At 40.9% G+C, this 71,941-nt stretch overlaps 5 protein-coding genes, 1 non-coding gene and 1 pseudogene across 7 annotated transcripts in view; 3 read left to right on the top strand and 4 right to left on the bottom strand.

The window, feature by feature from the left end:
• The window catches only part of LOC131237730 (serine/threonine/tyrosine-protein kinase HT1-like), an 8,590-nt gene extending 6,579 nt beyond the window's left edge, over positions 1 to 2,011 (top strand). For both annotated transcript variants that reach the window (XM_058235676.1, XM_058235675.1), the window contains one exon: positions 1,417 to 2,011. In XM_058235676.1, the coding sequence (XP_058091659.1) occupies positions 1,417 to 1,665 (249 nt within the window). In that variant the 3' untranslated portion in view covers positions 1,666 to 2,011. The remainder of the gene's footprint in view (positions 1 to 1,416) is intronic.
• Positions 2,012 to 9,748: 7,737 nt separating this feature from the next.
• Positions 9,749 to 9,828, top strand: TRNAL-UAG (transfer RNA leucine (anticodon UAG)). The gene has a single exon. It is a non-coding gene; the product is annotated as a tRNA-Leu (tRNA).
• A 12,883-nt stretch (positions 9,829 to 22,711) lies between these two features.
• On the top strand, positions 22,712 to 27,627 carry LOC131237729 (protein KINESIN LIGHT CHAIN-RELATED 2-like). The gene is made up of 3 exons (XM_058235674.1): positions 22,712 to 22,842; positions 24,485 to 26,552; positions 27,233 to 27,627. The coding sequence occupies exons 2-3, from the start codon at positions 24,544 to 24,546 to the stop codon at positions 27,402 to 27,404; spliced, it is 2,181 nt and encodes a 726-aa protein (XP_058091657.1). The 5' UTR covers positions 22,712 to 22,842; positions 24,485 to 24,543; the 3' UTR covers positions 27,405 to 27,627.
• Positions 27,628 to 38,819: 11,192 nt separating this feature from the next.
• LOC131237725 (peroxidase P7-like) lies at positions 38,820 to 41,052 on the bottom strand. Its single transcript, XM_058235671.1, has 3 exons — positions 40,743 to 41,052; positions 40,132 to 40,326; positions 38,820 to 39,533 (listed from the first exon to the last, which is right to left on the bottom strand). The coding sequence occupies exons 1-3, from the start codon at positions 40,953 to 40,955 to the stop codon at positions 38,988 to 38,990; spliced, it is 954 nt and encodes a 317-aa protein (XP_058091654.1). The 5' UTR covers positions 40,956 to 41,052; the 3' UTR covers positions 38,820 to 38,987.
• A 9,445-nt stretch (positions 41,053 to 50,497) lies between these two features.
• On the bottom strand, positions 50,498 to 52,767 carry LOC131237728 (peroxidase 4-like). The gene is made up of 3 exons (XM_058235673.1): positions 52,443 to 52,767; positions 51,839 to 52,033; positions 50,498 to 51,253 (listed from the first exon to the last, which is right to left on the bottom strand). Exons 1-3 carry the CDS (start codon positions 52,653 to 52,655, stop codon positions 50,894 to 50,896), a joined length of 768 nt encoding a protein of 255 aa, XP_058091656.1. The 5' UTR covers positions 52,656 to 52,767; the 3' UTR covers positions 50,498 to 50,893.
• Positions 52,768 to 59,925: 7,158 nt separating this feature from the next.
• Positions 59,926 to 61,766, bottom strand: LOC131237726 (peroxidase P7-like). The gene is made up of 3 exons (XM_058235672.1): positions 61,476 to 61,766; positions 60,852 to 61,046; positions 59,926 to 60,631 (listed from the first exon to the last, which is right to left on the bottom strand). The coding sequence occupies exons 1-3, from the start codon at positions 61,686 to 61,688 to the stop codon at positions 60,086 to 60,088; spliced, it is 954 nt and encodes a 317-aa protein (XP_058091655.1). The 5' UTR covers positions 61,689 to 61,766; the 3' UTR covers positions 59,926 to 60,085.
• A 6,248-nt stretch (positions 61,767 to 68,014) lies between these two features.
• Positions 68,015 to 70,204, bottom strand: LOC131237727 (peroxidase 4-like; annotated as a pseudogene).
• Between the last annotated feature and the right edge of the window lie 1,737 nt (positions 70,205 to 71,941).

Below are 71,941 nucleotides of genomic sequence, written 5' to 3'. Positions count from 1 at the left end.
TACCAAACAGTCTTGGCTTGTTCCAATTTTACAAAGAACATATTAAAATGTGGTTCTTGGCTAATGAAATGAATAAGATGGCCTCATCTTCCTCTCTTTTATTCTTTTTTGTTTTTTGTGTTTTGTTTTTGTTTTTGTTTTTTGTTTTTTTTTCGTTTTTTTGGTATTTTGGGGTTCACTTGGTGGGCCACAACGTAAAAAAGAATGGAGATAACCCAAAACCCTTCAAATTCACGTGTAGTCCACCTGATCATTGGATCGCCCTGATTTTTCATGGTGGGATGCACCTGTAGGATATGTTGGATGTAATACACACGCCATGTCGGCTTTAGAAAAATACTAGACAAGATTGTTTTGGTCATTTCACTCACCAAAAAGCACCTTCTAGTAGTTAAACAAAGAAAAAGAATCAGGTAATTGTTTTGTAAAATCAGAAATCTTGAGGAATTTGGGGGTAAAATCCCTTCATTTTTTCCTCAGCCTGCCAAAAATTTACACTCTGGACTGCTCTAAATTGTTTCCTAGTACGCACTGTTGTGTAAGTTGGTATTTACTTTAGAAGGGGAATGACAGGGTCCTTGGCATCATAGCGGATTAGGTGAGACCCTGATCTCACCCAAGACAGTGCAACCCTTACGTGGGGATGGGTTAACATGGGCCCACCTTGATGTATGCATTATGTATCCATGCCATCCATCAGTTTTCCAGATCATTCTAGGCCATTATTCCATAAATGAAGCAGATCCAATTATCAGGTGGACCATACCATAAGAAAAAGTGGTGATTAACCATTAATGGGCACAAAAGTTTTGGATCAAGCCAATATTGGTTTTTTCCCTTCATCCAGGATTATGTGACCTTATCAACGGATTAGATGGTAAATAAACACTAAGAAAACATTGAGGTGGGCCCTAAGAAGTTTTTAATGGTAGGATGCTCAATCACCAATGTTTCTTATGGTATGGTCCACCTGATAATTTGATCTGCTTCATTTTTTAGATAATGCCCTAAAATGATCTGGAAAAATGGATGGACGGCATGGATACATAATACATACATCAAGGTGGGCCCATGGTAGCATTGTACCAAAATTGTGATGTTGGGGCCTCCGCTACTGTACAATTGATATTTTCCTAGAATCTGAACCATTCAGGTAGTGGGACCCAATGGAAAAGTGGCATCTTATGAATGATGAAAATGAAAAGTATTAAGTTCTCAAAATTCAACTAAAATGTCCATAAATAAGAGGGTCAGATTGTCTAATCAATCTGATTTTGGAACTGTCCAATTTGCAGTGTCCACCATTTGGATGGTTCAGAATTTTCCAACATCCACCATAGTTGTGGTGATTGTTCATCTCATTCGTTGCAGACAGTTGTTTTGTTGTAATTACTTACATCAGTTGGGTTAATGCAGAATGCGAGACCACCATTTCCAGCTGCTTGTCCAGTGGCATTCACCAATCTCATCAGCCAATGCTGGTCCACCAACCCTGATAAACGGCCACATTTCGACGAGATTGTTTCAGTCCTCGAAAGCTATGCAGAATCCCTTGAACAGGATCCTGCATTTTTCTCATACTATGAGCCGACCCAACGTCACAACCTTCTACCATGTTTTCCCAGGTGTATTCCAGTGCGCAGGTCTGAAGCATTAAGAGCCTAGGATCTTTCTCTCTCCACCACTCTTCAATTCGGACTGTATGCATTGCATGTTTGTACGTTAATCCAGGCTCTACGATAGTGGGGCCCATTGTCGAATGATTTTAACCATCCAATTGACAGATATCAAATGGGCCCCATTAGTTGGTTGGTCCAAATTTACATTTATGCCATCTATATGGTTGATGGGTCACCAACATTTTGAAGAATGGCCGTGAACTGTCACCATGTACCATATTTTCCTAAGTTCCGGGTTCGTAATTTCAGTTAAATGTATTTATTTCAAGTGATGAATATGAAACAGGAACAAAAAGAGTTCCATTCAATATATTACAAGTTTATTTTCTTTATATGTGTAGCTGTTGGAAATTCGCTGCTGACCCAAGAACTATTAAAAAAAAAAAAAAAAAAAACCCGGTTTTGGTGATCGGATGGGTGATGGCAGAGATAATACCCATTAAGCAATTCCAATCATCAAACCAGTAGACTTTATAGTGCATGTGCTATTGCTGTCCTTGAAGTGGGCCATATATGTCACCCATATCATGGAAATGGGTTTGAATCATTTGAGTCGTTGAATAAGCAAGTTGTAGGCCCTACAAATTTGTAGTCACCAACTTAGTTTTGTGAGTAGTTTTGCATGTAAGATGGGATAATAAGAATTTTGAAATATAGTAACAAGTTTGCTAGGGAAATTTCAAAGGCATTTGTACATGCGAGATCTCATGCCTTATGTAGCTTATCTTAGTTTTTACATGTTAAGCTTAAGCTGAAGTGATTAAGTAACTTTAAGTAAAAAAAAGTTACTTCTAATTGATCTTAAACCAAACTTACTCATCTCAGATGAGTTGCTTATCTATTGCTATAAGTAAAAAAAAGTAACTTATTTAGTGAAATTTAGAGCTAGGTATCGAGTCGAGTTGGACCGAGTTAAGGCTAACTCAACTCAATCCAGTTTTGAAATAGACTTGACCCAAACTCGACTCGACTCAGTACCGAGTCCATTATGCTTGACCCGATCCGAGTCCAAGTCTGGCCTAGGCTAATCCGGACTCGGATAGACTCCGACCCAGTCACAAGTACCGAGTCGAGTTAGGTGTAACGGGTATCTACGGGATGAAATCACAAATCAAAACTTAGATTCACTTGACAAAATTGCAGCCATTCTATAAGCTACATGACTTCTCAAATCTGAAACGTCATATCTAAGTTTTTATTTTTTAAAATATATATGTACGAGTCAAGTTTCGGATTGAGTCAAATTAGTACCAAGTTGGATTTCAAGTCGAGTTGAGTCGAGTTACTGGATGACTTGAACTCGAAGCGGTTTGAGTTCGGATTGGACGAAGTCAACTCGATTCGGATCGACTCACCCCCTTTGGTTTCGAACGAGTCAGATGAGTCAAGTTTGCCATGTCAAGTCGTTTGTGCCTAGCTCTAGTAAAATCCCACTATGGTGTGAGTGCATTGGTGTGTGTGGAGTGTGAGTATGCGCGTAAAAGAAAAAGTAACTTATTTGGTGGTATCCAAACGGGCCCTTAACAGTGGCAGAAAACATAGATAAGTTCTTGTTGTCCACATGATCTGTGTACAGTGATCCTTGGTCATTGGGCAATAGCCGATGATATGTGCTATTGGCTATATGCCAATCTAACCATATCCATTTATAAGCCAATATTAGTAGGACCATCAATGAGTCGGGCTTTTTGTTTCCAAGCCCAACCCAAAATCATTAAGCCTTGCTCAAGCACCGTCCATATCCAAAACTATTTTCAAGCATTGCCTGGGCCTAACTCATATGATGGTTTGTATGACCCTTATGAACCCACACCCATCTACATTGGGTCAATCCATGATTAGGGCACGTTTGATTTTTCAAAGCTTGTGTAAATACCTTATAAATGGGTAATTATTACCATTTCACCCCGTTTGAAAATGCATCTAAATTTTTGCCTTGAAACTGATTCAAAAGAACTAGTTTAAATTTGTGGGCCGATGTATATTATATATCCATTCCGTTTATCCGTTTTATCACAATATTTTGACGCATGCATTGAAAAATGAGGCAGATCCAACACTCAAGTGACCCACACCAAAATAAACAGTGGCCTCAAGAGGTGTTTAACGGTAAGTGTTCGATTTCCTTTTTCCCATGGCCTCGTCCTTGAGCTTTGGATATACCTCATTTTTTGGCTCATGTGGACTAATGGATGAATGGTGTGGAAAAGCAACATGCATTACGGTGGGACCCATAAATACTAGTTTGGCTAGTGACCCCAACACAAGCCAGCTACCTGATGTCAAATCTCTGTGCGGCCATCACGATGTATCTGTTTTATCCACGCCCATCCATCCATTTTGCTAGATTATTATAGGGCCTGATTGGATTAGATTAATGTAGTGTTAATACTGAAAAATAAGTAATTATTCATGCTAACTGATGTTCGAGAGCTACTTTCTACTAAAATTAAAGGAAAAACACCATATTTGAAAAATCTGTGGAGCCCACCATGATGTATGTATCCGATCCACACCTTTCATCCGTTTTACCTGCTCATTTTAGCGGACACGCCAAAAAAGGAGAAAAATCCAAAGCGCAAGCAGATCACACCACAGGTAACATGGAGAAATGAACGCTTACCATGGAAAACTTCTCGTGGGCCACAGAAATTTTGGATCAAGCTGATATTTTTGTTTTCACTTCAACCATGTCTGTGTGACCTTATCAACATGTTGGATGACAGATACGCATTCTTGTGGAGCGTGAGCCACATTTCAACTTTCAACGGTGGATGTCAGCATTGTCCCTGTTTTCAACGGTGTGGTCCACTTAAGCTTATAATCTGGTCCAGTTTTAGGCTCAAGCTCTAAAATAAGCTGATAAAACTAATGGACGGCTTGAATCAAATACATATATCACAGTGGTACTCACGCATTTAATCATACGCAATCGATTTTAAAAAAATAAATTAAGGCGTAATTCAAATTCTCCCCAAGCACGCTATTGTATGGCTAAGCTAGTAATTACGGGTAAGTACACTGCAGTAACTAAATCCAAACAGGCCTTGGGCTATAGCCAAAAAACGAGGTAGATCCAAATCTCAGGTGGACCACAACACAGGAAAATAGATGGAGGGCGTGGATTTGGATCTGTTTTATTTTTGGGCTCATGCCTTAAAATGAGCTGGTAAAATGGATAGACGGTGTGGATAAAACAGATACATCGTGGTGGGGTCCATAGAGCTTTGACACTAGCTAGCTTGCTATTGTAGGGGTCACTAGGCAAACTACCTCCACTGATGTTGGGCTCAAGGTAAAAGGGAAGTGGGGTAGGTGGGACTTAGGGTGGCAAGCTTTAGTAGCTGTTTATACATTTGGTCGTACAGGATTGCGTGCAAGCAGAGATTGTGATGGAAGCTAAGTGGGGCCCACCGTGATGTTTGTGAGAAATCCACCTTGTCCATCCGTTTTTCCGGATCATGTTAAGACATGGCCCAAAAATGAGACAGATCCAGAACTCAAGTGAGCCATACCTCCGGGAGTTTTGCATCAGGCTAATATTTTTGTGATTTCAGTTCATCCAAGTAGGAATGACCTTATGAACGCTATGGATGGCATATAATCATCACGTTGGACCCCAAGAGGTTTCAACTGTAGGCATTTTCCTATACGCTTTTTCCTGTTTGGTGGCCCGCTTAGACTTTTGGATCTACCTCATTTTTTATGCCATGTCCTAACATGATCCGGAAAAAAAAAAAAAAAAAAGATAAAAAAAAAAAAAGGGGATGGACGGTGTGGATCTCTCACAAACATCGGGAGTGGATTAGGTGAGACCGTTGATCCACCAAGGTGGGTGGGACCGCCCCCACAGTCATGTATGTGTCTTAAATCCACACCGTCCAACAAATTTGAAAGATCATTTTAGTGCATGATACCAAAAACGAATCTGACTCAAATCTTAGACGGACCACACCAAAGGAAACAGTCACGATTGAATCCCCACCATTAAAAACTTCATAAATTCCACTGGAATGTTAATTTTCCATCCAACCTGTTGATAGGCTCCCAAACACCTAGATGAAAAGATGACACAAATATTATCTTGATCCAAAGCTTTTGTGGCCCACAAGAAGTTTTTGATGGTCAATCACTACTGCTTCCTGTACTATAGCCATATGGGACTTGGAACTGCCTCTTCTTTTTTTTTATTAAACCATGCCCTAAAATGAGTTTTCAACACGGATGGACAGCATGGATGTAGTCACATACGTTACATTGGGCCCCACAGTTAGTGGTCTTACCTCCCTACGTGGTTCCTGTGATCGGTGGTTGGGAGCGGTTGAATGCTTCAGTAGCCAAAAGGCTACTGAAGTGACGTGGTGAAATATTATTAGTTAGATACCAATCATCTCTATATTGCGATGAATGCTCCTTCAATTAGAGATCCATTAGACATCTTTTTATTTTTAATACTCATGTGTAGAGGTGGGCACAGGACGACCCGATCCAACTAACTCGACTCGTCCAACTCAGTCTGATCCGACTCGACCCAAACCGAATGGGTGAGTTGGTTCGAATTGAGTAAGCTTCGCCCAATCCGAACTTAAACCGAGTCGAGTTCGAGTTACCCAGTAACTCGATCTGACTTGACTCGAAATTCGATCCGGTTAGACTCGACTCGTTCTGAAACCCAACTCTCTAACCCTACTCCTACTCAATTTCAACCTCTCTCTCTCTCCCTCCCTCCCTCGTCCTCCTCCTCTTCCAAGCTCAGCAACCACCCACCACCATCACCCTCCTCCTCCTTTCTCTCCTCTCCACTCCCTCCCTCTCTCCCTCATCCTCCTCCTCTTCCAAGCTCGGCAATCACCTCCTCCTCTTCCTCTTCCTCTTCCAAGCCCAGCAACCACCCACCATCATCACCCTCCTCCTCCTCACCCACCTCCTCTCTCTCATCTCCACTCCCTCTCTCCCTCATCTCTCAATCCGACTCGGTGCCAACTCGACTTGACTCGGTACTTTTGACCAGATCGGACTCGGTGCGAATCAGTCAAGGCTAGACCGAACTCGAATCAAGTCAAGCATGTTGGACTTGATATCGAGTTGGATCAAGTTCAGGTCAAGCATATTTCAAAACTAGATTGAGTCAAGTCAACCCTAACTCGATCAGACTCAACTCAATGCCCAACTCTACTCATGTGAGAGTATTTTAGTAATTTACAGGTATTGTGATTTTTAATTCTTTAAATTATATACTGTATTAGGAATAGATATGTAGAATAATCTGAATCGTCCATTTATAAATGATCCATATAAAATAGTATGGAAATACCGCTTATCAGATTTCAGTGAATCTGATCATCATCATGTTTTTGTGCAAGAAAAATGAATCATCATTCATCAGGCCCACTTGGGAGTACGTAGATTGTGTTTCCTATCTCCACGTCACTCAATCATATCCGGACATGAATTTCCTGCAAAAGCCTCACTGGAAACCTAGGTGGAGCCCATCGTAATATTGTTGAGAAATTCACCTAATCCATCCATTTTTTTGAGCTCATTTTAGGACATGGGACAAAAAATAAGTTGGATTCAATGCTCAAGTGGGCTGAAAACATGAGGATTGGACGTCCACAATTGAAATATTCATGGGGCCACCATATTTTGAATTTGGGTAATATTTGTGTTATCAGCTCATCTCAATAGAAATGACGTTGTGAATGATATGGATGACATTTAAACATCAATGTCAAACCCAGGGAGGTTTCAACAGTAGTAATTTCCCTACCTACCTTATCCTTTAGTGCAGCCAACTTGATTCTTGAATACTGCGCACCTATTGTCTCAAAGTTCTAAAATGAGCTCACAAAATGAATGAATGGGGTAGATTTCTCACAAATATCATAGTAGGCCTTATCTAGGCTTTTGCAGGAAATCATGTCCGGCGTACCATTGTTTGGGTCAATTTCTCATTTTCCCCGGTTTAAGGAGAGGTCATTCATTCAACAAGCCCACTTGAGGTATATAGAATCTAATAAGCAGTGTTTGCACACAATTTTATATAGACCAATTATAAATATACAGTTCAGATCATTCTAAATATCTACTCTTGAATTAAAAATCCCATCCTCTACAAATTATTAAAATACCTTCAAATAAGTATCACAAAAATTGAAAGATCTCCAGCGTATCGAGGAAGGAATGAGCATTTATTGGTTCATCGTAAGGGAAGAGATTCCAACCGATCATGTTTCACCACGTGATTTCAAAAAGCCCTCTGAAGCGTTCAGTGTCGAATCCGCTCCCCTCGTGTATCGTCATAATCCGCTCCCGTCCTGTATGACTGTCTCGTCACGCCCCTGCGGTCTCCCCTAATCCGCTCCCGTCCTGTATCGTCACGGGTCGTCTGACCTTGACAGAATGAGAGCAGAGCATTGGCTATTTCACATGTGACCATTTTTTGCTTATTTCTAGCTGTCCAATTAATTAACCATAGGATATTTTTCATTTTTAACCGTCCAGTAAATGTCCACCAATCCCATTTTCAGATAATCCGATAATCTTAATTTCTGGTCCATGATGCATCTAAACCAGGACCAATAATATGGACAGCTTACTTTTAGTGACAAGTCACGTTTTCCATTTCTAAATAATTTAAGTGCCTGTGTATCATCCATCATAGTCTGCCTAAGTATGAAATTTTTTTCACTCGATCAAATCCATTAGCCGTCCATTGCTTTCTATAGTGGGCCCCACCTGATTAATGGATACATCTGATTTTTGTGCTTAATGATATTCAAGGTGGGGTCACTCATTAGGTTCTGATATGCCAGAAACTTATAACTACTGTAAGTCTGTAACCATGACCTGAGTATATGGACAAAACACTTTGGTTTTCAATTTGTGGAATTAGGGTCATGGTTTAGTGATCTAGACCATTGGATGGTTGGATCCCACCTTTGATGAACGGTCCCATGAAAATCTGACAGAGAAGAGGAGAAACTGGAGTTGCACTAGTAGTTGGAGTAGATTGTACAAGTGGCACGTATTAACTCAAATTAAACCGACTAGATTGCAGAACCGTTGGATTTCTCGTCTTTGATTCATGGACATTTGTTTATTCAAATAAGACCGTTGGATATTTTTCATTTGGAACCGTTCAGGAAATGTCCATAATCCGATGGTCCATACTCAAATGAGCTTAAATTTTTGTACATCTAAATTAGGACCCTTGATTTGGATGGTTTAATTTGAAGTACTTGCATGCAATGCATGCAATTTCTGTCTATTTTCTTAGTGCATGTGTATCATTCATCACACTCTGCCCGAGTATCAATCTTTTTTCTCATTTTGTTATGGTTTGCTCAGCCTCAACCACAAGCGAATGCACGCAACATCTACAAGTTTGTACATGTAACATATCCATTCCGTTAATCAGGTGGATTTGGCTCAAGTAAAAGATCTTCTACACCCATCAGGTCGGTCAAGATGTTAGAAATAGGTGGACGGGCGAGAAATCTTCATTTGAGTTTTTTTTCACCCTTACATTTATTTCATAGATTGTGGCCCAATTGACTATTAGATCAAACTGATTTTTAATTTAGAACATATAGATAGTGGTACTTCTCTGATGAATGGATTGGATCTCGTATATACGTATACATGTTGGCACATGTGTGGTGTAATCAGCTCCGTAAATTCTATGGCGTTAGAATGCGTTTGGAAAATCTAATAGAAAAAAGTACCGAATGGGAGCCAAAATGTTGTAGATGCTGATTTGTGCGGTTTCAAATATGTAGGGCTCATGGTTGCATGATCCAGGCGGTTGAGTTGATGGGCCCCAATGTAGATGGAGGTTGCTTGAAAAACGACTGGAATAGGGAGACGGTATCACGTGGATCGGTCACCTTAAAATAGAAGGTTAAGAAAAAGGCAATAGCTGTCCAAATTCAATTTTGTGGTCCAGGAAATTGTGGGCATTAAGGTTGGATGATCCTAGCCATCCAATTTATGGCCATTTTTTCCTTTGAATGTGGAAATTAAATTTTGGCATTAAGTAAATAACAGAGGAAATACTGACATGAATTGACAGTTTGGCCGAGTGGTCTAAGGCGCCAGATTTAGGCTCTGGTCCGAAAGGGCGTGGGTTCAAATCCCACAGCTGTCAATTTTTTTATTTTTTTTATTTTTTCCTTTTCTTTGTTGAAGTTCGAGTGTCATCCGACCCGTCTATTAGATGCATCTCCATATGTTAGGCCTACATTAAAAAATCCAGCGTGATCCACAGATCAGATGGGCCACACTCAAAAGAAATTTTATTTTTTCTTTTGAAGATCAGTTGTTGGCCCAGGTTGAAGTGTGAGTGTCATCCTACCCGTATATTAATGCGCCCCCACATGTTAGGTCTACAACCAAAGTTCAAACGTGATCCACAGCTCAGGTGGGCCACACCCAAAGGGAAAAAAAAAAAGGAGGTTGGAGGGGCACTCATCATAGAAACTTCCAGATGGGGATGTGGGGCCCACCGTGTTATGTACATAGGCATCAACCCATTCATCAGGTGTGCCCCACCATGATAAAGGAACAAAGGAACTCTGGTCGTTCCAAAACTAAGGTGGGTCACCCTACGTGAGTAAATATAAGGCGTGATTGTATAAATTACTTCTGTGGTGTGTCCCACCTAAGTTTTAAATCAGGATTATTGTTGGGATGTTCCGTGAATGTGAGAAGGCGCACCCGATGCACGGTGTGGATTGTACATATATATCACCGGTGGGCCCCACAGGGCTCCAACGTTTGGTATCATACGAACATATGTATATGTTCATTCCCCACTTGATAATTACTCACTATTCCATCCAATAGATGCGTTTATATGGGGGCTTATGTCCGTTGGATTACAATCCAGGTCCACTACATTCGAAAACTATGGATACTAATGTTCCATGTTTAAAGCCTGTGTATCAACCACCAAACTGCCAGAGTATTAAGTTTTTCTAAAAATGAGTGGTGGCTCCCTACATTAAATGGTATCAAATCTAACTCTAATGGATACGAAGCTTCGATTGATGGACATCATTTAAATAAGTCATAGCCCAAAAATTGTATTGATGGTTAAAGTATATCTAACAAGGAGTGTATTTATAAGAAATCATTGAGTTCTATTTCTCCCTTCTTTTGGATGAGGGTGTTGATGGTCCATTCTAAATTATATTAAGGACGTAGTTTTTTATTTGGCCAGGGACAAGGTCCCAGGCTTAGGTGGGTACCAGATCGCATTTTGGGTCTTTTAAGATATTATCAAAGAATCAAAGAAGATGATTTTATTCATTTTGGATACTTACTATCTGAGCTAGGATGCGCATTTAATATCGTCATCCCTAAGGTGAAGGTACTACGAGTCTTAAAGATATTTGTCTTATTAACTTGATTAGTAGACATTATAAGATCATTACTAATATCCTAAGCAGAGAATTATGCCAAGTTATTACGAAAATTATCTCCATGTCATAATACTTTCGTTGTAGGTGTTGTAATTTCTTTTAAAAAAATGAATTTTAAATATTTTGATTTTCCTTCAAATTTCAAAATTTATGCTACTTTTTTCTTATGGGTTTAGTCGTACATTGGATTTCTCAAAATATTTTTTTATATTTATAAGATAGATTTTTTTTAATCCAAGGGCTTGAGCCACTTTAAGGGAGCATGTGAATTTGGTCTTGTGGATGAGCTATGCCAATAACTCTAATATATGCCATTAACCACATGCACGTGCATCGAGCTGAGTCTGTGTACATGTGCACACCGCACCATGACGGAATAGGCCATGGCTGCGTATGCAAGTGTACTTGTGCAACTCTGTGTGTGTGTGTGTGCGCGCGCGCGCATAGGTACTTGTATGACTTTATCTTGTACAAGAGTGTACTCACACTTGTGAATTTTTAATTTAAGCCGCACCTATTGGATTTAAGCCCAATGGACCAAAACTTTTCAAAATGATGCTTAAGGCGCCATATAAATTTTATGGTTAATGAGTCAACTTAACACTTTCAGGTTAAACTGCAAGTGGTTCGAGCCTACGTATAGTGAGTGCACTATTGGATCAAGTCATAATCGTTATATCCTGGAGGTCAATTGCTCTGGAAATCTATTGCACTTGGGACACTATTTAAGGGGAGCAGATTCAATTTCAAGCCGAGTGACTCACGTCATTCCTAGACTCAAATCTATAAGTTTTTTTTAACCTTATTCTTTTAATTTCATTTTTAGTTTTTCATTTCATAGTCTATTTGATTTCAACCAAATCTTCCAGTAGTAGGGAGGTCAATTCTAAACTGCATGCTCACAATAAATGTGCATTTGCTGTTGTGTTTGTATACTAGATTTAGATGGATTGGTCTTTTTTGGACTATATAATGTCCCGGATGGGTTTTGATCCCAAATGAAGAAAATGCTTTTGCTCTTGTGTTTCATCAACTTCTTTCTCCATTTTGATTAATGGATCCCCCTTCAGATTTTTCAAACCCTCCTGGGGCCTTCGTCAGGGAGATCCCCTTTCTATATTCCTCTTCATTTTGGTATCAAAGGCTTGTAGTAAAATGCTCATTCGAGATTAGGAGTTTGGCCAATTCAAAAGCTACTAGGTAGACAACTTCCCTTTTTACATTAATCACCTTCAGTTTACTAACAATACTCTTTTGTTTTGTAAAGTGGAGGATTCCATGATTGACTTTCTTAGCATCACTATTTATTGGTTTGAGGTCATATCTTGTTTGAAAGTTAACATTTTTAAATGTGAGTTGTTTAGGATACACCTCTCTCAAGAAGACACTTTGTCTTCCTAATTTGTTTGGTTGCAGAGTCGATCTCTTGCTCACTTATTACCTAGGCCTTCCTCCTTTTTTGTGGGAAAGCATCCATTCATATGTGGGATAGAATCATCGAAGTGTGTGATATAATCATCGAAAGAATGGAGAGGAAGTTCTCCTCTTGGAAAATGAACCTCCTTTCCCTAGGGGTACACTCACTCTTATCAAAGTATCTTTATCCAATTTTCTTCATTACTACATGCCTTTTTTATCATAAATTTGTCATTACTAAAATTGATAAATTGCACAAAAATTTCTTATGATAGGGTAGATCTGCTTTTAAGTTGGAAAAAGGTTTGCACCCTTTACCCTTAAGGAGGGGTGGGTATAAAACCCCTTGATTTAGTAAATGTAGCCCTTTTGGAAAATAGGTGTGGAGATTTTGTATAGATGATTCAACATTATGGAGATCCTTAATTACAGTCAAATATGACCTTTCTATCTCTGGTAGGTGGATTAAGTCGTCTTCTCTCTACCATTCTTCTTTCATTTGGAAAAGTATTAACCAGATTGCTCTACTAGTTCTTGATCGAATTGGGGTACTCGATGGATAATGGTAAATTTCCAAACCTTTATCTTAAAAGTTTCTAAATATTTAAGGTTTTGGCTTGATATGTGGTAGGGAGATCAACCTTTATCTTCTAAATTTCCAAACCTTCCTTCCATTTACATTGATTCGAATGTGTTAATCATTTCATGTTATACTGACGGTTGAGATGAAGAGTTATGGCTTCCCCCTTTTAGGAGAAACTTATGAGATAATGAAATGTCTAGCTCTACTAATTTTCATTCTTGGTTGTAGGACTATTATTTATTTATTTATTTATTTTTTTTTCACTAGAAGAGGATAACTTCCTCTATTGGAAGCTAGGAGTGTCAATTTTATTTATAGTGTGTTCTTTTTATGGATCCTTCTCCAAGTCAATTACCCTTGTCAACTCTAATCCTTCGAGTGGTGTTTGGTCATGCGATGCCTTTCTAAAGTGGAAGCTTTCACCTAGCTATTTGGTAAAAATCGCATCCTCACCATTGATAACCTATAAAAGGGGTATAATCCTTCCAAACATCTCTCTTATGCATGCGAGAATAAAAAACAATCAACTACCTCTTCCTGGTCATATGACACAGGGATGCACGTGATGAGGTCGATCATCATCTTCCTTAGGGGATAATTACTCCGAATCCATGGAGTTTCTCTAGGCTCCTCACAAAGATTCTTTGAATCCATGAGGAAAATTAGGAAAAATAGAAATAAATTCTAATAAATTCAAAAATAAATTGATTGATGATAAAAATAAATTTACAATCCTTTAAATAGTGATATCAAACCTATAAGAAGAAGTTTCAAAATCAAACTCCAACTCAAACTCCCTAAAAAACGTGACTTACTTTAAATAGTGATATCAAACTTATGAATAAGTTTCAGAATCAAACTCCAACTCAAACTTCCTAGTAAACGTGACTTATTATAAATAGTAAACTTACTATTTATAGACAATTATGATTTCCACTAGACTTCATGGTTTTTGGCCAAATATAGTAAGTGTCCAATTTGGCCAAACCACGTTATTTTCCTAAATTTTCGAAGCCCTTTTCATGCTAGGCATGACTCCTAAAGTGCAAAGGTTCAAAAGTTATGTTCGAACTAAAACTTATTATAAATAGTAAAAATGAAATTAAAATAGACTTTCAACTGTCGATACGACAGAATCTCACAAATTCGGTATGCGCAACCCGGTGTAGCGGGGTAGGTTGGCTAGAGTAGCTTCTAATACCACAAAATCATATATTGTATGTCAAATAACTCATTCCAGTTTACGAGAAACACCTGCTTTAGGGTCCTAATCACTTCCACCTTCAATCAGGCCTTCTCCGGTCCATCTTGGCTGTAAAAGTGTGCATGACCTGATATAGATCACCATTGAGGTATTCCAGTCATGGGATTAGTGTTGTTGTAGTTGGGCTATTTCAAGCCGTGTAGCTTCTCTTTTTCTTCTTTGTTAGCTTTTTTCTCAACTTGTTTCTCTTTTTCAATTTTGTGTTTGATAAATTTCAATATTCAAAATTTTATTAATTAGAAGATTAGGAGGGATGAATTTTATAATTTGATTTGAACCATTTCCTTTTTGCAGGTCACTCGTTAGATGGCTATGATCCTTCACTCCCCTTGATTTTTGGTATCCGGCCTACCCACGTCATGTCCCACAAGACCAGTGGTTTTGATCACACCATGTTTGCCAAATGCACCATGGGGAGGGTACTATATACAAAAGCGCATTGCTTACTATCTTTCCTGTTAACATACCACTCGTGTCTGGAAATTCATACCACGAAAACTGTAGGTCCTATTATGAAGATCACTCTTTTCGAAAATCAGATTGATCTACTCACTATCTGGGCCACATGTATATATTGAATATGACAGTTGGTTTTCTAGTTATTCCAATAGTGTGGGCCATATGGTGATCGAATGTGACTGATTTTTGTTCCAAATTATCTCTATTATGGTTCCTACTGTTTCCACGGTACGGATTCCATACACAAATGGCTTATAGGAAGGAAAGATGGTACGACAACATAAGTTTTGATGCACTTGCGTGTACTTGATAATTCCTCCCGAGGAGGAGGAATTAGGGGTGTACACCAAGTCGAGCTGACCTCAGCTCGACTCGGCTCAGCCACTAGCTGACCCCAGCTCGAACTCAGCTTGGCTCGGTCCTTGAGCCTGACTGCCAGCTCGGCTTGGTTCGATCAGCAGTTCGGGCCAATTTAAGCCGAGTTTGAGCCAAAATTGAGTCTCTGCAGCATTTTTACAAACACATGCAATGCACTTTCAATTTCTCGCTGTATGTGAAATAACAATAGCTGTTTACAAGTATTTCATCAAATACCTAATAGGCAACATCAAAATCAAGGAAAAATGGTATCTGTTTCATATACATCAAATACCTTCCTTGCCACTAGTTGGCACTTCGTTGAGACATTTCAACAAACACTTGGGGTGTGTGTGTGTGTAAAAATAAAAAAAAAAATAAAAAAAAAAAAGGTAACGAAGTCACCGTACTAGTTCGATCCAAGTTCAATTCGAGTTGTGGTTCACTCTGAGTCAAGTCGAGTTCGGGCAAGCTTGAACTCCGTTCGAAATTTTTTTGAGCACAAAAAATCAGCTCGACTCAGCTTGAAATCGGCTTTGAACCGATTCCAATCGAGTCGAGCAAGCTACCCGAGCTAACTCGGTTCGGGTACACCCCCACGGGGAATCACTCCAATCTAAATCCATTTTTGTATAGGAACCTTAACGTTCAACGCTTCTTTCCTGAAAATAAGTTACTGTATTATAAAATCCGATCTGTGAAAAAGGTAGGCCACATCATAAATATTAATCCTTCAAAATATCAGGACGCTCCATTTATCAGTAAGGATATACTGTAGAAATCAATGCACAGCCATTGATCCCACTTTATGTGAGATTGTAACCCGCCTAATGTTTATTATTCCAACTTTCCAGGTGATTTTATGATGTGGTCCACCATTTTCACGGCTTGGATTCTCCACTAAACTGACACATCAGTAGAAAATAGAAGTTTGTATGTTAAAGTTCCCATACAACGTTATATGGGAACATTTCTCTCTGCACAGCTGCAAACAAAAGTGGTTAGATGTGCTTTGCACCTCTTCCATTATTAGCTTACCTAATCAGATAACCAATCATTGTTTTAGGCCAGAGAAAACCTTGATACTCTGCCAGAGGCTGATAGTCCATACTCATGCACCAAAACATTACATATCTTTCATATACGTGACTCAAATAAAATCGTCCAAATGGTGGGACCGCTTCAGATGTACCGTAAGCCAAAAAAAATTACATTGGACTGATGTTCTCATCTGGCTGATTGGTGGAGATTCTAACAGAGGGTTAAGATGAGCAGTAGTCACTGGTCCAGATCGAGCAATAAATGTCCATTAATCAGAAGTTAGGATCGTGGGTTCCAGGATTTGGACGTTTTGTTTGAGTCACATGACTGCCACGTGTACAGGATTTAGTGCATAATCAAGTACATGCAGGTGTAGTTAAGGTTAAGTACACCCTTTTGGTTTTAGACAAGTGGATATTTCATTAATTTGTTTGGACCGTCCATTAGGTCCAACCACTCTTCATGGGCCATGGTGAATAAACTGCACCAACTGGAGGATCCTTCTCATCCTATCAATCCTGACGAACTGAACGGTCGAGATGAAATGGCTAATCATCATTACGGTCAAGATGTGGAATCTGAATGTTGGGATCATCTAATCAATGTGGCTTTCTTTAGGGGCCAATCAAGTGTGAGTGGGAATTTGGACGGTTCAGATTGCTGGTTGGACGGTCCCGTGTCTAAAAGCACGGTGCAGTTAAAAATAACAAAGGGATACGGCCAATCACCAATGCTACATGATATGGATGAATGGGTCCTATATTCCAATAAAATGACGTTTTTACCCTCCACTCCAACAGCGAGAAGATGGAAAAGACCCAAGAATGATGGTGGGTATTGTAGTCATTTTCAAGTGGACCGACAGAGAGATTAGGTATTTACATGTGTTTCATGACAAACGGGTTTCACAGGGAATCGTCACATACGTTGGAACATACGGTGGACACCATGCGTCAGAGCTTTGTGGGGCCCACCCGTGATGTGTATATAGAATCCAAACCGTGCATCTGGTGAGTCCCATCATATTCACCGAAAATACAAAGAATCATCAAGATAAAGAACTCAAAAGGGGCACACCTCATGGAGAAATGTACAATCACCCACTTGAACCATATATTCACGTGGTGTGGATCGCTTGCGTTTGGTGTATCGGTTCACCAGGGTGGGGCACACATGATCAATGGGTCGGCTGAGATATGGATAACACGCTGGACCCCACCTTCTATCTAGAAATTACTATTGGGAGCAACGCCAACAAAGTCTTCACTTTGGTGTGACCCACCTGCGTTATGAATCAGGATGAATTTAGGGGTGTAATCCTAGCACTGAGGGGAACATGTAATGGACGGTCTTGATGGTACTTTCACATTACGTTGGGTCCACACAGCTCCAACGTATGGTAATTACCATTGGTTTGGGACACTGTCATCATTCCCTGGGCTCACGAGAAGATAGTTTTTGTCCTGTTACGAAAATGTCAAACATGCCCCTACAAGTGGAGGCTGCAACCCGAACCCGATTGACCCAACCTAGGTTGGGTTGGGTCAGGTCAGGGTTGTCAACGTCCTCAGGTTGGGTTAGCATTGGAAAACGCCAACTCGGTTTATAATCAAGATGGGTTCATTTGACCAAATTTTAGGTCAGGTCAGGTCAGGTCAGGCTGGGAATAATTCCACGCATTTGAGTTATGCCCGGTCAGGTTGGCCCGAGCATGTAGGAATTTAGGTTGGGTTTGGGTCGGACACTTCGGGTTAGGTTGCTAGTTGGGTTTTCTTGGAAAGGTTTGGTCAGGCTTTGGCCGACCCGACAGCCATGGTTGCACACATCGGATTGGGTATTACTAGAGCTGGGCGTTGAGTCGAGTCAGATAGACTTATAGCCGACCCGAACTTGATTTGATTTTGAAATAGGCTTGACTCGAACTTGATCCAACTGGATACTGAGTCCAGCATGTCCGACTCGATTCGAGTTCAATCTAGTTTGGACTGATCTGGACCGAGTCCGATCTGATCAAAAGTATCGAGTCAGGTCGAGCTGGCATCGACTTGGATTGAGAGATGAGGGAGAGAGGGAGCAGAGAGGGAGGGAGAGAGAGAGAGAGAGAGAGAGAGAGAGAGAGAGAGAGGAGGGTGATGGTGGTGGGTGGTTGCTGGGCTTGGAAGAGGGAGTGAGGGTGTGGAGAGGAGAGAGAGAGGAGGAGGGTGATGGTAGAGGGTGGTTGCCGTGCTTGGAAGAGGAGGAGGATGAGAGACGAAGAGAGAGGTTGGGATCGGGTGAGGCTAGGGTTAGAGAGTCGGGTCGAATTGGGTTTCGGATCGAGTTTTAGGTCGAGTTAATGGGTAACTCAAACTCAACTCGGTTTGACTTCGGATTGGGCGAAGCTTACTCGGTTCGGACCGACTCACTCATTCAGTTCGGATCAAGTCGGATCAGAACAAGCCAGACGAGTCTAGTTAGTGGATTGAGTCGTCCCATGCCCACCTCTAGGTATTACCCCAACCATGACCTAACTAGAATCAGATGGTGTGTCAGGAGCTTTATGGGGCCCACCTTGATGTATAAGTTTTATCTATGCTGTTGGTGAGCCAATCTATCAAAAAGGAGATACATCGAAGGCTTGAGTGGACTACACCATAGTAAGTAGAGATTGAAAGCCTATGGTTGAAAACTTTTCTGGTCATTTGATTTGACTCCTCCCCGAGAATCGAGTTAAATCCATTTTGCTTCTTGTGGTGTGGTTTGTTATGAGCGATTTGTTTTCCTTTCTCGCTCCCTAAAATAATTTATAGAAAGAATTCAAATCCTTTGGCAAAGAATCTTGTTTGTTGTAATTTAATTGGGCAACATTATCATACACTACATTCAATGTAGCAAGTCTAACATTGTCATCACTTATGCGGGCCAATCACAATGTATGAAAAGAAAATTTTCCTTCTCAGAAATAAATAAACCCTTGCGGATAAAACATATACAACACCATGGGCTCCCCTAACATGATCACCGGTCTCTAGCTAGGTCACGGTGGGGGTAGTACCCAATCTGCAGCCCTACTTGTACTGACGACGCCGGGCTCACTAGGCTGGGCTTGGGGTGACTTCAATCTATCCTTGACTGTGGGGCCTACCTTGATGTATGTACCTTACATCCACGCTGTTCATCCATCCCGTGTGACAACTCATTTCAAGATCCAAAAGATGAAGCAAATTCAAATCTTAGGTGGGCCACACCACAAAACGGTGCCGATTGAATACCCACCATTAAAAACCTCCTGGGGGGCACTGGAATGTTTATTTGCCATCCAACCTATCTATAAGGTCACCAAGACATGGATGAAGGGACCACATAATATCAGCTTGATTCAAAACTTTTGCGGCCAGAAGAAGTTTTTAATGGTCAATCACCACTGTTTCTGTGGTGTGGTCCACTTGAGATTCTGATCTTCTTCATTTTTAGTATCATACCATAAAATGCTGTCAAAACGGATGGACGGCATGGATGTGAGGCATATGCATCAAGGTGGACCTCACAGTCAGGGATCCCTAAGTAGCTTGCCCAAACCGTCTAGCTGTTGGACCATCAACATCAATCACAGGCCCACCATTTAAATTTCAATCCTATGGCCCGACTAGGGCCACTGCCAGCCCTATTACAGGTGCTATCAATGTCATTGAAAAGCTCGTGATTATCTGGTGGGCCTTGTTGTGGATGGACCACGGGCCTGAAAATGACAGCCGTTGAATACGGCTCTTTTTGTAATTTTGTCTGGAAACGAGATACCTACAACCTGCCGAATGCCTATGTGAGGATCACGTGGGGAGAAAACTGCGGCCGGCTCACTCATCATGTAAGCGACCACCCTGCAGAAAATCAATGGATGACCGACGGTTTGTAAAGGTGTGGTCCATCTAATTGAGTGAATTAGCCTGATATTTGAAATAGTTGATGGTCACGTTGGGGTCGACCTTTTGAATGGATCAGATGTTCTATACCAGTGATAGCTTGACTAAAAAGATGGGGCTGTACGCGAATTTATCATGCAGCCGGCTGTAGTGGATCAGTTCTGATATGTATTTGGCCGTTTATTTTGAGTCCACTGATAAGATGGTTAGCTTTGTCCGGTCAGTAAGATTTTTGGACAATTCACCAATGAACGGTGTGGATTGTCCCACTTGTGATTATGGACCGCTCCCGATAATCCACCAATGTGCGATGGAGTGACTATAAGGGGAAATCGGTACTTACATCCAAGGACTGGCTGTTTATTAAATGGTGGCAAACCGTTCACTTCTCAAGCTTGTGAGATAATCCACACCGTCCAAATCATATGCGTCTTTGCTCGTGGACCATACCCAAATGTCCGAATCAGACTGCTTTAACGGTCGGATTTCACCGGATGAACTTTGACAGCCGACCATTTTCTTTTCAACCATTAACTGGTTAGCTGTCGAATGGTTGAAATAAAGTGATCAGCATAATTTTCCACTTGCCCTCTATCCACATTGGACGGTCCGGATCAAAGTATATATGTGTCACTTGTGCAGCTTATGGCTCACCACCGTTTAATTAATAGCGTTTAACTCTCCGGACTTTGGCCTTTGCGTCTAGGCTCATTTTCTAATGATCTAAGCCGTTTATATGATGGATCCTACCTTCAATGGGTCATATCCAAAAGTTAAGAACTATTAGATTGTTTAAATATTTTCCTTTGAAGATAGACTATCTACATGACGTTTGACCAATTAAAGGGGTGAAATATTTCGATCTATGATTTTTCTCCTACCCAATGTGAGGCCCATTGTAGAAACGGTTGGTTCAATAAAAAAGACCCCGATCTAATGGCTAAAGTCGTCCGACGTATACTGTCGAAAAATGTCGCGATGTATTCTAACAGTCTTACATGCCCTCATTCATCCCTTCTCTAGTCCGGTGAAGGGGAACTATCTTCCTTTAATGAAAAACTGCGATGTACTGACTCGTAATGGATAGAGTTGTGATGCACCGGTCAGTAAAAGTGGGCCCATTTCCAGGTGATCCAAACCGTTGATCTTATGGGTTGCTTCGTGGATAACAATACTAAAAAAACAAGGAATATTAAATTGAAATATCTTAACTCTTTAATAACTGTTTACAAATAGACGGTTCTTGTAATCTGGAATATTTTATGAGTATCCTCCACACATGGTGGGCCCCATCACTTCTCCAGTTTTTATCATCTAATCATGGGTCCCACTCATCCTAAATAAACGCTTTCTGATGCATCACGGCCTGCGGTTTCCCTATCTTCAATATACGCTCTACGCATTCACGAGTTACTGTAATAACACTGCAAGGGTATATCGGTCTTTTCAACGGTAGGATTGTTCTCGTCTTGCCACGTGTCTTTCTTCACCGGAACAGCCAAAACGAGCAGCAGTTGCAGGCGCGACGTCGCTGTCTTTTGGCCTCGACATTCCACCTCTGCGACGTCATTTAAATATTTATTATCTTAATAACAAAAAGCGACCATATCTGTCCTACGGGCATGGATGGATCTCCATCTATACACTCTATCTCTAAATATATTTCACCACCAAATACATGGATCAGAACCGTCCATCTGATGGATCCACCAATTTTGGCTAGGAAAAGAAATTTTACATTGATCGAAAATTCCTAACCGTCCAATTTGTGTGCTGTAGATCTTTTATTAAAATAGGATTAGTGGTGGTTGTGGCAGCTATCCACAATATCCACCCTTTCATCTCTTCTTAAACATGTGTATGGAATCTGGACCACCCATCCAGTGTTATCCAATGTTTTCAAGCATGGATAAACAAGGATCTCTTAAATAAAAATGATTGCATGATCCTGACCATCCAATTTGAAACGTGCAAAAAAAAAAAAAACTATTAAAATCTATTGATCTGACGGTTAATATCTCAAAAACCGGTCAAACTTTCACACCATAGCCCACCGATGGTGGGAATTGCCATCTGCATTCCGGATCCTTGAGCATGCAGCAAGTGGAGAGACAATGACGCACGGACGGTTATAAATTCATACAATTCATAGAAAATAATGGAAATGGTAGGGCGGGGCTGGTAGAAAAGGAATATGGTAGATCCTCCTTCCATGGTACACGTGGCAAGAATATGTATCAATCAGGACAGTTCATCTAGTGGACCCTACTTGAGATGAAAGATTATTCAATTTAAACATTGATTTGACAATCCTAACCATCCGATCAAGGCATTTAAACAGACTGTAGTAAAAATAAATAAATTAACGGTGAGGACTAATTACAGTAAAGTAAAAAAATTAAAATATATAATTATCTAATAGGGATAATTTTTTACAGGTGGACCACCACGATAGGTTCTACGAGATAGACGGTTCGGATTTTTATATAACTATGCCACGTAACATATCAGTGGGGTCTACGGTACTAACAAAGTTCAGGTCCGGAATTTTTTAATTCCCATTTTACCCTCTTAGCTTATTCTAATACCTCTCCTCTCCCATCCTCGGGTCTTATAACCCCTATCTCCGTCTCTGTTTGTGTGTGAAAACTCCACGAAAACCAGACCACCGGACCGTAGAAAAACGCTTCCAAACCCTCTCTAATGGCGGATTTTTGAGGTACGGACTTAAATTTCTGTATTTTTTTCGGAAGATTTGGATTTTCTTTCCTGCTTTTGTTGATCTGGTCCATCAGTGTTGAGTCAGTTGGAATGATAGAGTACCAGAATTACTGCATTTTTCTTGATTTTTTCGCGTTGGATTTTCTATTTGGCGTGCGGATTTCTCGTTCTGGATGTTTGTATACTGGAATCGGCATGGAAGTTTACTGAATTCGTGAAGTCGGAACCAGATCTGTTGGAAAGCGGCCTAATTTAGATCGTTGTGTTGTGATTCGGATGAAAATTAGGGTTTTTGGTGATTTTATAGTTAGTTGAATTCAGGAGTTTTTGTTTTTCTAATTCCAATGATTCTCGGAGATTCAAGCTATCTGAGTAGGAAAAAAGCTTGAATTTCTGTTGATTTGAGGTTTTATTTCATAATTTCGACTAAAAAAATAGGATTTTTTATAGTTTGATATTGGTGAGAATATAACGTGTGTGTAATTTTTACTGAATTGTCATGATCTGAGTAATCTTATGAGAAAATAATCGTTTTTTTTTTTGGTGAGGGTTTTACGAGTTTGTGAGGGTTTTACGAGGAGGTTCTGAAATCGGTGTTCTGATATGATATGGTTAATGGGCATTGCAATAACGGACTGGTGATGGGAAAAAATGTAAAAATCTGTTATTTTTAGGCCAATGTGAGGATTCTTATTCAGTAACATCAGTTAATTTTTAAAAGAATGGTACATTTATAACGGAAAAAAAAAACTGTATGCACTGTGGTATAGTGTTATGCGACACATGGATGGTTGATGTTGTGATAGCTATTGAAATGTAGTTTGGTTTGGAATCATGGTTTTTGAACATTTTTGTTATTTGTTGCGTTCCACTCTTATCATTTTACTAAAATGTTTAGGTCTTACTCATTTTAATTGTGAAAAGTCAGAATTTGTTGTTTTGAATTTTATATTTTGCAATTTGGATTTGAAGTTTACAGTTTTGGATAAGCACAAACTGTTAGTAGTTTTCTACAGCATCTTTGAGATCTATTTTAGTTGGAAGTTAAGAGTTTTGGATGGTTTATTCTTAGTGAGATTCTGTGATAAGGATGATGTTACTGATAAGTAAAGATTGAATTCCACTCAGTCTGGAAATGGTCGAATTCCTGTCGAAGGTCATCTTATTTTGGATATTCTTGTTGGTTGGAGATTGCAACAAGTGCCTAATCTGACTTGATGCTTGAGATCTGGCCAAGAAGAGAAAATTTCCACCTGAAGGGGTTTATTCTGTAATTTGGATAAGAAACTAGAGTTCCCAACAATTTTCTTTATATCGAAAGTGATGCTGCAAGATTTTTAAATTGAGGCTATTTATGGCTGAAGTGAAGATTGGATTTCTCAGTTAGTTCATACACGATTGAGCCCTAAATAAATTAAGTAATTTTGGACTTGATTTGTATTGAAACGCTAATTTTTAAATTAAGTTGTTCTTGCAGTGTTTTAGGTATCTGCTGGATCTGAATGAGTATCTCCCGATTTGATTTTTGATGCATGATTGAAGTCTAGATTTGTAAACCTAGTTAAATGTAGAGATCTGATTGTTTTGTTGTTTTTATTTTATGGGAAGTTGAATATGCATTCTTTGGAAATAATTTGCAGATATTTTATCAGTTTGATTCAAACAGCCAGAGCAGTTTCATTGATGTGTAGATATTAGAATGCCTGGATTTGTTATGGATGGAGTAAATGGAGAGGAGGTAGCAAATGGGTCGAATTCCATTGTTGGTAAGGCAAATTCTTCTGTAAATAAGTCACCGAGGAGTCCTTTGAGTCCCAAAAGTCCCCAGACTCAGGCTCGTGAACCGCCCAAAGAGGGTTGCATTGACACATCCATTGAACGGCTGTATGATAATGTGTGTGAAATGCACAGCTCAGGTGATAGATCTCCGTCAAGGTTGAGCTTCAGATCTGATGTTGAGGAATCACGAATTGATTCAGAGTTGCACCATCTTGTCGGAGGGGAGATGAGGGCTGTAGAGATAATGGAAGAGGAGGTGGAGGAGGAGAAGAACAAGGAGGATGTTGGCAAGGATGTGGCTTCTAAGAAGGAAAATGGGTCTGCCAACAGGAAGTCGAAGATGGGGAAGTCCCGGTCTCCTAGAACTGAGACTGTTTCTTCCATACAGTCCAAGAGACCTTCCCGTTTGCAATTAAATGGTGAGGCATCAGCTAAATCAAGTCCAAAGAGCAAAATTTCTCATGTAAAACCTTCTACGGAGCAACAGAGTACTAAAAGTACAAGGAAACCAACTCCTGGGGTTGTTCCTACAAAGAAACAGAGTTCTACCCTAGGAGCATCCAAACCAAACAATGGAACTGATGATCTGTCTGAAGCAGGGTTAGACAACCCAGATTTGGGACCTTTCCTACTTAAGCTTGCAAGGGATTTGATTTCTTCAGGGGAAAATCCTCAGAAAGCTCTAGAATTCGCTCTTCGTGCGGCAAAATCCTTTGAGAAATGTATGGATGGAAAACCTAGTTTAGAACTAGTCATGAGCCTGCATGTTGTGGCGGCAATCCATTGCAGCCTAGGGCAGTATGATCAAGCTATCCCTGTTCTCGAGCATTCACTTGAGATTCCCATCTTGGAAGAAGGCGAAGAGCATGCCCTTGCTAAATTCGCTGGGTGTATGCAATTGGGTGATACTTACGCAATGTTGGGTCAGCTTGAAAATTCCATAGAGTGCTATACAGCAGGCCTTGAAATTCAGAAACAGGTCCTGGGAGAAACGGATCCACGAGTTGGTGAAACTTGCCGGTATTTGGCTGAAGCCCATGTTCAAGCTTTGCAATTCGACAAGGCTGAGAAGCTGTGCCAGATGGCTCTTGACATCCATAGAGAAAATGGGGAGCCCGCTTCTCTTGAAGAAGCAGCGGATAGGAGGCTGATGGGTCTTATTTGCGAAACCAAGGGAGATCACGAAGAAGCCCTTGAGCACCTTGTATTAGCTAGCATGTCCATGGTATCTAATGGCCAGGAAACTGAGGTGGCTTCCGTTGATTGCAGCATTGGAGACACCTATTTGTCTTTGGCTCGGTATGACGAGGCTGTTTTTGCATATCAAAAGGCGCTTACTGTGTTCAAGACTTCCAAAGGAGAGAATCATCCAGCCGTTGCTTCGGTTTTTGTTCGTCTTGCCGATTTATATAACAAGACTGGAAAACTGAGGGAATCAAAGTCTTACTGTGAGAGTGCTCTTCGGATTTACGGGAAGCCTGTTCAGGGAACCCCACCAGAGGAAATTGCTAGCGGTCTCACTGACATTTCTGCAATCTACGAATCTATGAACGAGCCTGAGCAAGCACTCAAGTTGCTCCAAAGGGCTTTGAAGATTTATGATGATGCCCCAGGCCAGCAAAGCACGATTGCTGGAATCGAGGCGCAGATGGGGGCGATGTATTATATGACTGGGAACTATTCCGAGTCTTATGCTTCCTTTAAGAATGCCATCGTGAAGCTTCGGGCCAGCGGTGAGAAAAAATCTGCTTTCTTTGGCATTGCTTTGAACCAAATGGGGCTGACATGTGTGCAGCGATACGCGATAAATGAGGCTGCCGAGCTATTCGAAGAAGCCAGGAATATTTTGGAACAAGAATACGGGCCATATCATCCGGACACGCTCGGAGTATATAGCAATCTTGCAGGGACTTATGATGCAATGGGCAGGTATACCCTCATCCATGACCGTGCTTGCAGTATACAACTCTTTTTTGCTAGTTTATGTTGTTTTACAATGTCGATCACAATGACTTATGATGCCTGTCAACCGAAGACTTGCTATCCGGGTGCAATTGCAAGATTTTGTGAGGCTATGTTTGGCTGCATCTTTGAATTGAATTGCAATAATTAATCTGATAAAGTGGAAACTGCCAAATCGCAGTTATCTTAGCATTCACATTGAGTGAGTAGGCTCCAAATTTCAATCATGTTCCTGAGCTTTGCTAAGCTTACAATCTGTGTGCAATAAAGCTTGTGTACACACCACACATGTGCCAAATGGCACATGTGCAAGATTCAATCCATTCATCAGGTTGGTCAAATCTTGTGCATGTTTTCCAAAAAATAAAACTTGAAAGAAACCTTCACTACAACTTGAGGACCAGTTCCACAGTACATATGCCAAGGAAGGAATGACAATGTGTTCATTTCCACCTTATTAAACCAACTGTCTGTTCAAGTCAATAGCTCATCCAAATATTGTAGATTATCCTCCATGGGACCCAACAAACGAATGATGTAGATCATGGACTGTTGTTCCCCATGTCCAATTTGAGAGAGAGAACTGGCACATGATTTTTTGTTTTTTCCGTCATTGTATTATCAATAAATGCCCGTAATTTCTGCAGGTTGAATGATGCAATAGATATTCTGGAGTATGTGGTGAGGATCAGGGAAGAGAAGCTTGGGACGGCCAACCCGGACGTGGACGACGAGAAGAGGAGGTTGGGTGAGTTGTTGAAGGAAGCTGGCAGGGTCAGGACCAGGAAAGCCAAATCTTTGGAAACTCTCATGTTATGAAGAAACTAGAAAGCTGCCATTAAGGTATGATGATGATGATGCATAGAGGCATACATGCATGCATGTAAATTAGGATATTTAAAAGATGTGTTGTGGTTATCTTGATTAGGTTGGAATATTGATTATTATTATTAATTATTATACTATTATATATTTGTATATTTTTAGTGATTATTGTGTTTGGTTCTCTATTGTTTATGGGATTAGTGAAAATCCTTTTCCAGATGGTCTCTATAATGTTGTTGGTGTCTGTTGGAAAGATGCTTCCTTTCTTTTCTTTTTATACTGCAAAACTCTCTCTCTCTCTCTCTCTCTCTCTCTCTCTCTCTGTGGAGTGTCCAATCTGGTGGCTGGAATTTTAAACAGTAGAGAATGTAAAACTTCTATTAAGTGGGCCCCACTGATATGAGATATATAAGGGTGGTAAATAGACTTGAATTCTATCCGTGTGGAGTAAACTACTTCAGGTCTCATTCTTATAAATACTGGTCTTGATTCCTTCACTCAAAAAACTTCCTCTCATCTCTAGTTTCATAAAGGTTTAGGGTGCCAAAGATCAAGTTTTCCACATACACTAGCTGTACCTGGAGCTTCTTTACTAACCACAGGCCATCCATTGTGGGGCCCACTAGTTGGACGGTCATATAAAGTGGCAACTAACCATCATTGGTTCATTGTGTAATGAACTGAAAAGCCCCTTTAAAGATTCTCGGTCCGTTTTTTTCCCCAATGTGGATAGCTCACGGAGGTGCCTTTTATATAGGTGAAAAGAGAGTGCTTTGTAGCAAAATGGGCCAGCAAAATCGTGCCATTCTTTTTGTTTCTGACAAACGTGTAGGAGATCCAGGCCGTGCAAAACGTTGGTCCCATCACGAGATCATGGCACACAATTTCTGGGCCCACCTTTTGCATGGATTAGATGTCCTACACGTGGCATATTTGGAGGGAAATACCTATAGCAGTAGCACAGCAAGCTTAAGATATCATTGTGATGCCTGATTGGAGCTGATCCACTCATTAAGTGGGCCACACCTAAGGGAATATTTCAGATACAGCAGTAGCACAGCAACCTTACGCTATTATTAAAAAATAAATAAATAATTCCTATGCTATTATTGAAATCCTGATTGGAGCCGATCCACTCATTCGGTGGGTCACACCTAAGGGAATATTTCAGATATGGCAGTAGCACAGCAATCTTACGCTATTATTGTAATGCCTGGTTGGAGCCGATACGGTCATTAGGTGGGCCACACCTAAGGGAATATATCTTATTCTCCCAACTAGTCCATTAGACATTGTTTCTTTGGTATGAAAGGCAATGCCTTTCCCACCTTGAAGCCAGAATGCTTACAGAAAGTCCAGCTTCATATGCATTTGCTGAGCTTTCTCAGTATACATGTGTGTAATAAGGCTCATTTACATGCCACACGTGCCAGTATGGCACATAGGTGCGAGATCCGAACCATCCATCAGGTCGGTCTGGCATTGCACGTGTTGGAAATCTGGTCCACTCAACATGTGAGTCCAACATTGCAAACAGGTGGATGGGTTAGTAAACTTTCAGCCATGGTTTTCAGACCTGTACATTTGTTTTGCAAACTGTGGCCCACCTGACCAATGGATTAACCTGATTCTTGGGCTAGGGTATTAATATAATGGTTCCATTCTGATAGATGGATTGGATCTTAGACATGTTATGCCATGCTGGCACGTGTGGTGTTTATATGAACTTTATTGCACACGCGTGTGGGCTTAGCAAGGCTTTGATTTTATATTCTTGCTCTCCTTATCCATAACGAGAGAGCACCGCATTATTGATCGTCCATCTGGTGGACCCTTACAACGGATGGTCCACTTCCAAAATTCATGCTAACAGGGCATTTTATTACGCAAACCTTCCACTCCAACTGTTAATATATTTCATTTGGACGGTCCTTTCAAATTCCATCAATCGGACGATCAGGAGAATAAAATTGAGTGGCTTAAAGCTATAGCCCAATCCAGTGTGGGCCCCCATAAAATAGACGGTTTTAATAATCTGGCGTGCAGCCATGTGGTCCGTTTAATGCAATACGTGAATATTTATTCCTTGAATGGTTAGCTTTATGGTATAGACGTGATTATTTTTCGCCCAGTTCCATCCATTATGAGGCCCAGATGTCTACGGATTGGATTGATCCGTACATGCATCCCATTTGAAAAGGAATTATGAATGCATGTGATCTAGGGCTGCAACTTGGGCTCCGGTTAACCCGAACCAGACTAACTCAACCCGAGTTCATTGGGTCAGGTTGTCAGGGTCCCCAGTCAGGTTGAGGTTGGAAAATTCCAACTCAATTTGAAATCAAGTTAGGATAGGGTTGAACAAATCCAGGTTCGGTTAGGACAGATTGGGAATAATTACGGTAATTGTTGACTTAGATGGTTTGGTCATGTGTAATAGGATCAACATCCTTACTAGTTAGTAGTATTGACTTTGTATAAGTTGAAGAGCTTAAGGGCCTGTTTGGCCGGACCGATCCCACGGTATTAGGTAGGATGGGATTCCAAAAAACATATTATTACCCATGGCAGGGACTGTTCCCTGTTACAATGGGATAAGCTTAATGCCCTTTTTTGTTTGTAATACGGTAGTACATTGAAAGGATATACCCACTATCATTTGAAACTATTAACAATAACACACATGTGTTATATCTAAACCGTTCATTTGTTTTGTAACCTCATTTTATGGCATGGGCCTAAAAATGAGGCAGATCCAAAACTTCTGTGGCCCCAAAAAAGTTTTCAACGGTGAGTATTCAATCCCCATTGCTTTCTATGGTGGGGTCCACTTGAGCTTTAGATCTACCTGGACTTTTGGCACATGCTCTAAAATGATCTCGAAAAATGGGTGGAAGGTATGGATATAGCCCACACATCATGGTGGGACCTACACAGCTTGCTAACATTGAGTGATATTAGCACGGACCCGATACGATTCCATCTAACCTACTTCCAAGCTTTTCCACTCTTCCCAAACATGGAGTGGAATTGGCACAGGACGAGATGCAATTCCCTCCCACCTAAGCCCATCTAATCCAGCCGGCCAAACAGGCCCTAAAGGACCTATTTATAACCTAAGATTAAGTGGTAAGGAATTGCATTAATTCCAATGTAAATTTGATCTCGTGTTTGGAATTGAAGTAATCCAAAAATCATGTCATCCAATCCTGATAAAAGATACAACGAGATTTCTAGTGGATTTCAAAATCTAATACATTTGTGGGTCCCACATTGATGCATGTGTTTTTCAATATCATATATTCATATGCATCCTTTATACGTGATAATTGAGTTGCTTATGCATACAGGTGATTGGCATCAGTTGTGAAATTTAGTGCATCAATTACAGCTCCATGGTCCAACAAAAACAAGTTTTACTTAATGCAATGTTTTTTATTTAATGGAAGAATTTGATCCCAAATGTGGGATTCGACTGTTAAAATACTATGGTATTTTCATACGTATAATCATTATGCAATAATTGTATCAATTCTACTAAATGCAATTCAAAGGTCCAAAGAATGTGGTTGAAGGTAGTAAGAAAAAATATAATCATGGTCGGACTAAAATTACGACCATCAATAGAGTAGAATGGCATAACAGAATTCACGTGGCCGACTCCAATTAATTGTGATAAGCAGATGGCGATGCTGACAGCGATGATTTTGGTCGGGTCCATTTAGGGTTGAGTAAAGAGGAATTCAGGCACCTCATGTTAGAATTCGGGTTGAGTCAAATAGGGTTGTCTGTTGGGACCTCTTGAGGTTGAGACAATCTTAAGTTGATCCTTAGCTCAACCCAATTCACAAAGAGTTGAACCCCTAATATGGTTCATCTAGTGGAGGAATTCCAAGTAATGAGATGTGAACCGGTGTTATAAGAGCGCTATATTACATTAGTGTTACTAGGGATAAAGGGAAACTCGGCAGACTAATCCATCCATTTGTAGAGTTGTACATCCAGCCGAGTTATGTCAAGGTCAACTTGGCTCGGCCCCACTCTAACCCCAGCTGGAGCTCAACTCGGCTCAGCCTTTGAGCTCAACAAGCTATCTCACTTCAACAGGATGGTGTGAGCCGAGTCAAGTTTGGATTAAATCGAGGCGAGTTATCTTTAATAATAAGTAAATTCTTAAAAATAAAATATAAACAATACATGTAATTTAAAGAATAATAAATTTAAAAGTATAATCCATTCAACACAATCAATATTTTAGAAACATTTTGTTTAACAAAATATAACAAATGTTAAACCAATAATTTAAAAGTGTAATCCTTTCAATATTATCAGTAGTTTTAAGGTATAATCCATTAAATTAGTAATTTCAAAATGTAAGCCACAACTAGAGTTGTACATTGAGCCAGTTTTAAGTCAAGCTTTGAGCTTCAAGCCGATCCGAGCTACCTACCTGCTACTCGACCTCAGTTTGTTTTTCAACGAGTTAGAGTTAAATAGGCATCGGTCTGTCTCGAATTTCCGTATCATGCCGAGGTCATTCGAGCTAAACCGAGCCAAGCTCATCGAGCTTTTCGAGCTACTCGTGTACAACTCTATTCATCGATATAATATATTAGGTTTTTTATAAATTTCCTGGCCATCAATGATGAAAACCACGTTGATCAGATGATTCTATCAGGCTAATGGTATGGAAGCCATGGCATATTACATAAGACTCCTATCACTGAGTATAATTCTCAATGAATAAGATTACAACTCTTGCGTGCCGGACTTGCCTTTGATGTTTTCACGGCATCTAATTCCATCCAAAATGGTTGACCAACCATGAAATTGGGACCCTTAAAATTCAGGCAAATGCCAAAAGGCCTGGATGGGTGGGCCCACACAATTTGATAGTAATTCCATGATACTTCACTGTCGAAGATGAATGGCCGACGTCCAGTGGCCCGCCTAACTATTATTCGAGGAGAAATTATCTAATAATCTCTTTAATCCTATCGTTTAGATGGCTCCAAATACAACTAACGGTTTAGATCATTGAAAAAAAGCTTAATGTACATTAATTTTCTTATAATTCCTCTCTATTTTCTCTCTTGGATTCTCTAATAAAGGATGCCTTGGATTCTCTCACAAGGGATGCAGGACCCAAAAGATTGCGAGGAATTGAAATGTCATAGGCTTATCCTTATCACATCGGATCCCTTTCTCTTTCACTTTTTTTCTCTTCGGTGGAATTATATTTATAGAAAAAAAAAAAAAACATGTGCAACTTGCTTAGTGGTTGCCACATGTGGGCCCAGGACCTCATATTCGACTGTTGCAACTATCATGTGGCCCACCGCTTGTATTGGACGATTTTTAGGTGGTTGTCCAAATTATTTTTTACAGTGTGGCCCAACACCTCATTTTTATGTGATGGAAGCTGCAGATCATGTAAGCCCCCACATGCTGATGGGATTTCCAAAAAATAGGCCCTCACCAGGTGGGACACTAGAAAATAATGGACAACCACTGGACACCTCCAAATTCACTTGGTGTTGCAAATGATGGTTGAATTAGTCTGATATTTTGAGGCATTACACTTTCATAGTTGGCAACCCTCCTAATTTTTAGGTATCATATGAATGCCGTTTGAATAGTGACCCTAGTGTCAAAGCTCCGTGGACCCTACCATATTTATGTGTTTTATACATGTTGTCTATTCATTTTTTATTTTTATTTTTGTTTTCAGTTCATTTTAGGGCATGACTCTAAAAATGAGCTAGACCCAAATCTTAGGTGAACTATATCACAGGGAAATAGTAGTGATTGAATGTCCACCGTAGACGGTAAACCTATGGATAAGTTCACGTGGAGGAAGAGAAGACACAAATATCCACATGATCCAAAACTTAAGTGCCATGTGTTTTATCCATGTTGTCCATCCATTTTTTTCGGCTCATTTTAGGGCAGGAGCAGAGAGATCCAAATCATAGGTGAACCATATCACAGGAAAATAGTGCTGATATTGAACATCCATGGTTGACAGTAAACCTATGGATAAGTTCACATAGGCATGGATGAAGGGAAAACACAAATAGCATGATCCAAAACTTCAGTGGCTCCTGAAAAAAAATTCAACAGTAACCATTCAATCCCCACTGTTTCCTGGGCGTGGTCTACCTGAGATTTGAATTTGTGTCATTTTTTGGATCATGCCCTAAAATGAGCTGGAAAAATGAATGAACGGCGAGGATAAAACACGTATATCATGGCGAGGTCCACAGAGCTTTGAAACCAAATAGCTGGCTGCTACTAGGGTTACTAGCCAAAGCCAAACCGCGTCCAGGCGCATCAACGTTCATGGAATCAGCTATTCAACAAAAACGCTGCAGAGGATCATTATTTTAGGCTGCCAATGGGCTGGGCTTGACCAATGTTGAGGTCTACATGCCCAGCCCTCAAGTTAAGCTCAGACCCGAACTGGGCCCGGAACTAATGGACCGATCAGGCGGGTCCCAGATGACCGAGATGACAATGCCCTCGCTGCACCCAAACTCTAGGCAACCCGATACCGACCCGCTGGCTCATTTTGTTCAAAGGTTCGGGTTATTTGTTAGGTGGGCCTCACAGTGCAAGAATTGTGGTCGAAAATATTGGAAAAATTAAGTTGGATTTATCGAAAAAATGAAAAATAAAATGAAATAAAGATCCATTATTTCATTTCACGAGGCCGAATCACAATCACGTAAAAATTGTTCCATTAAATAACCTAAGTGTTTTAATCTCCAAAACTCAAAGTAAAAATATTACACATGCATTCATATATAAACCTCAAATATTTTCCTATCATTTTCGACATGGGACAAAAGCATTCATCACACTTTTTCATTTAAAATTTCTAAAAGTCATTTGGCGCGAAAATCTGAAAATTTTAAAATATTTGAAAAATATATTTTTTAAAAACCACAAATCGCAACATAAAAATCAGGCCAATTCGATTACACGTATATACAGCCGTACAACGGCGCAGTTAGTAAACGGCCTTGAAGTTTAGGCCTGGAAATTGGCCACGGGTGTAATATGCCAGCCCGAGCCAGGTCAAAGCAAATTCGGGCCTGAAAACCCGACGGGTCAGCCATTGACAGTCCTAGCTCCCAATAGTGTATATCAACGGTCAAGAGAAGTTCGGGCTTTAAATTCGTATCCGTAGGACACATGGTTCAGTCATCCATACCATTGATACGATGGGACCCATTGCGGATCGCCTATGTATTAAAAATCAGAATTGAAGAAACCTAGTCCTTTAATAGGTCGCCTGTAACTAGATGGTTGACAAAGAAACCACAGCAACGGTGGATATTCAACCAGAAAAATGAGAATATTCTCTTGCTAGTATCCTCCATCTGGCGTGAGACCCATTGTATCAACGGTTCGGATTGGATTGCCGATCCACGGGCCCACGTGCACAGGATGGACGAATTTTGCAAAGTCTAGCCCCAGCATTATATAATACAGAGCTTTGCTAAGCCCACACGTTTGGAGAAGGAAGCTCATGCACACGATGTAGATTTTCTTGCTTGGAATCAAATCTTGTCCATTCATCTGGTGGTCGATGATCTAAAAACCAGTTGGACGGGTGAAAAAAAAAAAAATTTACTTCAGCCAAGTTTTTCTCAGCCGTACGTTATGTCATATACTACGGCCCACCTGAGATTGAACCGACCTGATTCTTGCGCAACGTACCATGACATCTAAACGGTGGTACCGCTCTAATGAATGGACTGGATCTCATACCAAGTTGCCACGCTGACATATCTGTGTCGTATACATGAGCAGTCTTGTGCACACGTGTGGGCTTGGCAAAGCTAGTATACAGGTTTGCTTGAATACATCTCGAGGACTCTAGCCGTTAGATTTGGGCCTCTTTCAATGATCCAAACCGTTTATTTGATAGAGCTCCCCATGCATCGAGGATGACCAAAAAAACTCTCGGATTGAATATCTCAACACATTTAGTATACAGAGTTATGGCGGCCGTTAATGTTCAAATCAAATTGGCCAAATTATCGAAGGGTTGAAATGAGCTTCTGCTTGTGCCAACAGATTGGGTGACCTGATCCCGGGATATAGCAATCCCATGGATCTTAAGACAATCCACTGACAACACCATCACTACCTTTAAATCCCATCCAGTCCACCCTAATCCGTTCAAATTTACCTCGGACATGTTTGGTTTGAGGGATTGGAAGGGATGGGAAAGTTTAATCCCAGGATTAGCCCGGTGTGCCAAACAGAATCAATATAGCAATCCCATGGATCTTAAGACAATCCACCGACAACCCCATCATTACCTTGAAATTCATGCCATCCACCCTAATACCATTCAATCCCTTCCAATCCACCCGGCCAAACGGGCCCTAGGTGACATGTGGCATCGCATTTCATTGATCGGAACGTTCATGGTTGAAATGAGCTTCTGCTTGTTGAATTTCCACCACAAAAGTTAAACTCGTCATATAAACGGTTTAGATCATAGGAAGATGGCCCAGATGCAACGGCTAAAATCTCCACGTGTCATATTTTAATACATCAGGATCTATTCGACCAGACCCCTATGACTATTATTATATGAACTTTCACATCCTACCCCGCTTTCATGCCAACGTGTCATGCATATAAGACATCCGATCTGCACGAAGTATGGGAAACACTATCAAGATTACTTTCCATGAAAATCAAGCCGATCACATCTTTAGTCGGACCATCGACTGTCCATTGATTTGGACGGTCTGATCGGCCTGATGAGTGGACCCACTGATTTTTAACTGAGATGTTTCATGGTGTGGACCACCTTTTCCACAGATTGGATGTCCATAAAAAATGACACCTTGGTGGGAAAGGGAAACACTGGACACTGTATGTGAAAGTTTAGTTACAGAGGTTATGTAGGGAATAATCACGTCCATTCGAAGGTATGATAGTTGCTATATGATCGGGACGTGTGGGGCCCACCCGTGATGTGTACGTGGAATCCAAACCATGCATCTATGTGAGTCTCTTCATATAACAGTACATCTCAAAATTCATCCTGATTCAAAACTCAGGTAGGACACACACAGGCAGCCATGTTCTATCAATCCTAAAGCCTATGTATTCGATTGTTTTGGCCCACCTAAGTTTTGGAACGAGTTAGGTTCGGTCCCTTCATCCAGGTGTAGTGCACCCAATGAACGGATTGGATGATATACACACCACATGGTGGACCCTACACTCCATCTCGAAGTTTCTATACTGGGCATCCCCCTCCCCATTATCTAACCATGTTCCCTTGTAGTGTGGCCTACCTGAAATATTGATCATACTGTATTTTTGTAACTAGGTGTAAAATAGACGTACACGTCAAATGGACGGTCTGGATGGAATGAACACATCATGGTGGGTCGACATAGATGGAATGTATAGTAATTACCACAGGGTCGAACGCATGCGCATAACTCCACACAAATACGTCAACTCGCAAAAACATACACGTGGGATGGAAAACGAGACAAAAAATCTCATTTACCCAATCATTAATTTTTTTAAGCACACGTCATACTCAGGGCCGAGATATTTGAAGCAAGTCGAAGTGGACGGTCACTCATTGACAAAAAGTATTAATACGGTGGATATGGACGGGTTATGCTATCTTTTTTTTTTAATTATTTTACACACGCACACACAACCCCACACACTCACGCTGGTGGAATTTCACCACCTATGGGTACCCGAACCCTTGACCAGGAGTTGAAACTCCTGAGAGTCTACCACCCGGGCAAGAGTAAGAACCCATCGGGTTATGCTATCTTAACTGTAGAATATTTACCGTCTTTCTCATTCATTTCTTTATGGCTCACCTATTTAAAGGTTTAAAACTTGGAGAATTTTGGTGCATGCATCATAGAGTGAGGTGTCCATGACATCAACCACCTAGATAACCTTTCTTACCCATTTTATCTTGCAGGCAGTTGTTCCTTTCTCTTGCAGCAATTAAGCTGTCCTTCGCATAGGATCCTTACTCTTGCTCCGGTGGTGGACTCTCAGGAGTTTTAAAACCCGGTCAAGGGTTCGAGTATCCCTAGGTGGTGAAATCCCACTGTGGCAGTGTGGCGTGAGTGTGTGTACATGTAAATAAATAAATTAAAAAATAAAAAAGTTGTCATTCCCATTGCATCCGATACAGTTTTTCAAGAACGTTCCAAACACATTCGGATTAACTGTCATTTTGTTCATGATAGAAATTTTATTTTTTGTTTTTTATAAAAAAATCTTTGGGTTTTTTTTTTTTTTTTTTTATAAATAAAATTTCCCCAGAGGTAAGATCACACCTTGCATTGAGTAATTTTGTTTGTAATAGAAGTTTTGTTTTTCTTCCAAAACTATGGTTTTTTTTTTTTCCACAAAGGTAGGATCGCCCCTTGTATTGAGTAATTTTGTTCGTGATAGAAGTTTTGTTCTTCCAAAACCATGGATTTTATTTTTTATTTTTACTCGAAAGGTAGGATCACACCTTGTATTGAGTAATTTTGTCCGTGAAGTTTTGTTTTTCTTCCAAAATTATGGGTTTTTGTTTTTTTTTTTCCGAAAGGTAGTATCATACCTTGTATTGAGTAATGTTGTTCATGATAGAAGTTTTGTTTTTCTTCCAAAACTATGGATTTTTAGTTTTTTTTCATTTTTTACTCGAAAGGTAGGATCACACCTTGTATTGAGTAATTTTGTCCATGATAGAAGTTCTGTTTTTATTCCAAAACTATGGGCTTTTTTCTTTTTTCTTTTTCTTTTTTCAAAAGATAGTATCACACCTTGTATTGAGTAATTTTGTTCGTGATAGAAGTTTTGTTTTTCTTTCAAAATTATAGGTTTTTTTTTTTTTTCCCGGAAGGTATGATCACACCTTGTATCGAGTATTTGTGAAAGAAGTTTTGTTTTTCTTCCATAACTATGGGTTTGTTTTTTTTTTTTAGTTTTTGTTCGGAAAGGTAGTATCACACCTTGTATTGAGTAATTTTGTTCCCGGTAGAAGTTTTGTTTTTCTTCCAAAACTGAGTTTTTTTTCTCCAAAAGGTAGGATCACACCTTGGATCGAGTAATTTTGTTTATGATGTAAGTTTTGTTTTTCTTCCAAAATTATGGAGCTTTATTATTTATTTATTTTTTCCAAAAGGTAGGATCACACCTTGTAATGAGTCCATGAAACAGCCAACAGATATTTTCACAAAAGGTGTTATAGAATCTCAGCTAAATGACATAATATTCAAGCTGTGCATGCACGATATCCATGCTTTAGTTTGAAGAAAGTGTCAGTGCATAATCATCAATTACGTCTTTAGGTGGTCATATGGACAACCATATTTATAATAAATAGTTTAAAAGTAAGAGAAAGTGAGAGGGAAGGACACCAAAACCTTAATTTGATTAAACAACAAAACTGAAAATACAAATACAGAGTTCAAAGCACATCCATAGTACATTGGCCAGGATGGCAGCAACACTTGGATAATCCATGTAACTAAACAAAACCATAGCCCAAAGTAGATAATTACAGAGCTCATTCTAATTAACCCTCCCACAATTAACTCGAACTTCGCCTTGGGACCCAGTAAGTGGGCCCAAATAACCCATCTTGACCATGGCACTGGCAAAATCTGTCGAGAATGCGTCGGCGTTGTTGCTGTATAAGGTGACCACGGAATCAGTAGATCCACCATTGAAAAGAACTTGATCAGAGCGGAGGAGGCCCCGCCTGTTGATCAACGCTTGGAAATAGTTGTTGCCGAATCGGTTTGGGCTTTGTGGGTCCAGTGGGGCCAAATTGTCATCGCCGCCAGTGGTGGGACAAGTGGTGCGACGAGTGGCTGCAAATGCAGGATCGATGTTGGCGTCATTGTAGATCCGGCCCCTAAACAAGACACACCTGGCCTGGCCCACCGTGTGGGCCCCTGATAAGGCAACCATCTCTCGAGGACTAAATCCCTTCCGTCCAAATTTGTCAATGATTGAATCGAGGCTCTCATCAGGGCCAGGAAGGTCAGTACTAGCTCCATTTGCTGTTCTTGCATCTCTTCTCCCTACTGGAACTGAGTAAGATGGCCCACCAAGCTGTGACATAATTAATAGAAGAATTTAGTTTTTGCATTAGTAAGTACACATGCATTCAGTGATCCAAGCCGTTGATACGATATTGGTTCCCATGTTCGATGGTCAATGAGCAGAATATTAGGTGCAGCCACACCCTCCTGCCGACACAATACTTGTAGATCAACTAGCACCAAAATCAGGCAGGTCCTCCCATCAGACGTGCCACACCACTGGAATTGATGGAAAACAGACAGTCTATGTGGCCCACCTAATCAGTCGACATGCCTGATTTTTGTGCCAAGTGATCTTCATGGAGGGTCCCACCATTTGCATGGTACAGATGTTCTACACAAGTAGCAAGTTGGCAGGGAAGATGCAGTACGACAAGTTAGCTGTTGTAACGGTTGTTACCTGTGTGATCAGTAATCTTGTAGATTTTGTCCATGGTTTTGTACCTACTTTCATACCGTTATATGTAACGGTGTTACCTGTTGTAACGGTTGTTTATAAATGAAAAATAAAAAATAAAAAAATAATCTGTTATAACAGTTTAGTAGCCCATACAATAACCATGTATGCATGTTCATTGGTACATTGACAGGATGATCATCATACTCACTTCAACGACGGAATCGCGGGCAGCAATGGCTAGGATGTCTGCACAAGATACCACACTTCTGCCGCAGGCTCTGTCCACTTGCATCTTTATGTTATCGATCACCTCATATCCTCGTGCTGAATTGTTATTAGCTGGTGAAGTTTGTTCACCAACAAATGATCCAGTATTGTCCAGAAGAATTCCTCCATCACAACCCTACAATCATAAAATCTCATTAGATATGGATGGATAGATTAGGGATGCTTCTTAAGGATGTTTATCTGCATATACCAAACGCAAGCGGCCTAAAAATGCAAAAGTAAGACGATGGATAAGATTTGAATTTTTCATCCAGTAGGCAGGATAGACAATGTGCAATAGCCAGAAAAGTAGGCCAATCCAATCATCTGGTGGGCCACATATGTTCGAATGGTTGGCGAAAATGATAACTGGTGGCTCACATTCAACGTATGTGGATAACCCATCTTAATAAGTGGCGTAGACTTTTTTTGGGGTGGTCTTACACACATACTACAGGGCCGCCTACTATCACACATGTGAGCTACTTTGGCACGTGTAGAGCGTTTGCAGATATGGTGCACGTGCTACTGGCGAGTGGTGCAAGTACTCACGTTAACAAAGCAATCATGGAAGAAGAGACGTATGATGGATGCCCCCATCCGGGCCTCTCGATTGATGGCGGACCGCATGGCGGTCCGGACAGTGTCGAACACGGATGGGCATGTATTGGCATAGAAGGAGACTGAGAGCTGTGATGAGACTGGGGATGGTGATATGGTGATTGTGATGATGAGAAGGGCCAGACAGAGGGTTGAGCCGGCCATGATCAGTTCAAAAAAATAAATAAAAATGAAGAAAGGTTACAAAGGATCACACAAGGGAAGAGCCTGAGGTGTTTTAGAGTATGTTTGAAGTGAAGGAAAGGGTGTTGGAGTTTTTATAGAGAGAGAACATACAATTGGATGATGAAAATTTCAAAAACAATTAAGAGAGAGGAAAAACGCATACGCCTTTGACTATTAAACCTTTCCTGGCCTTACATTCGTTCACATTCTCAAATTGGATAGACCTTGTCCACTTATGCACCAGTGGGCCGTTGGATTCATTCACATTCCCAAGTTGGAATGGACCTTGTCCATCCTTATTGAAAGCTCGTTTTAGGCCATGATTAAAAAAATGAAGTAGATCCAAATCTCAAGTGGACCATAATACAGGAAACAGTGGTAATCAACCGTTGAAAACTTCTCATGAGCCACAAAAGTTTTCGATCAAGCCGATATTTGTGTAGTCTTTTCATCAAGATCTTTGTAACCTTATCAACAGGTTGGATGGTAAATAAACATTCTGGTAGCCCTTGTGAAGATTTTAATGATAGGGATTTAATCACTATTGTTTCCTTTGGTATAGTCCACGTAAGATTTGGATCTGCATCATTTTTAGTATCATGCCTTAAAATGAGCTTTCAAAACGATTGAACGGTGTAGATTTAAGTCGCAAACATCACTGTAGGCCCACAGTCAGGGATCCTCCCCACTTAGTGGATCCGGGGTATCACCTGTTTGCTCCCGTGAATAGAGGAATTCTGCATGCGTACGGTGGATGACACTATATCAGAGCATCAAACAATTCCTCAGAGAACGTGGGAGGAGTAGACCCATGAGCTAAAAAGGTAGAACTCGAGTAGAAAAAGGATAATATGCTTACACACTAAGTCAACTCACTCGAAATTGCCAACGTGTTGCATGAAAGCTTCCAGCTTTGTTGATTCTGGGGATGTGGGTCCCAACAAGACTTATAGCATACGAGTCAGACGCGGATTGGGTACACCTAGCTAGAGATGGACGGTCCAGTCAGGGGATGGAGTATTTGATATGCATTATTTTTTAGGTCATTACCTAAATTGATGTGTCAGAATGGATGAACGGCATGGATAAAACATGCATCTAGGTGGGTCCCAAAGAGCCCCAAAGAGCCCTAGGACCGTCCGTCTTTAGCTAGATCCAGGTGAGGGTAGCACCCAATGCGCACCTAACGAGTCGCCCCCCGACCATCCATCCACTCATGTGCAGTTCATTTGTTTTTGTTAGTTCAAATGGGACCTAGGGTTCAACGATCTAGAGTGTTAAAATTGATTTATTTCCTTTCTTCATCGTTTAAAGGTCACCAGTCCATGGGTTAGGATTATCCCATCAGAAAATTTGGAGCATTGTACATAGACAAAAAGGTCCATTATAGCAACGGTGTGGATCAGTGAACTATTGGGCCATTAGCAAGAAACCTAAAACCTAAAGATGGTGTTCACTTCCCCCCGCTTTAGAATAATACAATTCAAGTAGAGTTGTATATGAGTCGAATCGAGTTGAGCTTGGCACAACTCGACTCAGCTCGGCCAGTAGCTGACCCCAGCTCGAACTCGGGTCGGTCCTCGAGCCTCCTGACTGGCCAGCTGACTTAGGGAAGGACATGAGGTTGAGCACCGTCTTCCTTAAAAGGATAACTATTTCGAATCCACGGAACTTCTTTGGACTCCTCACTGAGACTTCTCGAATCCATGAGGAAAGAAAGCAGAAAATATAATTAAATTCTAATAAATTTGAAATTGATTAATGAATCAATAAAAACGAGTCCACAACCTTTGAAATAGGGGTACCAAGCAATGGGAAAGAAATTAGAATTAAACTACAAGTAAAACTCCTAGAATTCGCGACTTACCATAAATAGTAAACTTACTATTTATAGACGATTTTGATGTCTACTAGTGCACAAGGTTTTCGGCCAAAAATAGTAAGTGTCCTATTTAGCTTCACCAAACCGTTCTCCTAATTTTTCTAACCTCTTTTCACGTTGGACGCAACTCCTAAAGCCCAACAGATAAAGAGTTATAATCAAACTAAAACTTACTATTTATTGTAAAAACAAAATTAAAATAGGAAAATGACCGTCGATCTAGCGGTATTTTGCAAATTTGGCTTGGGTAACCCGGAGTAGATGGGTTAGTTGGCTAAAGTATCTCGTTCTACCCCAAAATTATATATTTTACGTCAAATAACTCATTCCGGATTGCGAGATACACCCAATTTAAGGTTCGATGGTCTGGATCACTTCTGTTGTCGACCGGGCCTTTTCTCATCCATCTTGGCCATGTAACTGCCCGCGACCCGCTCTACATCAGTCTCTTCCACTTCAAAAGAATTTGTTCACGAGTTCTCGTCTTACTCTAGTTCATGATACTCGGTCAGGTCCGCGACGTTGAAAGTCTGTGAGATCGCCATATCATCTGGAAGATCAACAACAAAGCATTGTCATTGATCTTTTGAATGATTGGAACTAGTCTAATCTTTCTATTCTTCAACTTGTTATATATTCCAGTTAAAAATATTTCTTTGCGCAGATGGACCATTACTTGGTCGCCCACCTCGAACACTTTTTGTCATCGATGCTTATCCGCTTGTTCCTTTTACTTTTCGTTCGAGGCATGTTGCATAGTCTGTACCTCCGCATGAATGCCCATGATCCTGTCTGTCATATGTTCTGTTGTAATGCTCATGCTTGGGAGCTTGGGCAGAGGGACCAAGTCTAGTGTGTGGCGAGGTACTCGTCCGTAAATAACTTGGAACGGAAATTTTCCTATCGAGTGGTTCACCATATTATTAAATGCAAACTCTGCTTGAGACAAGACTAAATCCCACTCCTTTGATTTTTCTCTTGAAATACATCGAAGGAGGTTTCCCAACTTGCGATTCGCAACCTCAATTTACCCGTCAATCTGTGGGTGGTAGGCACTGCTGAACTGAAGTCGTGTATTGAATCGAGTCCACAAAGTCCATTAAAAGTGGCTTATGAACTTCGTATCACGGTCAGAAGTAATAGTCTTGGGAACCCCGCGTAGCCGCACAATTTCTCTAAAGAATAGATTTACCATGTGTGTTGTATCGAAAGTCTTCTTAGATGGAAGTGCACTATCTTGGAGAAATGATTTACTATCACGAACACCGAATCCATGCCACGTTGTGTTTGTGGGAGACCAAGTATGAAGTCTATAAATAAATCCTCCTAAGGGCCGTCAGGCACGGGTAACGGGGTATAGAGGCCCGTATTATGAGATTGCTCCTTAGAGGTCTGACAAATATAATAACGTTAGACTGTCTTTCCCACATTATGTACCAATTGCGGCCAGTAATACCATTCTTCCACAAGAGCTCGTCTTCCAAGGTGTCCACTAAGGCCACCTCCATGTAGCTCTCAGATTATCTGTTCCCTTAGCGAACTGTTAGGGATGCATAGTCGATTTTCCTTGAAAAGGAAACCATCTTGCATATGTAAGTCACCGGGGTGACCTTCTTGGCATCTAACCCATGCGTCCTTGAAGTCGTCGTCGTCGGCATATGTCTTTGAGGCGCTCGAACCCAACACCTCATTATTCATAGTGACTAACAAAGTTACACGGAGACTCAGCGTATTGGCTACTTTGATCTATTGCCCTGACTTATGTTTTAGCATGAACATGAATTCCTGTAAAAATGAGATCCATCTAGCATACACATGGTTAATGTTAGCTTGGCTATTAATGAATTTGAGTATGAATTTCTTTTGAATTAAATAATGTCGCCAGTGTCGCAGTGCCTGGACCACCGCGTACAACTCGATCTCATATGTAGACCACTTTTTGCGTACATCGCTAAGTTTCTCATTGTAAAAGGCTACCGACATACCTTCTTGAGACAAAACTCCCCCAACCCCGACATATGAGGCATCACATTTGACTTTAAACAGTTTGTCGAAGTTGTAAAGTACAAGAACCGGGGTCGTGGATAATCTGTGCTTGATTTCGGCAAAACTCCTATCGGCTTTGCCAGTCCACTGAAACTGTCATTTTTTCATGCAATCTATGATTGGTGACACAATGGTACTAAAAATTTTCATGAACCAACGATAGAATGTCGTCTGTCCATGAAAACTTCGCACTTCGTGAATATTTGTAGGAACCGGCCATTCTCTGATTGCCTTCACCTTTTCCTCATCCACACGAATGCCCGTGAATATTATGACAAAATTCAAAAATAATAGGCTATCAGTCATGAAGCTGCACTTTTTAAAATTGAGATACAGTTTATTTTCAATGAGCACTTGAAGGACCTTCTTGCGGTGTTCCATATGGGTGATTTCGTTTTAACTGTATATCAAAATATCATCAAAATAAACCACAATGAACCACCCAATGAAAGGTTTCAGAACCTGGTTCATCAATCTCATGAATGTGCTAGGCGCATTCGAAAGACCGAAGGGCATGACCATCCATTCGTACAATCCTTCGTTGGTCTTAAAGGCCGTTTTTCACTCATCACTCGGTCGTATTCGAATCTGATGGTAGTCACTCCTTAGGTTTAATTTAAAGAATATTTTTGTACCCTCTAGCATGTCCAGCATCTTGTCCAACCGTGGTATAGGAAACCTGTATTTTATGGTGATTTTATTGATGGCCTGGTTGTTGACACACATGCGCTAACTCCCATCTTTCTTTGGAGTTAATAGAGCTGGTACAGTACATGGGCTCATGCTTTCTCGAATAACACCCTTACGGATTAGCTCCTCCACTTGCCCCTGCAGAATCTCGCACTCATTCAGACTCATTCGATAATGAGGATAATTTGATAAACTGGACCCAGGGACAAGGTTGATATGGTGTTAGATATCCCGCATGAGGGATAACCCATTGGGAAGGTCATCGGACCAGATTTCTTCAAATTCATGTAACAAGGGTCTTAGTCTTTCAGGGATAATGGTAGGTTCGAGTTCTTCCCCTTTTACAATTAATAAGTCCCATATGGTTAAGAGAAAACGACCCTCCACTTTAAAAGTTTCAGGTGGTCCCTCTGAATCTATAGGGCCAATATGATCTTCGGGCCGTCCTTGACGAAGATATATATGTCATCTTGCATTTATGAGTGGCACCACGGTTAGATACGAGGGTCGACCGAGTAGTATGTGACATGCTTTCATGTCAACCATATCGCATACTACTTCATCTTTATAATGTTTACCAATTGAAAAGGATATAGTGCACCGTTTAGTTATCTTAGTTTCATTGACCTTCTTGATCCAACCGATTATATATAAGAAGGGATGACGGTCCATCTTCAATTGTAAATTTTCCACCATGACCTTGGAGATAATGTTTTCACTACTTCCACTGTCAATGATCACGTTACAAACCTTTCGATTCACTATACACCTAGTGCAGAAGATGTTATGCCGTTGTGGATACACTTCTTTTCTTGGTGCATATAATAGCCGCCTCACGATGAGTGACTCGCTGCGATCTTGCTGAACCCAACTTGAATTATCTACCTTGTCCTCGGTGGTATGCTCCCGTTCTTTAACATCTGAATTTTCATAGGCATTATCAGCACTATCATCATTGATGGCGAGGTTCGCCACTTTTCTTTGGGGACAAGTAGTTGATAAGTGGCCCAGTTGGCCACAACGATAGCAGTTGTCAGGCCTTGGTCAAGCATAGGAGTTCGGGATTCTACTTGGACTAGCAGCAGTCGATACGCCCCTTTGGGGTCTAGCTTGCCCGCTTCCCTGATCTCGGCTCTTAGACGCAGGAGGTTGAGTGCGTGCTCCTATGGGCTCCTTTCCCTTAGGCTGTGGAGCTCCCTGGGGTGGACCTGCCGCAGTGATCCTTACGGTAGGATAGGTCCGTGTGTTAGGACGTTCAAGTTGCGCTTTCGCCCGAGTAGCCAACTTGATCGCATCATTCATTATCCAGACAGACTACATCTTGACCTGATCCTGGATCGCCATACACAATCCACCGTTGAATTGGGCAACTTGCTGCGATTCAGTCTCGACCAAATCGTTACGCGCCGCCAGGCGGTAAAATTCTTCTACATATTCTCTCACCGACCGATTACCCTATCATCGACCGACTGCCCTATCGACAATTTTGGTATTGTTGGAATAATACATGATCGTAATCACTAGGGAGGAATCGGGCACATAGTAGCTGCTTCAGTCGCTGCCATGTGTGGATTGGTGCTTTTATCTGCCTGGTTCGTGCGAGTTGCAGTTGTTTCCACCAAGCTTAAGCTCCTCCTTTCAACTTGACCTAGGGTTTCCGCCAAGAGATTTGTCATGCGGTCGATGGAAGCCTGCAGGTCTTGCATGGCTTGCTGATTCTCTTGCTGCGCTGCTTCAAAAGCTGCCGCCATTAAAGGTAAATTTCCTGAAGCACTGCCCATGGGATTGTTGCCCGACCCGTTGTTAGAAGCCATCTATTCGAGAAAAAACCTTGCTTTGATACCAAATTGATGCAGGGAAGGACGTGAGGTCGAGCACCGTCTTCCTCAAGAGGATAACTATTTCGAATCCATGGAACTTCTCTGGACTCCTCACAGAGACTTCTCGAATCCACGAGAAAAGAAAGCAAAAAATATAATTAAATTCTAATAAATTCAAAATTGATTAATGAATCAATAAAACGAGTCCACAACCCTTTAAAAAGGGGTACCAAGCAATGGGAAAGAAATCAGAATCAAACTACAAGTAAAACTCCTAGAATTCGCGACTTACTATAAATAGTAAACTTACTATTTATAGATGGTTATGATGTCTATTAGTGCGCAAGGTTTTCGGCCAAAAATAGTGAGTGTCCTATTTGGCTTTACCAAACCGTTCTCCTAATTTTTCTAAGCTTTTTTCACGTTGAACACAACTCTTAAAGCCCAACAGATGAAGAGTTATAATCAAACTAAAACTTATTATTTATAGTAAAAACAAAATTAAAATAGGAAAACGACCGTCGATCTGGCAGTATTTCACAAATCTGGCTTGGGTAACCCGGCGTAGCGGGGTTGGTTGGCTAAAGTAGCTCGTTCTACCCGAAATCATATATTTTACGTCAAATAACTCATTCCAAATTATGAGATACGCCCGATTTAAGGTCCGATGGTCTGGATCACTTCCGTCGTCGATTGGGCCTTTTCTGATCCATCTTGGCCATGTAACTGCTTGCGACCCGCTCTACATCACCAGCTCAGCTTGGTTCGGTCAATAGTTCGAGCTGAGTTCGATCCAAGATCAAGCCTCTGTGGCATTTTCTCAAACACATGAAGTGCACCATCAATTTCTCACGGTATGTAAAACAATAGCAGCATTTTACATGTATTTTATCAAACACTCAGTAGGTAATATAAAAATCAAGATACAAGGGTATTTGTTTCATATTCATACCTTCTTTGCCACTGGTTGACACTTCGTTGAGTCATTAATTTCATTAAACACTTGGTGAGCGACATCAATATCAAAATAATCGAGTCACCAAACTGGTTCGATCTAAGTTCGATTCGAGTTGGGATTCGATCCGAGTCGAGTCAAGCTCGGGCAGGCTTGAACTCGGCTTGAAATTTTTTCGAGCTCAAAAAATCAGCTCAACTCGGCTCAAACTCAGTTTCAAATCGAGCTTTTTTGAGTCGAGTCAAGCGAGCTAACTAAGCTAACTCAGTTCGTGTACAGCTCTAAATTCAAACAGTGGTGTCAATAGAGTTGGCTTGACAGCCCCGCCTGAAACATTTTAAAATCCATGTTTGCTACGCCCATGAGATTGTACAAGGCAGCTCATCAGCACCACTCCACATGCCTTAATGTGGCATATTAACATGTGATCCAAACCGTTCATAAGGACATTATAAGAGTTAAGGGGTGAATAAGAGGCCGAAAATAAATTGTATTTGAAACTATTTTAAGGCATATTATAATGTTGTTATCTTTTAAGATAATATTTACATCCTACTGATAATTCAAATGGCTTGTAAGATGTTACGGTAAATCCGCTTCAAAGATATGCAACTAAAAATGGATAGGCTTCAGCCTATACAAAATAATAATAATAATAATAATAATAACTTCTATCATGTACATCTTCGACTTCCTTGTTTCCGTGATTTATGTAAACATGTCAAGACCGCTGCTTTCTTTTACAATATCTTATGAAATATCAAATACCTACTGTAAGGACCGAAAACAAATGGATTAGCAAGAGATTTGGGAGAAAAATGAAGGGTTTGGAGAGAGATTTGTGTTCATATAGGCCGAAGACACCAAACCACATGCAAGTTCTTATGCCAAAAAAAGTGAGAGAGAGGTTAATCTTGTATTTCTTTTTCTCTTATTTTAATAAAGAAGAAAGTTTTATATTATTGTCCCGTGAAGTGGGTATATTATTAAGCCATATAAATTTTTGTACCGTGTGTCTCTATATTTTTCCAACCTTTTCATCTTATGAATTGCCTTCTCTTTCTTCAATATAGTGTGCCGGTGTGATTTTAACATTAGATTTGCCCAAAGGGGAAAATCATTATCTACTCCATCTAACCAAACTTTTTTTTCTCTCATTTATATATATAAAAAAAAGAAATAAAAGAAATAAAAATTAATAATTTCATTACTATTATTTTAAAATATTTAAAAAATAATTTAATTTTGAAAAGCATTACTAACCTATACTAATTATTATAACCATGTTAGTGCACTCATCAGATGAGGAGCAGATTAGGTGCACCCTTTGCCTTACCCAATAGAATGGGGCCCACCTTAATCTAAGTATTGCATATCTAAATTATTCATCCATTTTTCCAGCTCATTTTGGAGCATGAGCACAAAAATAAAATAGATTCAAACCTTAGGTAGACCATAACATGGGAAACAGAGGTGATTGAATGCCAGCCATTAAAAACTTCCCAGGACCTTTTGTTGGACTAGACTTAGTTACAGGCCATCGCCATCTATGCTACAGACGCTAGATTGTGAGGAACCATCTATTGTAAGTTCATTCTCATTTCATCAACATAATTGAGTTCCCTTAAATCACGTGTTATACTAGCTAGATTATCTCTACCATCACAGAGAGAAAAAAGCTGTGTGTCTAACAGGCAAAAGGAACTTTTTAAAAGCACAGACCATTCACATCGCAAATCGCTTGATTGAACACATGAGTGGCTGAATAGACTTCCAAGCTACTTCAGTTCTTAGTCATAGGAAACTGCTCAATCCCTCTACCTATCTTGACACTTCAGGTCGTGGCCTTCGCATTGGATCGAGCTATAAAAGGCTCTGGCATGGCCTACACTATAAACACATACACACGATTGAATTTGAGCCAAACAATTTCATTTATAAAAAGCTAAGAAATAGTATTAATTATTTTATATTGGGTCTAATAGTCAATTGAATGATGTTTTCACAAAAGGTGTTACAAAGTCCTATCTGAATGACATTGTATTCAAGCTCAGCATGCTCGATATCAGCTTTAGCTTAAGAGAGAGTTTTAACGTGGCATAGCATATTTAGCAATTTCGTCTTTAGGTGGTGATATGGACAATCATATCTCTAATAAATAGTTTAAAAGTAAGAGAAAGTGAGGGGGAGGGAGCCCCATAACCCTAATATGCTTAAACAACAAAACTAAAAAAAATCCGAATACAACTGTTCAAACCACATACGTGGTACAATTTTGGCCACAATCCATGTAACAAAATAAAACAAGAGCCTTAAGTAGATAATTAGAGAGCTCATTCTAGTTAACCCTCCTACAATTAACTCGAACTTCCCCTTGGGAACCAGTTAGTGGGCCCAAATTCCCCATCTTGAACATGGCACTGGCAAAATCTATCGAGAAAGCGTCAGCATTATTGCTGTACAATGTGACCACGGAGTCAGTAGATCCACCGTTGAACAGAACTTGATCGGAACGGAGGAGGCCTCACCTGTTGATCAATGCTTGGAAATAGTTGTTGCCGAATCGGTTTGGGCTTTGTGGGTCCAGTGGGGCCAAATTGTCATTGCCGCCGGTGCTGGGACAAGTGGTGCGACGAGTGGCTGCAAATGCTGGATCGATGTTGGCGTCATTGTAGATCCGGCCTCTAAACAAGTCACACCTGGCCTGGCCCACCGTGTGGGCTCCTGATAAGGCAACCATCTCTCGAGGACTAAATCCCTTCCGTCTAAATTTGTCAATGATTGAAATGAGGGTCTCATCAGGGCCAGGAAGGTCAGTACTAGCTCCATTTGCTGTTCTTGAATCTCTTCTCCCTACTGGAACTGAGTAAGATGGCCCACCAAGCTGTGACATGAATAGAAGAATTTAGTTTTTGCATTAGCAAGTACACATGCATTCAGTGGTCCAAGCAGTTGATACGATGGTTCCCATGTTGGATGGTCGATGAGCTGAATATTAGGTGCAGCCACACCCTCCTGCCGACAGGATACTTGTAGATCAACTAGCACCAAAATCAGGCAGGTCCTCCCATCAGATGTGCCACACCACAGAATTGATGGAAAACAGACAGTCTATGTGCCCCACCTAATCAGCGGACATGCCTGATTTTTGTGCCAACTGATCTTCATGGAGGGGCCTACCATTTGCACGGTGCAGATGTTCTACATAAGTAGCAAATTGTCAGGAATGATGATGTATGACAAGTTAGCTGTCCTTCAGGCTGTATGTGATCAGTAATCTTGTAGATTTTGTCCATGGTTTTGCAACAGCTATCATACCGTTATATGTAACGGTAACCACTGTTATAATGGTTGTTAAGAAATGACAAAAATAATAATAATAATAATAAATCTGTTATAACAGTTTAATGGCCTGTACAACAACATGTATGCATGTTCATTGGTACAATGACAGGATGATCATACTCACTTCAACGACGGAATCGCGGGCGGCAATGGCTAGGATGTCTGCACAAGATACCACACTTCTACCACAAGCTCTGTCCACTTGCATCTTTATGTTATCGATCACCTCATATCCTCGCGCTGAATTGTTATTAGCTGGTGAAGTCTTTTCACCAACGAATGATCCAGTATTGTCTAGAAGAATGCCTCCATCACAACCCTACAATCATAAAATCTCATTAGATGAATGGATGGATGGATAGATTAGGAATGCTCCTTAATAATGTCCATCTGCATACACCAAACGCAAGCAGTCCAAAAGTATGAAAGTAGCATGATGCGGATTTTTCATCCAGCAGGCAGGATAGACAATGTGCGATAGCCAGAAAACTAGGCCGGTCCAATAATTTGGTGGGCCATATATGTACGAATGGTTGGCAAAAATTATAACTGATGGCTCACATTCAACGTATGTGGATAACCCATCTTAATAAGTGGAGTGGACTTTTTATTTTGGGTTCACACACATACTACAGGGCTGCCGACTATCACACGTGTGCCACTTTGGCATGTGTAGAGCATTTGCATATATGGTGCACGTGCTACTAGTGGGTGGTGCGAGTACTCACGTTAACAAAGCAATCATGGAAGAAGAGACGTATGATGGACGCCCCCATTCGGGCCTCTCGATTAATGGCGGCCCGCATGGCGGTCCGGACAGTGTCGAACGCAGATGGGCATGTATTGGCATAGAAAGAGACTGAGAGCCGTGATGAGACAGGGGATGATGATATGGTAATGGTGATGATGAGAACGGCTAGATAGAGGGTTGAGTGGGCCATGATCAGTTCAAAAATAAAAATAAAAAATGAAGAAAGGTTACAAAAGATCACACAAGGGAAGAGCTTGAGGTGTTTTGGAGTATGTTTGAAGGGAAGGAAAGGGTGTTGAGTTTTTATAGAAAGAACGTACAATTGGATGATGAAATTTTCAAAAGCATTCAAGAGGGAAAGAGAGAGGAACCAAAAGGCATACGCCTTTGGCCATTAAACCTTTGCTGACCTTACATTCCTTCCTGGAAATCACATTCCCAGAAATTGGATTGGACCTTATCCACTTATGCACCAGTGGGCCCATTAGATTCATTCACATTCCCAAGTTGGATTGGACCTTGTCCATCCTCATTGAAAGCTCATTTTAGGCCATGATTAAAAAAATGAAGTAGATGCAAATCTCGAGTGGACAATGATACAGGAAACAGTGGTAATTAACCGTTGAAAACTTCTCATGGGCCACAAAAGTTTTGTATCAAGCTGATATTTGTGTGGTCTCTTCATCAAGATCTTTGTAACCTTATTAACAGGTTGGATGGCAAATAAACATTCCGATGGCCCCCATGAAGATTTTAAAGATGGGGATTTAATCACTATTGTTTTTTGTGGTATGGTCCACATAAGATTTGAATCTGCTTCTTTTTTGGTATCATGCCTCAAAATGAGCTTTCAAAACGGTTGAAGGGTGTAGATTTAAGTCACCAACATCACTGTAAGCCCACAGTCAGGGATCCTCCCCACTTAGGTGAATCCGGGGTGTCAACTGTCTGCTCCCGTGAATAGAGGAATTCTGCATGCGTTTGGTGGATAATACTCTGTCAGACCACCAAACAATTCCTAGGGAACGTGGGAGGAGTAGACCCATCAACTAAAAAGGAAAAACTCGCGTAGAAAAAGTATAAGATGCTTACGCACCAAGTCCACTCACTCGAAAATGCCAACCCGTTGCATGAAAGCCTCCAGCTTTGATTGATTCTGGGGATGTGGGTCCCAACAATACTTATCGCAATAGGAGTCGGACGCGGATTGGGTACTACCCCACCCGGAACTAGCTAGAGATGGACGGTCCTGTCAGGGGATGTGGGTCCCAACAAGACTTGAGTATTTGATATACATTATTTTTTAGGTCATTACCTAAAATGATGTGTCAAAATGGTTGAACGGCATGGATAAAACACGCATCTAGGCGGGTCCCAATGAGACCAAAAGAGCCCTAATAGGACCGTCTGTCTTTGGCTAGATCCAGGTGAGGGTAGCACCCAATCCACACCCAACGAGTCGCCCCCGACCATCCATCCACTCATGTGCAGCTCATTTGTTTTCGTTAGTTTAAATGGGGCTTAGGGTTCAACGATTTAGAGTGTTAAAATTGATTTATTTCCTTTCTTCATTGTTTGCAGGTCACAAGTCCATGGGTTAGGATTATCCCATCAGGAAATTCAGAGCATTGTACACAGACAATAAGGTCCATTATAGCAACGGTCTGGATAAGTGAACTATTGGGCCATTAGCAAGAAACCTAAAACCTAAAGATAGTGTTTGCTTCCCCCGCTTTAGAATAATACAATTCGAGTTGTACACGAGTCAAATCGAGTCGAGCTTGGCACAACTCGATTCAGCTCGGCCACTAGCTGACCCCAGCTCGAACTCGGTTAGGCTCGATCCTCGAGCCTGACTGGCCAGCTCAGCTCGGTTCGGTCAGCAACTTCGGCCAATTCGAGCCAAGTTCGATCCAAGATCGAGCCTCTGCGGCATTTTCTTAAACACATGGAGTGCACCTACAATTTCTCACGGTATATAAAACAACAACAGCATTTTACATATATTTCATCAAATACTCAATAGGCAACATAAAAAATCAAGATACAAGGGTATTTGTTTCATATCCATACCTTCCTCTTTTTTCTTTTTTCTTTATTCTTTCTTCTTTTTAAATTTTATTATTATTATTATTTTATTTTATTTTTTTTAAAAAAGAAGCCTTCATTCATCTAGATGCAAAATTTACATGGATTTGGACATTCGAGCTTTTCCAAGAAAAAAGGACCTGGGAGAAGCGTATCATGATCAGCAGTAAAATGAAGGAAGAAAAAAAGAAAAAAGGAGGGATGAACAAAGATGAAGAGAACTCAACCCCTAGCAGACTGAACTCGAGACTCAGTCAATGACTACCTTTACCAGTGACCATCCTGGCAACACCCAGGCCCACTGAATCCAGGAAAAGGAGACCTCTAACTTGGATCAGGAGCTTCCTGCTATCTCGGACCAAAGAAGACAACTGGGTCTTGCTACCCAACCGGGCCATGCCGTCTGCTGGCCCATTACCTTCCTTGAATATACGGGCAAAATGAACCTGGCCTCTTAGCTTCAACCTATCAATTCTGGCTAGCCAATAGCTCCATTTCCAATCTAGGAGGACGCTTTTATTTATAAAGGTTATCGCAAGTTGGGAGTCTAATTCCACCACCGCTTTGGTGAGATCACTAGCCAAACAGATAGATAGCCCGTCATGGATTGCCCGAAGCTCCACATTGATGTTGGAGCCAATACCATAACCTTCTGCGAAAGTAAAAAAGAAATCCACCCCCCCGCGTGGTCATTTCTACATATACCTCCGCCACTTGATAGCCCCAGGTTACCCCTAGCCGAAACATCAACATTCAACTTTGACCAGCCTTGAGGGGGTTTAATCCACTTCACGATCTTTGAGGAAGTAGGCAAGGAACGGGAGGCATCTCGGCCATGAATTGGACTAGATTCGTTGACGGATTGTCTATTCGAATAGAAGATTCAACCACCTTCTGACTTTAGCGATGAATACAGAAGCTAAAGCGGGCCTGTTGTCAAATCTAGCAGAATTTCTGGACTGCCAAATCTTCCAAAAAATCACATAGGGAATGATCATGTGCATAGCGGAAGCAATCCCATTCAGCGGAGGGGAGTTCCACCATTGATTCAGTCTGGCCTCAATGGAAAGAGCCCCCCCAATAAGAACGTTATAATTCCCTCTAAAAAACTCCCATGTGGACGACGCCAACTCACTATTGATAAAGAGATGGAGAAGATACTCACCTGATAAACCTGAGGGCAAGCTGGCCGAGAAGCATTCACACCTGGATGCGAGCTGAATCCCACACCTCTGCATAGCCCATCAACTGGGGCAGCATTTTACAACATCCGCCAAGCGAATAAGGAAATTTTGAGAGGAAGCTTGTGATGCTAAACCCATCTAGCCCATTCTTTACAGGGGCTGATGGTCCTGCTTATTCTCCAGGCAAAATGCACTGAGAACTCACCTGAGGAGGTGAACAGCTAAATGCATTTATCGGGGCCCTCCGTAAGGCAAAAGCCTGCCTGAAAAATAAAATTAATGGCACTTTGGGGAAGGAAATCGTAGGCCGAGCTTGGGGGAAGAGAACCACACGAACTCAGGACCTGGTTAACCTTCAAGTTCAGTAGAACTGCTGGAACTAGTTTGATGGCAAGCTGAAGCAAAGGGCCCTGGTTCGATCCATACCTTCCTCGCTACTAGCCGACACTTTGTTGAGTCATTTCATCAAACACTTGGTGAGCAACATCAATATCAAAATAATTGAGTCACCGAACTGGTTCGATCCGAGTTCAATTTGAGTTGGCATTCGATCCAAGTCGAGTCAAGCTCAGGCAAACTTGAACTTGACTCGGAATTTTTTCAAGCTCAAAAAATCAGCTCAACTCGACTCGAACTCAGTTTTGAACTGAGTTGAATCGAGCTTTTTTGAGTCGAGTGAAGCGAAACCGAGCTAACTCAGTTCGTGTACAGCTCTAAGTTCAAGTAGTGGTGTCAATAGGCTGGGCTTGGTCCTGAAATATCAGAATTTGGAATAGGGTTGGCCTGACAGCTCTGCCTGAAACATTTTAAAATCCATGTTTGCTAAGGCAGCTCATCAGCACCACTCCACATTCCTTAATGTGGCATATTAACATGTGATCCAAACCATTCATAAGGACATTACAAGAGTTAAGGGGTGAATAAGAGGCCGAAAATAAATTGTATTTGAAAATATTTGAAGGCATATTATAATGTTGTTATCTTTTAAGATAATATTTACATCCTACTGATAATTCAAATGGCTTGTAAGATGGTTATAGTAAATCCGCTTCAAAGATATGCATCTAAAAGAGGATAGGCTTCAGCCTACAAAAAAAAAAAAATCTATCATGTACATCTTCAACTTCCTTGTTTCCGTGATTTATGTAAACATGTCAAAAGCCTTGCTTTCTATTACAATATCTTATGAAATATCAAATACCTACATTAAGGACTGAAAACAAATGGATTAGCAGGAGATTTGGGAGAAAAATGAAGGGTTTGGAGAGAAGATTTGTGTTCTTATAGCCCTAAGACACCAAACCACATGCAAGTTCTTATGCAATAAAAAAGTGAGAGAGGTTAATCTTGTATCTCTTTTTCTCTTATTTTAATAAAGAAGAAAGTTTTATATTATATTATTGTCTCTATATTTTTCCAACCTTTTCGTCTTATGACTTGCGTTCTCTTACATTAATATAGTGTGCTGGTGTGATTTTAACATTAGATTTGCCCAAAGGGGAAAATCTTTATCTACTCCATCTAACCAAACTTTTCTTCTCTCAAATTTTTTTTAAAGAAATAAAAATTAATAATTTTATTATTATTATTTAAAAATATTTTTAAAATAAATTTATTTTGAAAAACATTAATACCCTATACTTATTATAATCATGTTAGTGCACTCATCAAATGAGGAGCAAATTAGGTGCACCCTTTGCCTTACCCAATAGAATGGGTACCACCTTAATCTATGTATTGTATATAGAGCTGGGCATTTTAGATCTGATCCGGTGGATCCAACCCGATCAGACCCGATCCGACCCGATTCGAACAAAACCGATGGTCTGGATCAGTCAAGATCGGGTAGCCCCATCTAGATCCGAAACATTTTCGGGTCAGGTACGGATAGCGCCTGTTCCGAACCGACCCGATCCGATTGGATCCACTGTATTTATTAGGTTATATATATTTATTTTTTTACTTTTAAGTTTTACCCGACCCCTTTTTTTACCCTACCCTAACTGCACCCAAAGAACGCTCGCCGCCGCTCCGAACCCTAAATCCCCAAATTCTTCCTTCTCTACTCTACCCTTACCCGCACCTGCAGATCTCGAATCCTCCTTTGCAACCTGTTTTTTACCCCACCCTGTCCCTACCCGCACTTGAAGAATGCTCACCGCGGCGGATCCAGAATCCCCAAATCGTCCCGATCCCGATCTCTATCGTCCGGGTAAATCTCTCTCTCTATATCTCTCTCTCTCTCTATCTCTCTCTGCAACTCTTTCTCTCTCTCTAATCGGGCACGGATTAGCTACTGACAGGTTGATTAGCGAGAGTCGCTACTGAAGTGATGTCACTAAGTTTCGTGGGCCCCACCATGATGTGTGTTTTGTATCCACGCCGTCCATCCATTTGGAGAGATCATTTTAGGGCAAGATCAAAAGAATGAGTTAAATCCAAGGCTCCAGTGGACCCCAGCAGAGAAAACAGTGGGGCAGCAGTGACGCCCACCATTAAAAACTTCTAAAAGCCATAAGAGTTTTAGATCAACTTGATATTTGTGTTTTCCCTTCTTTCATGTCTTTTTTAACTTTTGACCAGGTTGGATTTCAAATAAACATTATGGTGGGCCGTAGGATATTTTCAACAGTGGGAATCACTCTCCACACTGTTTTCTGTGGTGGGGTCCACTACAAATTTTTATCTGCTTCATTCTTTAGTTCATATTCTAAAATGATATCTCAAAATGGATGGACGATGTAGATACAACACATACATCATAGTGGGGCCCATAGAACTTGGTGACGTCACTTCAATAGCGTCCCAACTGTTCATACAACTCGGAGCTCGAGGAGCATCAGTGCTCATCTTGGCACGACACGTACCTAGAGCTGCTATAGCCGGTGTCAGCTAAGCAGCAGTAACACTGTACTTGAAGCTTCTTCAGGAAGCTATAAGACTTGAAGCTTCTTCATGAAGCTATAAGCTTATGTGAGCTTGTGTGGGGCCCGTCTTGAATTTTTTGGTTTATCCACACTGTCCATCAGTTTTTCCATATCATTTTAGGAGTTGATACTAAATTTTAAATATATCTGCTAATCAAGTAGATCGCACCATAAGAAACAATGAGAATAATAATTCCCACACCGTTGAAAAAAATGACGATCCGAACCTTGCCTAATCCGATCCGACTCGGGTTTCCTAGCCGAGTCGAAATCGAATCGGCTCAAGCCAGCAAAGTTCGGATCAGGTTCGAGTCCGATGACCAGGATCCGATGCCGGATCGGATCGAGTTCGGGTAAAGCCCTGCAAATATCGAACCGGGTCTAGTTGGACCCAATCCGATCCGACTCGGTCCGATGCCCGGCTCTAATTGTATATCTAAACCGTTCATCCATTTTTCCAGCTCATTTTGGAGCATGAGCACAAAAATAAAGTAGATTCAAACCTTAGGTGGACAATAACATTGGAAACAGTGGTGATTGAATGCCAGCCATTAAAAACTTCCGAGGACCTTTTGTTGGACTAGACTTAGTTATAGGCCATTGCCATCTATGCCACGGATGCTTGGTTGCAAGGAATTATCTATTGTAAGTTCTTTCTCATTTTGTCAACATAATTGAGTTCTTTGAACTCACGTGTTATACTAACTAGATTATTTCTACTATCACGCTGAGAAAAAATCCCTACGGTTAATAGGCAAAATAAACTGTTTAAAAGGACAGACCATTCACTTTGTAAATCACTCTATTACGCACACGAGTGACTGAATAGACAGCCAAACTACTTCAGTTCTTAGTCATAGGAAATTTCTCGATCCCTCTGCCTATCTTAACACTTGGGGCCATGGACTTCGCATTGGACCGAGCTATAAAAGGCTCTGGCAAGACCAACACTATAAATACATACACACAACCGAATTTTGAGCCAAACAATTTCATTCCATGAAAAGCTAAGAAATAGTATTATTTTATATTGGGTCTAATAGTGATAAATTGAATGATATTTTCACATAATAGTGATCAATTGAATGATATTTTCACAAAAGGTGTTACAAAGTCTTGTTTGGATGACATTGTAAGCATGCTCGATATCAGCTTTAGCTTAAGAGAGTTTTAATGTGGTGTAGCATATTTAGCAATTTCGTCTTTAGGTGGTGATATGGACAACCATATCTATAATAAATAGTTTAGAAGTAAGAGAAAGTGAGAGGGAGGGAGCCCCATAGCCCTAATTTGCTTAAACAACAAAACTACAAAATCCAAACACAACTGTTCAAACCACATACATGGTACGATTTTGGCCACAATCCATATAACTAAATAAAACAAGAGCCTTAAATAGATAATTAGATATCTCATTCTAGTTAATTAACACTCCTACAATTAACTCGAACTTCGCTTTGGGACCCAGTCGGTGGGCCCAAATTCCCCATCTTGACCATGGCACTGGCAAAATCCGTCGAGAAAGTGTCGGCGTTATCGCTGTACAATGTGACCACGGAATCAGTGGATCCACCGTTGAACAGAACTTGATCGGAACGGAGGAGGCCTCGCCTATTGATCAATGCTTGGAAATAGTTGTTGCCGAATCGGTTTGGGCTTTGTGGGTCCAGTGGGGCCAAATTGTCATCGCCGCCAGTGGTGGGACAAGTGGTGCGACGAGTGGCTGCAAATGCAGGATCGATGTTGGCGTCATTGTAGATCCGGCCCCTAAACGTGACACACCTGGCCTGGCCCACCGTGTGGGCCCCTGATAAGGCAACCATCTCTCGAGGACTAAATCCCTTCCGTCTAAATTTGTCAATGATTGAAATGAGGGTCTCATCAGGGCCAGGAAGGTCAGTACTAGCTCCGTTTGCTGTTCTTGAATCTCTTCTCCCTACTGGAACTGGGTAAGATGGCCCACCAAGCTGTGACATGAATAGAAGAATTTAGTTTTTCATTAGTAAGTACACATGCATTCAGTGATCCAAGCCGTTGATACAATGGTTCCCATGTTGGATGGTCAATGCGCTGAATACTAGGTGCAGCCACACCCTCCTGCCATTAAACTGTTATAACAGTTTAATGGCCGATACGACGCATGTATGCATGTTCATTGGTATACAATGACCGGATGATCATACTCACTTCAACTACTGAATCGCGGGCGGCAATGGCTAGGATGTCTGCACAAGATACCACACTTCTACCACAAGCTCTGTCCACTTGCATCTTTATGTTATCGATCACCTCATATCCTCGTGCTGAATTGTTATTAGCGGGTGAAGTCTTTTCACCAATGAATGATCCAGTATTGTCAAGAAGAATGCCTCCATCACAACCCTACAATCATAAGATCTCATGAGATGGATGGATGGATGGATAGATTAGGAATGTTTCTTAATGATGTCCATCTGCATACACCAAACGCAAGTGGTCTAAAAGTGTGAAAGTGGCATGATGTATAACATTTAGATTTTTCATCCAGCAGGCAGGATAGACAATGTGCAATAGCCAGAAAACTAGACCAGTCCAATCATCTAATGGGCCACATATGTACAATGGTTTGCGAAAATGATAGATAACTGATGGCTCACATTCAATGCGGATAACCCATCTCAAAAAGTGGAGTGGGATCGACTTTTTTTTTTCTTCGGGGCTCACACATATACCACAGGGCCACCTACTATCACACATGTGTGCCACTTTGGCATGTGTAGAGCGTTTGCAAATATGGTGCACGTGCTACTAATGCGTGGTGTAAGTACTCACGTTAACAAAGCAATCATGGAAGAAGAGACGTATGATGGATGCCCCCATGCGGGCCTCTCGATTGATGGCGGACCGCATGGCGGTCCGGACTGTGTCGAACACAGAAGGGCATGTATTGGCATAGAAGGAGACTGAGAGTTGTGATGAGACGGGGGATGATGATATGGTGATTGTGATGATGAGAAGGGCCAGATAGAGGGTTGAGTGGGCCATGATCAGTTCAAAAAAAATGAAGAAAGCTTAGAAAAGATCACACAAGGGAAAATCTTGAGGTGTTTTGGAGTATGTTTGAAGAGATCAAGGAGAAGGTTTTGAAGTTTTTATAGAGAGAGGGAACATCTAAAGGATGATGAAAATGTCAAAAACAATTAAAGAGAGAGACCAAAAACGTAAACACGTTTGATTATTAAAGCCAGCTCTTTGATTCGTTCACATTCCCAAGTTGAATTGGGCCTCGTCCGCTTCAGCGCCAGTGGGCTCCACCAATCATACGTTTGTATGTGGGGCCCACCGTGGAGTGTTATTTGCATCAAACCCACTCATAAGGACGAGGTAATATATTAAAAAAAAAAAATCAACCTCATCTAAAACTCAATCGAGTCATAATGTTATATTGTTCCCGTTAGTGTGGCCCATCCGACTTTTCTGTTGGGTTGATTTTTTTTATTTTTTTTTATGAACGGTCAAGATAAGGGTTTTCACCTGATGGACTGAGTGGATTTCACTTATAAAATGGGGCAAAAAACAAAAATGAGCCGATTAGAACATCACAACCATACAATCAATTTCCATGAGATTTACAAGAATATTTATTATTTGGATAGTTAATTTCGATGTGTTGAGTTATATCAACACGAATATTTTTCACTGTTCTCCACCTATAGTGGGCCAAAGAAGTGTACGGATTAGGTTGATATATACGTGCATCCCATGTGAATAGAAGAATTCCGCATGCGTATCGTCGATGATACTCTGCCAGAGCATTAAACAATTCCTCATAGAATGCAAGTAGACTGCAGACACAGTAACTAAAAACGAAACACTCAAGTGGAAAAAGGTTAGGATGCTTCCAGACGAAGTCAACTTGATCAAAAATACCAACGCGTTGCATGCAAGCCTCCAGCTAGCTTTGGTTGATTTTGGGAACGTGGTCCCAACTCCCAACAAGACTTACCTCATATCGCCAGGGAGTCGGACGCGGACTGGGAACTACCTCCACCCACCAGGACGGACGCGGATTAGCTACTGATAGGTTTGATGATAGGTTTGAGGGACGCAGATTAGATACCGACAAGGTCAGTGGCTAAATGGATACTGAAGTGACGTCACCAAACTATGTGGACCCCACCGTGATGCGTGTGTTTTATCCCTACCGTCCAACCATTTGTAGAGATTGTTTTACGGCATGAGAAAAAGAAGGAGATAGATCTAAACTTCAAGTAGACCCACTACAGAAAACCGTGGGAACAGTGACACCCACTGTTGAAACATTTATAGGGCCAACATGATGTATTTTTGAAATCCAACCTATTCATAAGCTAACATAGAGATAGATGAAGTGAAAATATATATATATATATATATATATATATATATATATATATATATATATATATATATATATATATATATATATATATCATCATGGTGGGTCCTGTAAAAAATTAAGGTGGATGTCAGTGCCCCCATTGTTTTCTATGGTAGGGTCCACTTGAACTTTAGATCTATTTCATTCTTTTTCTCATGTTATAAACCGATCTCTCCAAATGAATGGACCATATGGATACAACACATGCATCATGTTAAGGTCCGCTGAGCTTGGTGACATCACTTCGGTAGCCATTCGGCTACTGTAAGTATCTAATCCGCGGCGGATTAGCTACTGACCGGTTGAGTAGCGAGACTCGCTACCGAAGTGATGTCACCAAGTCCCATGGGCCCCACCATGATGTATGTTTTGTATCCACGCAGTCCATCCATTTGGAGAGATCATTTTAGGGCAAGATCCAAAGAATGAGTTAAATCCAAAGTTCCAGTAGACCCCAGCACAGAAAACAGTGGTACAGTGATACCCACCGTTAAAAACTTTTAAAGGCCACAAAAGTTTTCGATTAAGTCCATATTTGTCTTTTCCCTTCTTTCATGTCTTTTTTAACTTTTGAACATGTTGGATTTCAAATAAATATCATGGTGGGCCTTAGGATAGTTTCAACGGTGGGAATTCCTCTTCCCACTGTTTTCTATGGTGGAGTCCACTACAGACTTTTATCTGCCTCATTCTTTGGTTCATACCCTGAAATGATATCTCAAAATGGATGGACGGTGTGGATACAACACATACATCTAATGTGGCCCACATGACTTGGTGACGTCACTTTAGTAGCCAGTCTGGCTAACCAAACTGTCAGTAGCTAATCCGCGTCAGGTTTGAGTAGCAAGACTGGTGAATGAAGTCACGTCACCAAGTTCCATGTGCCCATTATGATATGTGTTGCACCACACTGTATATCCATTTGGAGAGATCATTTTAAGGCATGAGCATAAAAATGAGGTAGATATAAACCTTCCTAGGGTCCACCATGACATTTATTTGAGAGCTAACCTGTTTATAAGTTAATACAGACGAACTAAGGGAAAACACATATATCAACTTGATTGAAAACTTATGTGGCCCTAGAAGCTTCCAATGGTGGGTGTAGTTTTTTATGGTTGAGCTTTGAATTTGACTAATTCTCTGATTCATGCCCTAAAATGATCTCTCCAAGTGGATGAGCGGTGTGGAAACAACATATGCATCATGATGGGCCCACAAAACTTAGTGATGTCACTTCAGTAGTGAGTCTCACTACTCAACCAATTAGTAGCAAGCAGTGTACACCGAGTCAAACTGAGTCGAGCTAGCCTCAGCTCGACTCGGCTCGGTTAGCAGACACACCCAGCTCATGTTTGGCTCAGCTCGGTGACCGAGCCATCATGTCCAGCTCAACTTGGCTCGGTCGACAGAATGAACTAGTTCAAACCGAATTTGAGCTTGAGCTTTCGAGCCGATTTCGAGTTCAAGTCGAGTGCTTACCGGTGGGTAGGGCAGGCGACAACCGAACTAGCAAGTGGTGACAAGAGGAGGGCGAGCAGCAAGCTGCGGACGGCCGGGCAGGGCAGGAGGAGGGCAAGTAAGCGAGCAACAGATGGGCCAGACGGCCAATCAGGGCAGAAGGAGGGTGAGTAGCAGAGCAGAGGGCCAGGCAAGGACCACTGGAGATTGGACAGCGCAAGGTGATGGACAGGCAGTCAAGCAGGGTGACGACGAAGGGTCGTAGGGTCGCTAGTCGAGCAGAGAGAGAGAGAGAGAGAGAGAGAGAGAGAGAGAGAGAGACTAGAGTCGCTGGTCAGGCAGGTAGGTTTTTCTTTCCTAAACAAAAGGGAAATAGTAAAGTGATTTAGGGTTTTTTTTTCTTTTTTCTTTTTATACCACCTGACCGAGTCAAGCCGAGTTGGAGCTATATATTGAACCGAGTTGAGTTGAGCTCAGGTCAACTCGAACTTAGTTTCGAACTTTAAAAACTAGCTCGACTTGGATCGAACTCCGCTTCACATCGAGCTTTTTTGAGCCAAGTAGCTCAATTCGTGTACACCCCTATTAATAGCTAATCTGTGTCTCACCCGAACCTAGCTATAGATGGACAGTCCTCTCAGGAACTCTGTGGGCCCACCGTGATCTAATTGTTTTATCCAATCCGTCATCAATTCTATGGAATGAGCTAAAAAAGAAGGCACGTCGATAGCTCGATTGGACCACACCACAAGTAGTGGTGACAATGACCTCTACCAATGAAACCTTCCTAGGGCCCACCTTAATGTTTATTTACTATCCGACACATAAACATGGATGAAGGAAAAACATAATTATCAACTTAATAATCCAAAACTTCCAAGGCCCCTAAAAGGCGTTTTATGCTACAGGCATTTAATCTTCATTGTTTCCTATGGTATGGTCCACTTAAGTATTTGATCTGCATTATTTTTGAACTCATCACCCAAAACAATTTGTCAAAATGGATAGACATCATGGATAAAACACAAGCATCAGTGTGGGCCCCAAAGAGCACCTAACAGGACTATCCGTCTCTAGCTAGGTCCAAGTGAGGTTAGTACCCAATCCACACCCAAGGAGTCACCACCAAACGTCCACCCATGCACAGTTCATTTGTTTTCATTAGTTCAAATGGGGCCTAAGGTTCCTTTCTTCATCGTTTGCAGGCCACCAATCCAAGGGTTATGATTGTCCCATCGTGAAATTTGGAGCATTGTACAAAGACAATAAGGTCCATTATAGCAGCGGTCTGGATCAATGAACTATTGGGCCATTAGCAAGAAACCTAAAACTTAAGGATAGTGTTCACTTCCTCAGCTTTAGAATAATACAATTCCAAGTAGCGCGTCACTTTGGGATGTCAATGGGCTGGGCTTGGGCTTGAAAATTTTTATTTTTGAATAAGCCCAGCCCACCGGAACAGCTCAGCCCAAAACAGTTTAAAACTTAGACCAAGACCCTAGGCCTGGCCCGTTGACAGCCCTAATTCCAAGGTTTGGATAGCCCACGCGAATGTATAAGGCAGCTCCTCCACAACACTCCACATGCCACAATGTGGCACATTTAAACCGTTCATAAGGACATTATAAGAGTTAAGGCGTGAATAAGAGGTGAAAAATAAATTGTATTTAAAAATATTTTAAGGCACATTATAGTGTAATTATCTTTTAATTAAGATAATATTTGCATCTTACTGATAATTAAAATGACTTGTAAGAGGGTTACAACAAATTCACTTCAAAGATATGGAGCTAAAAAAAGATAGGGTTCAGCCTACAAAATAAAAAAACTGCACTGTGAACACACTTTTATCACGTACATTTTCAACTTCCTTGTTTATGTATATAATTTATGTAGACATGTCAAAACCCTTGGTTTCTATTACAATATCTTATGAAATATCAAATACCTACTTTAAGGGCTAAAAACAAAAGTAGTAGAAGATTTGGGAGAAAAATTGAAAAGTTTGGAGAGAAGATTTGTGTTCATATGGGCCCCGAGACACCGAACCACATGTAGATGGTGCAACCATTCTAGCTGTTGTTAAGTCGGTGGGATGTATGGTGTATCCAAGTAGGAGACACCATCTATCCCTCTTGGGTACAAACATCCATACACATCCATGAAGCCTAGTCTTCCTAACTCTTTCTATATGCTCTCTCATTCTGTGGTTTATATAAATGGGATTCACGTAGAGAATTATTTCATTCATCATTTTTCTAGTATATTGTTTGGTGGAAAGTTCTTAAACAGTAGAAAAGTGAGAGAGAAGTTAATCTTGTATTTCTATTTCTATCTCTTATTTTAATGAAGAATTTTTTTTTTTGTCATTGCCACGTGAAGTAGGTATATTATTGAACCATGTAAATTTCTATACCTCTTGTCTTTATTTTTTTTTCTACCTTTTCATTTTGTTAATTATCTTCTCTTACATCAATAGTGTGCCAATGTGATTCAAACATTAGATTTTCTAAAAGGGAGAATCTTTATCTACTTCATCTAACTAAACTTTCATTCTCTCACTTTTAAAAAAGAAATGAAAGTTAATAATTTTATTATCATTACTTTAAAATAATTTTATTATGAAAAACATTAACATCCTATACTTTTTAGAATCATTCTAGTGCATTTATCAAATGAAGAGCTGATTAGATGATAGAATGGGGCCCACCTTTATGTGTATTCTATATCTAAATTGTTCATCCATTTTTTCGGCTTGTTCTGGAGCATGAGCCCAAAAGTATAGATCCAAACTTTAAGTGGATCATACCATTAGAAACAGTGGTGACTGAATGCGCGCCATTAAAAACTTCCTAGGACCTTTTTGTTGGACCAGACTTAGTTATAGGCCCTCACCATCTATGTTGTAGACACTAAAATGCGAGGAATTATCTATTGCAAGTTTGTCGATTCACATTTTATATTAATTACATTTTCTCTACTTTCACGAAGAGAAAAAACACTTTCGTCTAACAGGCATAAAGAACTTGTTAGACAGAGAGACCATTCGCCTCGCAAATCACTTGAATGCGCACACGAGTGGCTGAATTGACAGCCAAACTACCCAAGTTCTCAGCCATAAACAACTGCTTAATCCCTGTGCCTATCTTGGCTTTGGGGCCATTCAGATCGGAGTGAGCTGCAAAAGAATCTAGCATGCTCGGCACTATACACGGGTTCACACAATGGATTTTCAAGCCAAACAATCTCATTCATGAAAAGCTACTAATTAGTGTTATTTTGTATCTCATCTAATAGTCATTAGACAATCAAATGATATTTTCACAAAAGTTTTTACAAAGTCTAGTTTGAATGACATTGTATTCAAGCTCAGCATGCTCCATATCAGCTTTAGCTTAAGAGAGTTTTAATGTGGTGTAGCATATTTAGCAATTTCGTCTTTAGGTTGTGACATGGACAACCATATCTATAATAAATAGTTTAAAAGTAAGAGAAAGTGAGAGGGAGGGAGCCCCATAACCCTAATTTCCTTAAACAACAAAACTAAAAAAATCCGAACACAACTGTTCAAACCACATACATGGTACAATTTTGGCCACAATCCATATAAATAAATAAAACAAGAGCCTTAAGTAGATAATTAGATATCTCATTCTAGTTAACCCTCCTACAATTAACTCGAACCTCGCCTTCGGCCCCAGTAAGTGGGCCCAAATTCCCCATCTTGAACATGGCATTTGCAAAATCCGTCGAGAAAGCGTCGGCATTGTCGCTGTACAATGTGACTGTGGAGTCAGTGGATCCACTGTTGAACAGAACTTGATCAGAGCGGAGGAGGCCTCGCCTGTTGATCAACGCTTGGAAATAGTTGTTGCCGAATCGGTTTGGGCTTTGTGGGTCCAGTGGGGCCAAATCGTCATCGCCACCGGTGGTGGGACAAGTGGTGCAACGAGTGGCTGCAAATGCAGGATCGATGTTGGCGTCATTGTAGATCCGGCCCCTAAACGTGACACACCTGGCCTGGCCCACTGTGTGGGCCCCTGATAAGGCAACCATCTCCCGAGAACTAAATCCCTTCCGTTCAAATTTGTCAATGATTGAAATGAGGGTTCATCAGGGCCAGGAAGGTCAGTACTAGCTCCATTTGCTGTTCTTGCATCTCTTCTCCCTACTGGAACTGAGTAAGATGGCCCACCAAGCTGTGACATAATTAATAGAAGAATTTAGTTTTTGCATTATGAAGTACACATGCATTCAGTGATCCAAGCCGTTGATATGATGGTTCCCATGTTGGATGGTCAATGTGCAGCCAGATACTTCCTGCTGACACGATACTTGTGCAGGAAATCCATACCACAGAAACGGCAGGCCCTCAACTAGCACCAAAATCAAGCAGGTCCACTCATCAGATGGGCCACACCACTGGAGCGGATGGAAAACCGACAGTCTATGTGGCCCACCTAATCAGCAGATATGCCTGATTTTTGAGACAAATGATCTTCGTGGAGGAGCCTACCATTTGCACGGTACAGATGTTCTACACAAGTAGCAAGTTGTTAAGAAATATACCGTACGATAAGTTAGCTGTCCTTCAGGCAGTATGTGATCTCACTAATCTTGTAGATTTTGTCCTAATTTGCCTTCAGACTGTTATATGTAACCGTGTTACCTGTTGTAACTGTTGTTTTATATATATATATATATATATATATATATATATATATATAACGGCTGGTTTAATGGCCTATACAGCATGCATGCATGTTCACTGGTACAATGACAGGATGATCATACTCACTTCGACAACGGAATCATGGGCAGCAATGGCTAGGATGTCTGCACAAGATACCACACTTCTGCCACAGGCTATGTCCACTTGCCTCTTTATGTCATCGATCACCTCAAATCCTCGTGCGGAATTGTTATTAGCCAGCGAAGTCTTCTCGCCAACAAATGATCCAGCATCGTCGAGAAGAACACCTCCATCACAACCCTTCAATCATAAAACTTCATTAGGTGAGAATATATGAATGGAAAGATTAGAAATATTTCTTAATGATATACATCTACATATACCAAACGCAAGCGGTTCACAAATATAAATGTGATAAATTGCATAAATTTTGAATTTTTCATTCAACAGGCAAGATATAAAATGTGCAATAGCTTAAAAGCACTAGACCAGTCCAATCAACGGGCGAGCCACATATGTATAATAGTTAGAAAAATGAGAACTGATGGCTCACATCCAACATATACAGATGACCCATCTCAATAAGTGGCCTGGACTTCTTTTTTTTAGGGCTCACAGATATACTATAGGACCTCCTACTGTCACATGATATGTGTGCCTCTTTGGCATTTGTAGAGCGTTTACAAATGTGGTGCACGTGCTACCAGGTGGGTGGTGCAAGTACTCACATTAACAAAGCAATCATGGAAGAAGAGACGTATGATGGACGCCCCCATTCGGGCCTCTCGGTTGATGGCGGACCGCATGGCGGTCCGGACGGTTTCGAACACAGATGGGCATGTATTGGCATAGAAGGAGACTGAGAGCTGTGATGAGACAGTGGATGATGATATGGTGATGGTAATGATGAGAAGGGCCAGATGGAAGGTTGAGTGGGCCATGATCAGATTAAAAAAATGAAGAAAGCTTACAAAAGATCACACAAAGGAAGAGCTTGAAGTGTTTAGGAGTTGTTTGAAGACGAGAGGCTGTTTGGAGTTTTATAGAGAGAACATCCAATAGATGATGAAAATGTCAAAAGCAATTAGAAAGAAGCATGAAAAAGTATACACGTTTGACTACTAAATGTTGCCGTGTCTTTGATTCATTCCAATTCCAAGTAAGATTGGGCCTCGTCCGCTCATGCACCAGTAGGCCCCACCAACCACAGATTTGTATGTAGGCCCACCGTGGAGTTTTTATTTTCATCAAAGCCGTTCATCAGGTGGGACTCGGCCAGATCTGGTCATATCGTTCAAGTCTCACCTGACCCAAATGAGTCAATCTGACAAGGCCGAGTCACCCCTTAATTCACTGATCCTTACTCTCGAACCAGATCAGCTGCATGGTATGTAATGTTTAATCAATTTAATTTTGCATCTACGGATTTGGGTCCCACAATTTGAACGGTTTGATTTGTTCTAATATATGCCATGTATACTGTTTTAGAATACCTGCCTATAAGCAATCTCCGTTGACCAGGTCTTAAAACGAGTGAGACTAACAGGAGTTTGTTTTGCCTCTGGTGAGTTAGGATCCAACGTTCATCCACTGGGCCCACACGCTGAGATAGTCCTGTGATTTGAAGCGTCCATACTCGCATTACTATCAGAGATAATAAGCTCTCACCCTGTAATCACACTTCATTTATGATCATGAACTTTAATTTTTGGAATTGAATACCTGCCATGAAAAATTATTCATCAGATAGTAATCATGACCTGCGTAAATTTTCACAGGAAATCGTATACATCATATACTTCAAAAGATGGACGGTTCCGATCGTCAAACCACTAAGCTTGTGGGCTCCAGTTAGCGCGACAAACGCTGGATTCTCAGCCACACTATAGGCAAAACAAACGAAGCGGATTGGCTGGTGTGCAACACACACCAACCTGGGTGTTGTGCGTACGTATCGTGCGAAGACGAGCGCTGACGCTCCTCCAGCTGCGAGCTGTACGAACGGTTGAAAGGAAATCAAAGTTATATGGGCCCCACAATGATGTATTTATTATATCCACACCGTTCGTCCATTTGGCGAGATCATTTTAGAGCATGGCTCAAAAAAATAATTCATATCCAAAGCTCAAGTGGACCGCACCACAAATATCTGTGGGGAGAATGATTCCCACCGTTAAAACTATTCGTAGGGCTCACTATAACGTTTATTTTCCGTCCAATCCGTTCATAAGATCACACAGACCTGGATGAAGAGAAAAACAAATATTATATTGATCCAAAACTTCTATGACCATCAAAAGGCTTTCCATGGTAGACGTTCAATCCCCACTGCTTTTTTCAGTGTGGTCCACTTGATCTTTCAATCTTCTTTAGTTTTTGTCTCAAGCCTTATAACAAGCCCTCCAAATGCACGGACGGTTTAGATATAACGGATACCTAATGATGTGACCCACAAAACTTGGTGACGTTGACACGCCCGATTTTGGGCGGACACTCTAAAATGAGACGGTGAAAATGACAAAGAGTTTGAATTTACACCAAGAATCACAAAAGTGTTCCCCAACGCGATTTTACAGATCAAGATAACAATTAATGCATCTGTTACATCCCAGCGACTCTTCCTGAGTGTCACTACATATGGTTTCCTTAATTGTGGGCCCATCGTGATGTTTAAGAGAAATTCATCCTATTCACAAGTCTCACCGAATGATTTAAGGTAGA

This window comes from Magnolia sinica, chromosome 2 (assembly GCF_029962835.1).
Source record: "Magnolia sinica isolate HGM2019 chromosome 2, MsV1, whole genome shotgun sequence".
NCBI classification, from domain to species: domain Eukaryota; kingdom Viridiplantae; phylum Streptophyta; class Magnoliopsida; order Magnoliales; family Magnoliaceae; genus Magnolia; species Magnolia sinica.
Note: the sequence above shows the minus strand (reverse complement) of the source record. Positions and strands in the feature narration are given on the sequence as shown.

Excerpts from the sequence above, each read along its gene's own strand:
- LOC131237726 (XM_058235672.1), bottom strand. The coding sequence starts at position 61,688 with ATGGCCCACTCAACCCTCTATCTGGCCCTTCTCATCATCACAATCACC. Across the intron at positions 61,047-61,475 it reads TCCATGATTGCTTTGTTAAC|GGTTGTGATGGAGGCATTCT; the intron begins GTGAGTACTTAC and ends TTATGATTGTAG. Across the intron at positions 60,632-60,851 it reads CCCGCGATTCAGTAGTTGAA|CTTGGTGGGCCATCTTACCC; the intron begins GTGAGTATGATC and ends TTCATGTCACAG.
- LOC131237725 (XM_058235671.1), bottom strand. The coding sequence starts at position 40,955 with ATGGCCGGCTCAACCCTCTGTCTGGCCCTTCTCATCATCACAATCACC. Across the intron at positions 40,327-40,742 it reads TCCATGATTGCTTTGTTAAC|GGTTGTGATGGAGGAATTCT; the intron begins GTGAGTACTTGC and ends TTATGATTGTAG. Across the intron at positions 39,534-40,131 it reads CCCGCGATTCCGTCGTTGAA|CTTGGTGGGCCATCTTACTC; the intron begins GTGAGTATGATG and ends ATTATGTCACAG.
- LOC131237728 (XM_058235673.1), bottom strand. The coding sequence starts at position 52,655 with ATGGCCCACTCAACCCTCTATCTAGCCGTTCTCATCATCACCATTACC. Across the intron at positions 52,034-52,442 it reads TCCATGATTGCTTTGTTAAC|GGTTGTGATGGAGGCATTCT; the intron begins GTGAGTACTCGC and ends TTATGATTGTAG. Across the intron at positions 51,254-51,838 it reads CCCGCGATTCCGTCGTTGAA|CTTGGTGGGCCATCTTACTC; the intron begins GTGAGTATGATC and ends TTCATGTCACAG.
- LOC131237729 (XM_058235674.1), top strand. The coding sequence starts at position 24,544 with ATGCCTGGATTTGTTATGGATGGAGTAAATGGAGAGGAGGTAGCAAAT. Across the intron at positions 26,553-27,232 it reads ACTTATGATGCAATGGGCAG|GTTGAATGATGCAATAGATA; the intron begins GTATACCCTCAT and ends TAATTTCTGCAG.